The 70,160-nt window shown below is 46.3% G+C and overlaps 3 protein-coding genes across 8 annotated transcripts in view; 2 read left to right on the forward strand and 1 right to left on the reverse strand.

Moving 5' to 3' along the window:
• C25H6orf89 (chromosome 25 C6orf89 homolog) overlaps positions 1 to 19,186 on the forward strand; it is a 26,049-nt gene extending 6,863 nt beyond the window's left edge. For both annotated transcript variants that reach the window (XM_032203429.1, XM_032203430.1), the window contains exons 4-8: positions 10,803 to 10,957; positions 11,832 to 11,971; positions 13,270 to 13,396; positions 14,040 to 14,163; positions 14,586 to 19,186. In XM_032203429.1, coding sequence (XP_032059320.1) covers positions 10,803 to 10,957; positions 11,832 to 11,971; positions 13,270 to 13,396; positions 14,040 to 14,163; positions 14,586 to 14,671 — 632 coding nt within the window. In that variant the 3' untranslated portion in view covers positions 14,672 to 19,186. The remainder of the gene's footprint in view (positions 1 to 10,802; positions 10,958 to 11,831; positions 11,972 to 13,269; positions 13,397 to 14,039; positions 14,164 to 14,585) is intronic.
• A 2,189-nt stretch (positions 19,187 to 21,375) lies between these two features.
• Positions 21,376 to 30,425, forward strand: PI16 (peptidase inhibitor 16). Of its 2 annotated transcripts, none has more exons than XM_032203420.1 (6): positions 21,376 to 21,683; positions 24,169 to 24,387; positions 25,035 to 25,144; positions 25,955 to 26,043; positions 26,821 to 28,602; positions 28,990 to 30,425. In XM_032203420.1, exons 1-6 carry the CDS (start codon positions 21,528 to 21,530, stop codon positions 29,127 to 29,129), a joined length of 2,496 nt encoding a protein of 831 aa, XP_032059311.1. In that variant the 5' UTR covers positions 21,376 to 21,527; the 3' UTR covers positions 29,130 to 30,425. The 2 variants fall into 2 exon arrangements, with proteins under 2 accessions (XP_032059311.1, XP_032059312.1); XM_032203421.1 differs by having other exon boundaries at positions 21,379 to 21,683; positions 28,993 to 30,425.
• A 27,797-nt stretch (positions 30,426 to 58,222) lies between these two features.
• Positions 58,223 to 70,160, reverse strand: part of MTCH1 (mitochondrial carrier 1) — a 12,306-nt gene continuing 368 nt past the window's right edge. The window contains exons 2-13 of one of the 4 annotated variants that reach the window (XM_032203427.1): positions 69,184 to 69,268; positions 67,800 to 67,906; positions 67,440 to 67,460; positions 67,277 to 67,354; positions 66,905 to 66,962; positions 66,455 to 66,506; positions 65,802 to 65,861; positions 62,484 to 62,577; positions 62,075 to 62,122; positions 61,808 to 61,875; positions 60,177 to 60,252; positions 58,223 to 59,744 (exon numbers count right to left, since the gene is read on the reverse strand). In XM_032203427.1, coding sequence (XP_032059318.1) covers positions 59,670 to 59,744; positions 60,177 to 60,252; positions 61,808 to 61,875; positions 62,075 to 62,122; positions 62,484 to 62,577; positions 65,802 to 65,861; positions 66,455 to 66,506; positions 66,905 to 66,962; positions 67,277 to 67,354; positions 67,440 to 67,460; positions 67,800 to 67,906; positions 69,184 to 69,268 — 822 coding nt within the window. In that variant the 3' untranslated portion in view covers positions 58,223 to 59,669. Of the gene's footprint in view, positions 59,745 to 60,176; positions 60,253 to 61,807; positions 61,876 to 62,074; positions 62,123 to 62,483; positions 62,578 to 65,801; positions 65,862 to 66,454; positions 66,528 to 66,904; positions 66,963 to 67,276; positions 67,355 to 67,439; positions 67,461 to 67,799; positions 67,907 to 69,183; positions 69,269 to 70,160 lie in introns of all 4 variants that reach the window. The other 3 variants (XM_032203425.1, XM_032203428.1, XM_032203426.1) reach the window with 3 other exon arrangements.

Genomic DNA, 70,160 nt, shown 5'->3' on the forward strand with positions numbered 1-70,160 from the left:
CGGTATTGACATGGCACCATGGTTTTCTCTTCCCCTACCACTGTACTTAAAAACAGCATCCTGAATTCTAGCTAGCGTACATTACCTTCTGTTCACTGGTGCTGAGGCATATTTTCTCTCTTAAATTCATCATTTTCTTCTTGCACTCTTTTCCTTGCTTTTAACAAATTTTTATTTTCCACAAGGGTTCTCCTTTCTCTAAAAATCTTTGCAGTTCTGGGAACTGTAGTGTGATAGCTATGCTGGATAAATGTCAACTTTCTTTCTGAGTAAGCATGCAAAAACAGTTTGTCTTCATATTTGTGAGCAGGGTGTAGAAACCTCAGCACGTGACCTAGGTTTAAGGAAAAGTGTTTTTTACAAAGTGGCATACTGGTAAAGAACTGTGGGCTTGCGAGCCTACAGTGTTTATAGCAGTTAAAGTAATGTTAAGTGTAATATGTGTGAGGAAGCTAGATAATTTCGTAATGAGATGGTCCCATCATGGGAAAGGAACATGACAGATATTACTAGTCTGGCATAATAGAAGCAGAAAGTATGAACGTTTCTCATTCTCAGTTAATCATTTCAATTGACTTAAGCTGGCAAGCGGTATAAGCATGGGCTCTGCCTCTCTGATAAAATACAAAGACTGTCAGTAATGACAAAGCTGTGGATTATTTTGAGCAGGGATGTGGCACAATGTTGATCGTCTGTTGGCTCACTGTAAAAACAAACTCTAGTGTCCATGCTCTTGGGTGGCTTATATTTAACTTCTGCAGCTCATTGTGTTGTGGAATTCTGTTATAGTTCTGACCTACCTGCTGTAGCTAAAAAGGGTTCCCTGAAATGCCAGCACCATTCTGCATTTTCTGCGTCTCTCTCTCTCTCTCTCTTCTGCTGACGTGTGATTTCTGTTGATTTGAGTTTGCATGGGTTGGTCAGGGTATCCCCCGTTATTCATTTCCTTATTCATTAGAATCTCTCACAGGGAAGATAAAACAAAGGTGAAGAGATGGCTCTTATAGCCACTTGACATGAGTTGACATGGCTTGGGTAACTTTGATCTAGCCTCAGAGAAAGAACTTGAGTTAGAGTCTGACTATTTGAATGATAGAGTATAGCACCCAGGCTGAACCTCATCTGGATTCCTGTGGAGATCCCTCATGTCCTGGCTTCTCAGAGGGCAGCTGTGGCTACCAGGCCTTTCCTAGTGCTGGCCCAGCAGTGCTTGTGTCACACTGCTCCCTGCTGGATGAAGCGTGGTAAAATCATTCATGAGGGATAGACAAAGGGAATGGCATGGGGCTGGGCTGGGTGGTCTCCATCTCTCTCTCACTACTTCCTTTTGCAGAATGTAACGTTTTTCCCTTTCTTTTGGCCTTACGGTCTCTTGAAGGGATGGGGTAATGCTACCATTTGTCATCCTGTTCGTTGACAAGAATGTGAGGATAGGAGGTCTTGTAAGCAGGTCTAGCATTTTTCATTTGCAAATAAGACACCATGCAAAGAGTCTGCACAGCAGAAGAAAAACACTAGTCAAGGGACTCAACATACTTACTCGTCTTCCGTTCTTGTGTATATACCTGCTGGATTAATTTTTTGAGGGGGCTGAGGATGAAACTTGAAGTTTCCTGTGCTCAGACACCAGTTCAAATCCAGCCTGGGCTATTCGTGTTGAACACCACCTGTTTGCAGTTTGGAGACTATATTGGCCCACCAGCAATGCTGGCAGAATTCCCGTCCACATTGCTTTGATGAAGCCTGGCCACAGGGTGTATGGGTGGCTCGTTTTACTTCCTCTGGAGCAGGCAGGGGCAGCCTGCCTGTGTGGGGCTGCAGTCTGGGGTTATGCTGTCCCTCCTGGGCCTGTTCTGGAAGCATAGATTTTGGGCAAGTCTACAGGATTGCAGGTTGGAGCATCTTCCATGGCTAGATGTGGGCTGAGCAGTCAGGTTTATGGGGCAGGTTTGGATGCCTAGTTTCTCCAAGTGATAGAGCCCCAAATTAGGGTGGAGGAGGGGCTTTGAGAGAAGCAGGGATACAGGATGCTGCTCTTCTCTCCCTCCAATTCAGCGTGGCCTGCTTTCCTCCTAACCCTTATTCTAGTCCCTTGTACACCAGGAACTGTGCTGTGGATGAGAAAGGCTGCCTGTCTGCCTTTGGACGTGGGAGGACCTTTGAGCTGTTACAACAAAGACAAGGTGAAGAGCAGTGCACACAAAGCTGTGACTATTGCATTAGGTTTGTAGGATTAGGTCCAAAGTAAATTTCCTCTTTGCCTGTCTTTCTGTTCTGTTGCTTGCTTGCTTTCTCCTCTGTATGAATTCACATATTAAAAGTAATGTTCCCAGTCTTTGTGTCTTCAAAGGTGACTCTTAGATTCTTGGGTTTGGCCCCTGTGCTTCTTTTTCAGCTGTTTTCCCAGGGCTGGGAACCAAGGTCCCTTTGGATGGGGAAAAGTTCTACGGAAATGTGGTTTGCATTTGCTCTTCCTGAGCTTGTGTTTACGCAGAGCTTGTGAAAACCTCAGTGCTGGGTCATGCTGCCTGCTCTGGGAAGGATGAACGCCTCTCATCATGTGGGCATGTTTCTTTTAGCTGGATAACTTGGCACTTCATGTTGTACCGCTCCCCATGAAGGTTGCAGATTTGCAGACCTCTGGGCTCAGTCTGTTGCATGCAACACAGATAATTTTGGTTGGGCCTGTGGATTAGCACAAAACTTCCTAGGAGAGAAAGTAGAGCCTGTATAATCTGGATTCATTTCTGTTTTCTGAATAGGTTGGGATGGACAAGTCACTGCCTCTGTGTTTCTGTTCTATGCCTGCAAAATAAGGCTACGAGTACTTCCATCTCCCCTGCAAATGTTAGGAGGAAAGATAATGAGAGTGGAGCTCTTGGAGCATATAGTAATATGAGGCAAATGAAAAGGGATTTTCTTTCTTTAACAGAAGTTTTAAAATCATAATGAGGAATATTCTACATATTTATTAGTGGTTCTTCCTTTTGTGACAGTATGACATCTTTATAGCTTTGTTGATATCTAAATGTCAATTTTGATGTCACGTTGGTAACTGTTCCCTGCCAACCACACAGAGCATTGATGAGGATTTATGTTGCTCTTGCATTAACTCATATGTCTGCCTATGGTAAGTACAGTAAGTCCTTGCAGCTCAAAAACCTCCACAAAGCATGTTGGTCAATGATGAATGAACTGGCTCTCATCCAACAACTTGACAATTCATGTGCTGATAATAACCCCTGTAATAACCTGAAGGAAAATCCATTTTGCTTCAATAACAAGGCCCAAACCTTACCAAATTCATAGCTCAAAATCAACTGGGTCAGTAGCTGCTCAGCACCCCAAAAATCAGATGCAAGCACACACACCTATAAAAGTGATCCTGTATAAGTTACCCCCAGTTCAGAGAAGAGTTGTGTTAAAAGTTCCCTTCTGTATAGACCAGAATGGCTAAAAAACATTTTATTGTTTTTTATACAGAACCTATTTTAGAGAAATGAACCCCGTTGGAGGAGTTGTGTTTAAGCAACACCTTGTAAATGACATGTCACTGTCACATCCTGGGGCCTGTGATGTGCCTCTGGGAGTTATTTGTGGGGATGGGTCACAGCAGTCTGGGTTACTGGAGCTGTTCAGCTGGGAGAAGACTGCAGCCTCTGCCTCTTGGCAGGCCATCTTCAATTTAGCTTGAGGCTTGCCTTGGCGCCTGGCCAGGCTCTGGCTTCTTTTTGCAGTTAACCTTTTGCAGGCAGCCTGTGATGGGCCAGCTGCTGCCAGATTTCTTTCTGTTTCATGTTCATTGCCACCCCTCTTATTGTAGCCCTGAAATATGTTTATCCTTGGCTCAGCTCTGTGCAGAAAGGGAGCATCCAGTGTGCCTTTTTTTTCATCTGAGGGGGGACATTCTGCTTCCTGAGCTCCCTGTGGGCTAAGCATCTTAGTATTTGGACTGTTTTTCCCAGCAGGTTTTGCAGCCCATGCTGCATCTGACCTGCTGGTTTCATTGATGTATGAGCCCAAGGAACATGGGTCTTCTCTGAATTAAAGGCTTGAACAAGAAAGCTGCTTGGGGCATACCTGTACTGGGCCTTCATTTATTTTGTTTGTTTTCCTCCCTTCTTTTTATTTTTCCCTTTTCCCCTTTCCCTTTTTATTTCCCCTTAGTTAAATTGTTTAGTTCATGGTAGTCTTTATTTAATTGTTATTATTATTTCCCTTTAATTAAATTATCCTTATCTCAACCCGTGAGTTGTTCTTTGCTTTACTTCTCCCCCTCCTCATCTAAAGGAGGGGGAGTGAGAGAGCGGTTGTGGGGTTTAGCTGCCCAGCATGGTAAAACCACCACAATACCTCGAGGTCTGATTTCCAACTTCTTGCTTATTTTAGTAGTCTAATCACTAACTGACCTTTCTTCCTGCCTCCAGCATAGCCTTCCCCTCTTGCTTACAATGGATATTGCTTTTTTTCCTAAACCAAATGCATTTTGGCCTATTCAAGCTGTTTTGCTATTCTGTTTTTACATGCTCTCATGTTCCCACTTCAGGGGCTTGACCATTTTGAGGTGTGACATGGGTTGCAGACAGGGCTCCCTCCCATCCCCATGCAGCTACTAATTTATCTGATTTGTGCGTATGTGTAAACAACCCTTAATAACGTAACCTGAGACTGGCCAACAGACACCTGTGTCGGCTCATTCAAAGGGGGGGGAAAAAAAGGCTGATATTGCAGTGTAGGTTGGTGCCAAACAGTTTTCAAATACTGCTTTACTTTGGTCTTCATTCAGCCAGTGGACTGTTTACTGTTAGCAAATCCAAATAAACTAGCTCAAAATAATTGTGGTAATCCAGAACTTTAAAAAACTCTTTGTTTTGTATTTGGATGTCACCAGAAATCTCTTGTTTAGTCATTTGCAGAGCAAGTGAATTCTCATTTTGGTTTGCTTCCCTGGAGTGATTGTGCTGTATGTGACCTCTTGCAGAGGCAGAGCTCTGCAGAGTAGCAGAGCTCTGGTTTGCACTAGTGATATGTACATGTCAGACCTCTTGCAGACTCAAGTCACTGTCAGGCAAGTGGAAGAAGCTGAGAGGGATTTGCTTCAAACACATGCTGTTCCTCCAAGCCACATTGCTCATCTAGACACTGCCAGAGCAGCACAGGCTGCCTTCTAAGGCATGTAACCAGAGGTGCAGGTGGACTTTGGAGGATTTTCTGACAGCTTAATGCCTACCTTCAGTTATGCAGATTTGTCCTGGAAGTAGTGCTCTTTTGTCCCAGTGGTCTGAGAGTTTCTCTTGGGCTAGGCTGAACAGACTTGATTTCACAATGTCTTGTTGGATCAAGGTCATTTTTGTGCTTTGCTAGAGATTGACTAATCATCCTTTGGTTGTTTGACCAGCCGTTACCCATTAGTGAAATGAGTGAGAAGTTATTTGAGCTGTTGACTTTTTACCCAGAACAAAAATAAGTGTTTATTGATGGGCTTACTTGTAGCTGTTATTTTGTTGCTAGCTTTTCCTACAAATGCTCTGAAACCAAATGGGAGGTACTTCTACAGGTATAAATACGTTAAGAAAAATCAGAGCTACAGACACGTTCAGTATGAAAAAGAGGTGAGGATCTTGTGTGGAACAGAAGCTCTGCATGGTGTATTATTAAAAACCCACTGTGCTGCCTTCCTTAATCAGAACTTCCACACTGTAATTAATAAGCACTTCTGACTGTTGCTTTCTGACTTACTCAGGAACCTGTTGGTTTAGCCTGAATTTGTCTTGACATGTAATCATGAATTGATATCTTTGAATAATCATGAATTGATGGCTTTGAGTAAAAACTCAGTCAGTAAAACACAGTTTTATCTTTACATAAAGTCCGGGAAAGGAGGCACAACAATAAGTTTATAGTATATCTGCTACAATGGTATAGCTCAACAGCATGCAAACTATTTACTTGAGAAGTGTACTGTCTGTAAGTCTGCAGTGGTCCCAAAGCAACAAGAGGCTAGTCATATCTCAGGAGCAAGGATGACCTGGCCTGCAATATTCTTTGGCTGTCAAAGCAATAACAGTACATTATGAGCTGCAACTTCACTTTAAGGTTAAGGGCTAGACCTTGCAAATCCCTGTCCTAAAAATAATGGAAAGCAGCATGGTAAAATCCAGCATCTGGAAGCTAGATATATTCAAATGGAGGAAGAGCTGCAGCTTTTCTGTGGTGGTAGTAATTGGAAATCAGAGCACTGAGGATCTCATGGGCCCTACATCACTTGGAATTTTACAAGTGGGACCGAGTGTCTTTTAAAAAGCTCTGCCCTGTGTCAGCTGTAAGAACTAGCTTGTGGCCTTAGCTACAAAAATGAATGGAGGAGTTATCTTACTGGCTGTCAGGTGCGTATCCGTAAAGGGCAGAAGTATGGTCACAGCAGAGGGTAGATTGAGGTCTTAACCTCTTCCCTTCTAAGGGTCTTTTCAGATCCACTTTGAAAATCCCTTGATTTTGACAAATGTGAGGAAACATGGCAAATGTGGAGATCAGCATCTTCTCATTGTTGCATCTAGCACATAGGAATAAGACTGTGGCTGAAGTCCAGCATCATCAATGAGGCAGTGGGCAAGGCCCAGGTGAGTCCACCCCCATCCTGAGCCTACCTTTCAGTTCTCCAATGTTAGTCATGCTTTTTCTGAACCCTTAGGCTTGCCTGCTCACCCACCCTGCTTACAGGTATAGTTCTTGATGGTATGTTGAACCCTGTGAGGGGTGGTCTGAAATAGTTGTGGTTAATGGAATGTTTGCAGCCATATAGTACGGTCAAGCCATACAGTAGACCTACAATAAAGGATAGAGAAATGTCTTGTGACTGTTCAGTGTATAGACAAGTGTATAGTCTTTTCTTGACAGTCCTGAATTCATTTCAGGCTTGTTAAAATTGTTCGTATATTCCTGGAACTGGTTTCTAGCAAATTATGTTGCAGGACTAGGGAAGAGTGTCAGGCTCAGAAGGATGAATTGAGGATTTGGAACCAACCTTTGCAGGTTGTGGAGCTGCTTAGTGCATTAGACAGTCCTCTGGGAAGCTTTCTTTTGTAGGTGATGGTGGCAGAAGATCTAGGGTGGCTGCATATTCTTGGGAGAGGCCCCCATCCCCTGGAACAGATTTTCCTGTGCAAATTTAGCTGTCACCTGCCTAGTAGAGAATTCTTCAGCCTTGCAGTCCTGAGTGCTGCGAAGCAAACCAGCTTGTTGGAGAGCCAGCAAGCTGCTTCTGCACCTGCAATTCTGCAATTTTGTTTCCAGCACTTTGTTGGGGTCAGGAAGAGCCCTTGACTTCCTGTGTCATGCTGGAGCAAAAGGTTTCCCTGCTAGATGGCTTCACTCTGAACTTGTTGCACTGGCATCAGACTGATACTTACCCCTCTATATGGTCTGTTAAGAGACCTGGCCCTTCTCCTGGTCTCACATCGATGTGGGCAAGTTTCTGTAAGTTTTACTGCTTCACTGCAGTGGGTAAAAGCAGGGCTGGGTCTTCTCAGTAAACTCTTAGCCTCCCATCTGACTGTACACGCCTAGCATCTCTGGGGCTGTGTGCACACACCCCTCTGTAGATCTGAGGACAGCCAAGAAGCTTGGGAGATCCTCTGTGAAAAGGGCCAAATAGGGTGGGGTGCTCATTTTAAACTAATTGTAAATTGAAAATTATTTCCCTACACAATGGAAAGTACAGCTATAAACTCCTGCCAGCATTACTCAGAGATGCATTTTACGGAAAGTTGTCATCTCTTCGTTTGTGCTACGTTAGAAGCTGGAAGTCCTCAGCACTGGTTCTGCTAGGAGCTATCCAAACACAAGGGAAAAGACATATTTTGTTCTGTAGAGCTAATTAAGTATAAAAGCAAGCGTTAAGTGAGTGTGATCAACAGAGAACAGGTTCTGTGTACGAAGTGAACGCTGCTCCTCAAAGAGGGGTGAGAAAGCACAGGCGTGTAGGAGAGGTTCGTTGGGTCTGGCCCACACTTCCGTCACGTAATGAATAGTTGTATGTGTCAGTACTACAGCTGCTTTCCTGCAGTCAAACTCCACAGGGATAATTGCACACGCCCAACAATTTAACATTTGAATGTGAGTGGATAGAACCATCGTGTGACAGTTGCACGTGATGGTTGCATTGAGATGAAGAGTGCATCTTTCTTTTCAATATTCGAGCAAGCTATGCATGCGCACAGTGTGCATGACTTAAACCAAAATAATCCTCCAGGGTGTCTGGGCAGGGTGGTAATGTAAAAGGAATGCAGGGAGTGTAATCAAAAGAGAGAATAAGCATCCTTGGTAAAACTCCTGCTCTGGTCCCCAGTGTGCGGTTGCATGCCCTCTGCTCTTTGTGCAGTCTCACCTCCCTCCATCCCTGGGAAGGGCAGGCCCTTCTCGCTGCCTGTACTTGTCATGCCAGTCACATACATGCTAGTGCACAGACTAACACCCTAAACAATAAATCTAAAAGATTAATTACAAAAAAAAAAAATAAAAAAAATCCCACAGTCTCACTTGCGGCATTTGAAATGTGTCTCAACAGTGCTCTGCCTGGGTTATTCATAGGGAAAAGAAATAACCTCCTGAATCAAGCAATTGAGAATGCAAATATACCAGCCTAGCTCAAAAGAGAAATCAATCTCTATACCGTCAAAGCTGATTAGTATCCAGTTATGGGGTACTGTCCTGAGCCCAGAGAGAGAATTTAGGGATAACTGGGCTTAACACTGTAGGATTAACTTTCTAAATTTTACACAGAAAGAAATTATAGTAATGTTGCTCTCTCTATCATGACAGACCATAAGATATTTTTTCTTGGTCTTTTCGTGGTGGCTGCCCCTCCTCTGGAGAGATCTTTCAGCCTTTTGTTTCCCATTGCTGACCAGCGGTTTTTCATGAGTTGAGTTTTTTTGTTGTAAAATTGAAGTTTTCTACAGCCTGTGGAACAAAGATTTTCTTTTTTCTCTTGTGAACAGGGAGGGAAAATGCATTGGAGCAGTTTCTCATGGGAGTGGGACTTCGGCTTGCGATAAGGATTTTCTACTTTGTTTTGCCTTTTTACCCCTTTCCTCAAAAACAGGGATGCTTTTTCCAGAAAGACTAGGAATTATGTCCTGATCCCTTTCAGTCCATATACTGGCAGTAGGTGTGGCATTTGTGAGTTGATTGGGATCTGTTTTGCTTTTTTTCGTCTGAATATATCCAGTCTGCTCTTTGTTGTTATGTCCTGATGAACCTAAACCCCTCTATAATGTTACTATTTGTACGTTGCAGATGTCAGAGGGGAAAAATTAAGCAAGTGCTTTCCTGTTAAGTGGTGTTCATCAATTATGACCCATGAGCAGGAGCATCAGTGTGGCTGATGCTATGGGAAACCATGACCATAGTAACACAAAGGCTGCATGCCTGAAGAGCTGCTGTGTATCATGGTTTCCCAACTATTTTTCATACAGACATCACTGTCTCTTCTCTCTCTTCTTTCCCATTCACCCCATTTCCCAAATGGGTGGCCTGCACAAATGCCCAGGAGACCCAAGCTGTTTTGACATTTGCTGGCTCTGGACAGGACAGATGAGTCTGTTATGAGGGTAGATTTATGGATGTCTCATGTGAGGTGTGGCCAGGGCCTTGGGTTCCTAACCCACCCTGACAGATCAGGTGTTTGGTTGGGTTTGTTGCCACTGCCCAAGTTAAACATCTTCCCATAGGATTAAAGCTGTTACTTCCACTAAATCAGAGCCAAGTCCTTTTAGTCTGGTGGCTGCAGGTGCCTTAACATAGAAATACATGGGGCATTCAGGATTGTCTTCTCTTGTCCTGTTTGTTCAGTGCAGGAAGTCAATTCTGTTACTGTTTGCTTACTCTTGTGTGCTGGGAGAGCTGCAAGTTGGAGGAGAGAGGTAGGATATAGGCATCAAGTAATAGTTTCACGTGAAAAATTATATTTTTGAAGCAGTAGATATATGCAATGTTCACTGTAGTCCTGTTTAGCTGATGGTGGTGTAACAATGATTTCTGGAACTTAAAACGGATATAGATGTGGTTCAGGAGGAAGGTGGGGGGACTGTGTATCAAGTTAATAAGCTACATATATTGCAAAGTTTTTCCTCATGTTGGGACTTTTCTCCCCAGTTTATCTTCAAGTCAATGCATGAGATGAAGGAATAATATATCAGCACCACATCTTGGTGAAAACCCACATTTCCCAGCATCCTCTGCATATCAGGGACTGGGCAAACTTTGCCCAGGACAGAGTCTTTGTAAGTTAATGCAGGTAGAAAAGCAGGATTTCAGGAATGTCTTAGCAGGGCTCATGGCATCAGTACTAACCACATTAGAGTTACTATTTTCAACTTGGAGATATTTTTTTTCTTAAAGTAATTTTTGTCTTCTGGATGTCTCACTTGTAAATGCTCTTTGGATTGCACTATTGTTTGTGGAGTTGTTTCAACTTAATTGCGCTGTATATGGTGGTTGCCTTCCTCATGTTGATAGCGAAAGGGTAACTTGGCCTGTATGCCTTATATATACAGAGAAGTGGAGTTAATAGAGAGCTCTCCCATTTCTCCAAACCATGAGACAATTCTCTAACATCTTCAAACTGTGCTGGAAATGTTCCCTACCCCAGTGAAGCTTGCTTCTTTGAGCAACTTGCATCCATTGGAAGCTATAAGTAATCTCAGTGTTTCATGTTAGGGATAATGAATTTATGTTTGAGTCTGTCTCCTTTCCATTTTGTTTTTGGTTTATTAAACACATTTCTCTTATTTCCTCCCAAGAATGCCAGGACTGGTGGACAGCAGGTTGTAGACAAAACACTTCTATGCTGCCTGCATGTTGCACAGCATGTTCTTCTGTGAAAAGCCTTCAGATTGTGACAGACATTGGAGAACTATCAGAAGAACTCCAGAGGTCTCAGCCTTTTCTAATCAAGGTAATGTCTTGATTCATAAGGCTGGATGCTTAGTCCAAGCTCTTTCTGTGTTCAGTTTTGGGCCCTGTGTTCAGTTTTGGGCCCCTCGCTACAAGAAGGACATGGAGGTGCTTGAGTGGGTGCAGAGAAGGGCGACAAAGCTGGTGAGGGGCCTGGAGAACAAGTCCTACGAGGAGCGGCTGAGGGAGCTGGGCTTGTTCAGCCTGGAGAAGAGGAGGCTCAGGGGCGACCTTATCGCTCTTTATAGGTACCTCAAGGGAGGCTGTAGTGAGGTGGGGGTTGGCCTGTTCTCCCACGTGCCTGGTGACAGGACGAGGGGGAATGGGCTTAAGTTGAGCCAGCGGAGTTTTAGGTTAGATGTTAGGAAGAACTTCTTCACTGAAAGGGTTGTGAGGCACTGGAACAGGCTGCCCAGGGAAGTGGTGGAGTCACCATCCCTGGAGGTCTTTAAAAGATGTTTAGATGTAGAACTTAGGGAAATGGTTTAGTGGGGACTGTTAGCGTTAGGTCAGAGGTTGGACTCGATGACCTTGAGGTCTCTTCCAACCTAGAAAATTCTGTGATTCTGTGATTCTGTGAATAGCACCAGCCGAAGAACGCTGCCATGTATTTTCAACCACAAACTCAAATTGTTTATACAGGTGGAACATATATCTAAGAATACATTTAGCCCCATTTTAAAAATATTGGGGGTGGAGAGCTCTCTGCAACCTTAGCAAGTTGTTCCTCTGAGTAATTATCATTGTGGTTGAAAATTTAGCAATCTAGATGGCTGTTACTCTTGGATGTTCTTCAGTGGGATGGAAATGGGAGAGGGGAGAAACTCCAGGTGCACAACTTTTTTTTGTTTTGTTGTTGTTCTGTGTTGTTTAAGACAGGACAGCATCTCTCTTATGAAGAACTAAAGCACTTTCAGTCCCAGCATCCAGAACTGGCAGAGGTTGTAATAGAAGAAAATTCATCCGAACTGTGGAGCTGCCCCCCGAGACAGAGCTTCCCATTTTTCTTTCCCTGGTGAGTCAAAGATAAAGGATGCGATGGATGTATATATCCTGTCTTCAGGGGTACCCAGGCTTTACCTCTGTGTGTTAGCAGGAGCTTGCAAGTTGCACTTTTACTGGAGTGAAGAGGAAAAGGTGTGGGTTATAGGTGCTGTCCACCTGCTGACACTGACTGGATCCAAGCAGAATACTTGTGCACTAAAAATGGAATGTTATGCGTTGGGACTTCATGTGTTGCTCCCCTTTCAAGACAAAAATATCCTAGTGACTGCTCAGTCCTATTCTTTAGGCCGTATATTAGTCATCTGGGCTGTGGTCTGTGGCAACCTGTGGCAACTGGTTTATGTTTCTAGTAACCTCTGGAAAATTTTCCACCCTTAATATCAACTGAGAAAAGGTACCATGACTTTTGCAAAACACTGAGAAGTACCAGAACACTAACGGATCCTGTAATTTGTATTTGGTCTCATTCAGGAAAAACAGCCTGGCCTAATCCTGGACCTCTGTTAACTGTGGTACAACTTTCAGAGTGACTACAAGACATTTGAACAATTCAGAACTCTCTAAGGTTGTGAAGCAACCCTGTATGTTAGCAAAGTCTTTTCATGTGGATAAGAAGTAACATGGGAAGGTGCCACAGTGGAGCAGACTGCTCCTTTGCTCATACGAACGTGCCAGGTAGTGTCCTGTTTGGTTTGTGCAGACAGACTTGGAGTATAACAGTATTAATCATGTCAAGCCACTTTACAGAACAGTAAAAATAACAGACCCAACCCTGCCTTTTCCAGCTATATTGCCCGGCCTAGAGAATATGCTTAGACATGCCACCTCCACCATCACCCCCACTGCGTTGCCATGTGGTCTCAGTTATGGTTGCATACAATACCACCTCTCTCCATTTTTGTAATTATTGGCTCTGATTGACAATTTGGATCATTTTGAGGGAAGGAGAGGAGGAAAATTGTTAGGTATCTAAGGCAATGTGTTTGTTCCTTGTTTATATGGGCCTGCAGCAGGTACTAAAAGGATATGAAGGAGCGCAGGTTCATCAGCTGAAAAGTCCAATATTGCTCTTAGGAGTGATGTTTGTGCTCTTTTAGCTTCTCTAGTCTCCGCCTCAGTCTCCCCCTCCAAAAAGGGGGAGTGTATCAGCCTTCATGTTTATCAAGCTTTGATCTTGGTGAACAATTTTGATCTTGGATGTAGACTTAAATATAAGCATTGTCATAATGTGATCTTTCTCTAATACGGGTTGTTTTATTTATATATTTACATGTTTTATTTATACAGGTTGGATTTTTTATTTTTTAGGAGCAAATCTGTAGATAGAACTCAGATTCTGCAGGAATTTTTCCCCACTTCCTCTTCATTGTCTTTCCACAAGACAGTGTCCCTAGAGACTTGCTTCCTCATACGCCATCCAGATTTGGGGAATAAGGTGAGAAATTCATCCCTATCACATTATTTCCCTGTCTGTGAGTTGTCATCCATAAGCTTCACACCTTTAGGGGTTTTGCAGGACATTTTCAGTGGATGCAGAGTTGTAATGGTTCTTCCCATCCCTGTGTAATATGGCATCTCCAGATTTGCTGTACCATTCAGGAGGAGGAAGGTGTGTATAGTTTTGTGCTGCTAGTACACTGCGTCCATTTCCCTTGGCAGTTAGAAATACCCATGGGATGTCCCAGCTCCACTCAAATGTATGTCCTGGCCTTGCTCTGTAGTGGTGAAGGGATGGACTTTGTATGTGCAATGGGGCACAATTCACTTGAGAAGTGCTTTTTTGGAGCAATTCCTGGCAATAAGTTTCATCTATTCTGAGATACCTGCCATGGAGGCACATCACTGAAATGGGTTCTTCTAGCCTGATCTCCTCTTTTGTTTTCATGTGAGGTTTTGTGGGTGTGGAGGGCCTGCATTGTCTTGGAGAGTTTTGCCGTGATCTATTGGTAGCTGGGGGGAGCAGCAAACCTGTGATTTGTGCTGTCTTGCCTTGTTTCAGGGCAGTGATTGTCTCTCAATTAGACAGACCCAAGAAAAGGGTCTGTCAAGGCTTCTGAAATATTCTGCTCTCATCCTAGAGCTACAGCTTGCATGGCCTCTTTGCTGTTGGAAGCGGACAGCTCACCATGACTGTTGTACCTCTGGACAAGTGCAGAGGACACTGTGAGATGTTCAAGGTGGAGCTGGAAGCTGGAGATTTGGGTGAGTATCTGCACTGTAGTATGCAGGGTCTGTGAGATCCGTTAAAGCCAGGAGACTTCTTCCAGCTGGATCTGTCATAACTGACACCTGAGAAGGTGGTGTGTGCCATTACCACCTCTGAACTCATGTGTGCCTTCAGTGTTTGCAGCAAGATATGAATGTGATTATTCTGAATGTGGGAATTCATGGCCTGGAACACAAACAACTGGATACTGTGAGATGCTGAATGGGTAGTTGAGGTTACTCAGAGATGCCTAACACTGGGCAGCTGGGGTTAAGCAAGACTGTGCTCTGCGAGGTGTTACAAACCCAGTGTGGCACAGAGGGCAGGCTCTTCACAAAGAGTGTCTGCATAACACCACCACTTTGTGGGAAATATGAGCAGTGATTAGGCGTTGATTCATCTAATGTGTCTTCCAAAGGTTATGCCAGCACAGATTACTGGATGATGAGCTTCATGGCCAAAGGGACAGAGCCGGCGGTTGTTTGTTATGGAGCTGCTAGCTAAGGACAGTGGGTGGGAAAACAGAACTACTTCCAGGACAAGAAGATTTTCAGCTGTGAAGCCAAGGCAACATCTTGAAAGCGATAGACCTGGGGCAACTGTGGCAGGCAGCTTTGCCACCTTGCATGTTTACAGTGTTAAAAAATGACTGTTTTCCTGATCCTTTGCCCTTCCTCAGATGTAGTTTGGGAGAAGCTCAAGTTATTCGTGACCTTCCCTGTCCCCTCAGGTAAGCCTTGAGCTGACAGCAAAGGCTTTTTCCAGGAGCAACAGAGGGATGTCTCAGGATGAGATTCACCTTTGTGGATTATGGCACTTCTGAATCTTTGTGGGAGGAGGTTAGGAGTGGAGGGGTGTGTGTGACATTTCTGTATACGTTCCTCCTGGGGAGGAGGCCTGAAGCCTGTGTTGGCAGGCCAGCTCTATAAAGGGAATTGATATGTCCTACATCTGCTCCATCTCTCCATCACGCTCATGGCTGTGTGCCTCAACAGTGTGCCCTGCAAAGCCAACCTCAGTTCTGTGCTTCAGGGCTGACATGAGCCTCCCAGCCTAGTGGCAGGGACACTCACACACAGCATTGTTCTTGTACCAGATTAATCTCTTCAGGGCTCTTTGTGTCTTGTGATCGCTCTTCTACTGTTCTCTATCAGCAGATTGTAATTCAGTCAAATAGTAACTGTGCTTTTTTTCCCCCACTTCCTTTCCTATAAAAACACCGATGCAAGTTTTGGTGGTCATGGTGCCAGGAGTGCAGTAGTTCTGGATGGAGGTGGAGCTGGGTGCAAAGAAGCTTTTTATAAGTTCATGTTCTGATTGTGCACCTAAGATACTGGGGTTGCATGACTGTTTTCATATATATTCTGTTAGGAGAAGTACTGCCTGTGTTCCTGACTTGGGGTACGTGCAGGAGCACCAGAACATCTCCTTGTCACTGGCTTTTTTGTACCAACTTCTTCCAAATCTGATACATTGTCTTCAGAATTAATTTTGATTTTTTCCTGAGTTCCTTCCAAGCTGCCTTTGCATGCTTCCTGTTGCTTGAGCACTGCATTATCCAGTGTCCTGAGAGACTTGGTTTCAGTGTTTGCAGACTGTGGATGCTGCAGTCCCTTCCAAGTTTGATCCTTTGGGTCTGTTCCTGCTGTTGAAGATCATTTACAGATGTGTAAAGCTGAACTCATACGCCAGGGCTGGGGTTCAGGACATACTCTCACACTTGTTACTATGAAATTGGAATGGGTTTTGTTTGAAAGCAAGCTAACTCTGTTCTTAGAAGCAAGAACCTTTTTCTCTGTAAATATTTTAGGTACACTTAAAATGACCAATTGGAAAAATGTCTACCCAGCCTTTGCTTTTGAGCAAAAGCAGGCAAATGGGAGCAAACGTCTTACTAATCATATTAAGGACTGACAAAAGCTGCCAAACTGGATGACCATGTCTGGCTCATTAAGAAAGATAAGGCAGAGGACAGTTCTTGCTCCAAAGAGTTTAGCCTGGGAGAGTTTAGTCTGCATTACAAATATTTCTATGCGTAACACTTGTTTTTCTCCTGTAAGCTAATGAGAGCAATCTCAGCACCTGTGTCAGTGTGTTTGGCCCTTGACACTGAACCAACATACATCAGATACAGTAGAACCGAAGAGGGAGAGACTGAGTCAGAACAGAAGACATTTAATTTGTAGCAAAGCTATTAAAGGGAATTGAATTAATAAGAGTTATGTTAGTATTGTTAGTGCTTGGAGTGTGTTTTGGACTTGTGACACTACGTACAGTCCTGTACATGCCAAGACACACACACCATCCCTCTTGCTCTTCTTAAAGCCTGGGTCTTAGTTAATGGAAATTTGGGAATTCAGTGATGGCAGAATCATCAGAGGGCCCACATTAGTGACTGTTGCTGTTTACACTTTGGCACTTCTCAAGTCAAAGACTGACAAGGTTACTTCACCTCTTACTGTTTTTTTACCTGATCCATTTTGTTGGGTAGGAGTTGTATACGGGAAGAACCTGCTTGGACCCTTTGTTGCAGAGATTGCAGATGGTTTGGTCATGCTGTTAATTCTAAGTGTCCTTGAAGGAAACTTGTAAAAGAGCTGCAGAGACAATTCTCAAGTGTCTGTGAAATGCCTGCTTTTTGGGAGTCGTACTAAAGTCATTGTGGCTGTCTGGCTCCTTTGAGAAATAGCAGAGAAAATGGATCTATTTACAGCTGCTGTTTAGGTTGAGGGTAGGAGGGGCGCTAGAGCAAAATTGTGCCTGATTAGCAAAGGTGCTTTCAGATATTGCTTCTCCCCTCGTCAGTGTGTTACAGCTGGTTGGACTGATGATGGTGAATCTGGACTGTCAGCTTTTGAAGTGCACTTTATGGTGTCTTCATAAGTTTCCAAATCTGTGTCTAGGTGATATATTGCATATGTCCCAACCTTACTCCCTTTGGAGTTTACATAATTTGTTTTTAAACTTCCAGTATATTTTCTCTTCTTCTTCCAAGGACTGTAAGGAATTGGCTGCTACACTGAAACAGGAGGGCAATTATTTGCTGATAAAGAGCTGATTTTGGCCATAGCTGCTGTCAAGCGTAGAGCCTCAATCTGTAGCGCAGCATCTTGAGTAGCTCCTGTAATCAACTGCCAGAAAGGTTATGCTAATGCCTTCTGCATTGTGACATGGGTAAGGAACTGGGTATGGACAACTCAGAGGTGAGGCCAAAGTGGGAAAACTAAGATTTAAAAAAAAAAAAAAAGGGGGTTGGCATCTTGGTCAAGTGGCCATCTTCCTCATCAGGGGCTTCAGCTTCACACAACCTTACTAAAGGCTGTGGCCTCCCTAGAGAATTCGGCAATTCCTAATGAGCTGCTCAGTCTGGAGTAGAACTGGAGTAGAATGTGTCTATTTTCTCAGCTATCGAGACATTGTGGCAATGAACATGATCTGGATGAGTCACAGAGGGTGTGTCTCCCAACACAGTCTCCCTTGCCACTAGCTTCACTTTGGCACTTGTATATCCAAGTGTGTGTGCTGTTTTGCATAATACCCCCCTTTACTGGCCAGCTCAGAGGGGTGCCCAGTAAATATGTGCATCCTCATTTTAAAAATCTATTTAAATGCTTCAGAGCGCTTTACGTCTAAGCTGGGAGAGGGATGTCTGCACACCTGACATCCCACAGACTGCAAAGGTGCTCTGAAATCACACTAGTGAGGCCCTGAAACTGGTGCTACCCAAGAACCTAGTGGGTGGAGATGTGGAGGGGTCATTCTTCTGCTTGTCAAGATAGAGAGATGGGCTGCCACCCATGATCTGGACTGTGTTTTAAAGATAGTTTCCAAAAGCAGGGGTCATTGACCATTGCTCTCAGTCAGCCCTGAACTCAGGGTAATTCAAAGGAGGAGAAAGGAGTACTGTTTTCTTCAGTAACAGGAAATCAGTATCCCCTGTGGGGGGCAAGCTGCCAGTTTCTGTTGATTCCTTTCTGTCTTTCTTCCTCTCCCCATTCGCATTGTGCACACACATTCCTCTGGGGCAGCTCTGCAGATCCCAGCCCCAAACTCCCTTTGCAATGTTCTGGAGAGCTTTCTAGGGTCAAGTTTCCTGTGTATCCTGGGCCGTTAACTTCTCCTGCTAGTCTTCTTGTTGTAATAGTCTGTCAGGGAAGCTGGTTTTACTGCAGGGAACAGGGCTGGATAAAAGCACCTCCCTTCTCTTCTGGGTTGGCCTCCCTGACTTTCCAGCAGCAAACCTTGCACGCCTTTCTCAGCAGTCCTGCTCACAGCGTGGGAACTCCCTTAGTGAGATGAGGTGGAGAGTGGCAAAGCACGTTCCTCGAGGTGTGAATGCCGGCATCTCAGCAAGGTGATGCTCCTGCTCGCACCAGTAATGCTGCTCTGGAGAGTGAAGTCTACAGGATCTGTCCAATCCTGGGCTCAGTGGTCTAGGTTCTCTGGCTCCCACTTGGTTCCCTTGGGAGCCACAGAGCTGAGCACTTTCTGGGGCCAGATCATTTTGGTGGGCCTTGCAGTGGGTGTGCAGAGAACTCCTACTTCTGGGAAACCTTTCTCCTCTTCCTAAATTTTATATGTAGAGTTATATATTCTCGTCTTCAGGAAACTACTTCTCATAAAGGATATATTTAATGTCCTGCTGAGTTAAACAAGGGAGATGCTGGTCTTCCCCTTTCCTTTGAAGATTCAAACAAATGACAGGTGATTTATTTTTAGAATTCTCTCTCTCTGTGGGGAGAGGAGTCATGTTATAAAGGCTCAGGGGTGCTGGGAAGTAAAGCTATATATGCATAAAGACTGTTTCAATGCTGTACACTATAAATTCAGTGGTGGATAAAAAAAGAATGTAAATATGCAATTAATGCAGAATTTTATGGATTGTTGTAATTTAATATATTGCAAACTTTGTAAATACTTGGGAAAAGCCTGTAAAGTGTGTAAATAAATGAGATTTGTATGTAGAGAAGAAGAATAAAAAGTTTTTACTTTTTGCAATTAAATGGAAGTGTTAATGAACCTTTTCCCTCTTCTGATTTTTGCCATGTTGCGTGTCAGCTGTTGAGGGGTTATTTAACCTCTTTTAGGGCACTTTGTGGAAATGTCATTTTAACTTAAAAGTTGGAACAATTTTGTTTGGAAAATGTCAAAAGAAGTGCTTTAAAAACAGTTTGCCAGTTTTAACCTGATTCCCTAAGCAAAGGTTATGCAACAGCTATGTCTGTCCTTCTAGCTAACAGCCTCTGTCACTCCTTCACAATTCAGCATATTTCAGCCAAACCTTGACAGAGAGTTAGAAGAAGATGATAGTCTCTTCCAGACCTGATAAAAGCAGGCAAGTAGAAGAGAAAGATCCCACTTCTATCAGGATAATGTGCTAGCTTTGATAGACACCCAAGCCACGCTGAAGACCCTCAGAATGTGAATCAGTAGGAAACCCGGCTTCATTTCTTCTGCAGTGCCTTTCTGGAGTCCACCAGTGTTGAGCTGAGCCCTTTACAACCCATCAGGTATCAGCACATTGCTCCTGTCTTGTGGTGAGGCTGTTGGCTCCCAGGGGTGCAGTGGACTGGCTGTTCTTTGAGTGAGCAGCAGGAAATCTGCATTCCTCCTGCACTTACCTAATGCTGTCTGGACATGAGCTTGTCAGCTCCAGGGTGGGGCTTGGACCATGTGCTGCTAATCTCCATGTTTCAGATGCTGGCTTCAAAAAGAGCTGTTGGGGCAGATTGGGAAGTTGGAAATTATCTCCCCATGAGCCACATGCCCTGGTTGTGACTCTTCCAGGCCTGTTTTCTCGGAGAGCACTTTGTCCCCCGATTTTTTTATTCCTTGTTGCTATGCTATCTTCAATAAGGCCTAATTAGGATTCTATAGAGCCAGGGACTACTTGCTGCTTGGCTCTTTATCTGTGCGTCACTTGGAGACATCAGCAAGTTCATTGGCGTCTTAGCACTGCCTTGTTCCTCATAGGCAGGTCATAGTGAGCTTGCTGGTAGGAGAGGGGATCTAGTGTTGTTCCTTTCTAGCTGTTTCTCCAGGTCTCCAGAGATGCAGCTGCTGAGATGTCTTTTGATGGAGACAGGTTTGCCTTTTTGCCTTGACCCAGACTCCAGGCCTGTAGTTGACCTTAGTGATAAATATGAACCTCTCATTTGAAGCCTCAGACCCTTCTTGCAGAAATTGTTGGGCTACTGAGAGCATGGTAAACTCTGGACCTAATGAAGGAGAAGGTAATGCACAGAGGTAAGAAATCTAGGGGGGCAGTAGGAGAGCAATTGTGGCAAGAGAGGTGATCAGAGTGGTGCAAAGTGGGAGGGGAGGAGCAGGGGGAGAGGCAGAGCAGACTGTGTGATTAACTTGGCTCTGCTAGCTAGGGCTGCCCACTCACTGATCCTTTCTAATAGCCTGTGATCCCCAAAGGCAGATCCAGGAGCAGAGCTGGAGTGACTGCACAATCGCAGATGGGGAGGAAAAGGTGGCAGGCGTGTGGGATGGTTTCTGCCAGACAGTCCCCAAGGCAAGCAGTGTGGCATGCAATTCAAGACACCTCAGCCCGAGCCCGCCAGGTGTCTGGCTAGGGATGGAGCAGTCTGTCCCTGCAGAGAAAATGGTCTAGTATTCCAGCCAGACCTGGAGCCTGCTAACTCCTCTTCTGGGGGCAATTTCAGCTTTGCATCCTGTTCTTCCTTCCCTCATCTTCCTGATGGCGTGGGGAAGGGTCATCAACTCTCTGCTACCCTCTGCCTTCCTAATGGGCTGGGAGAACCTAGGGGCTGTTTTCCAGCTACCTGCTGCTTTCCCGTGGCATGATCAGTGTACAGGTGCAGGGACTGGACAAGGTGGGTCTGACTCCCAGCCTGGTTACAGCACTGGGGTTACAGTACTGCAAACCATTCTCAGCGGTTGCATCTTGTTGCCTTTTCTAGAAATGGCTGTGCCCCAGTGACAGGGGAAGACCCTTGTGTAAAATGGAGCTTTGCATTTATTTGCTAGTTGCTTGGGAATTATTGCAGTTTAGGAGAAAACATGGAAAAGGAACCCTATAACTGATGATTAAAGCAACGTCTGAGATTTGGAGTAGCAGAGGCTTGGATGAAAACGCCAGTGCAGGGAATTACGATTCATGCACAGGGTCTGTCTCAGGGAGTGGACCCTGCGAGCTCATTGGCACTAGACACTGCTGCTTCTCTATCAAGTTTGATATGTGAGATGGGTGTGTTCCATGTGGCTCTGAAATCCTCCTCTAATAAATACATTTCCTCCCCAGTCTTCAAGCTGTTGGGTGTTCCTTGCTTTTGGGAGGTGCTTTAAATCTGACTGCCAGAGCTGTGGGCTGCTAAGAGCAGAAGCTGGCTGCATGATGTTGAGCACAGGTCTTCCTCCTGTTTTCCTGTTGCTCACTGCACTGGAGCTAAGCTGGTCTCTGACTGATGAAGAAAAGAGGATAATCTTGGATGGGCATAATAAATACCGCTCCCAGGTCTCTCCTCCTGCTATGGATATGCTGAAGATGGTAAGTGGCTTTTATTGTGAGGGGGATTTCAGAGGGAGTTTATGTAGTGCAAGCTTGAATCTTAATGCTAGCAGGGATTTGGGAGGCAGAGCAATTATTGTGTGGGTTTGCAATTTGGTATTAATGTAGGGGTTCCCTAAATTGCCTCTAAAAGATGAATTTCCTTTCACTTGTAGAATTGACTTTGATGATTTTTGGAAGCTCACGAGTGTGATCTGAGTCCCCTGATGCTCTGTGAGAGCAATGCAGCTTTCACAAGGAGCTGGAGCTCCTTGTGATGGATAGGAAAGGCAAATGCTTGCACTGAGACCTTGCAATAAGTGGGGCCCTGCAGCTGGAGGAGGAATCCTGCTCCACCACCTGCGTGAAGCGTCACCTAGTGTGCTTTATTTGTCTTTGCAGGTGATTGGGGTTTAATTTATGAGAGGGAATGTCAAATTCAAGCATGACTACCAGGTCAGTTTGGGCTCTCCATCACACTCCTACTTCCTACCGTGACCTATGCGTGATGACATGGAGGTGAAGGATCTCCCATTTTTCTGTAAGAAACTGAGTTGGGTGCCCACCAATGCTTGTGGCTGCAGTGGAAGCAAAAATGACGTCTTGAGCTGGTGCTGGTTTTTGTCTTATTTGGCCCCTTTATCCTGTACCCAGTTATTTTCCTTGCTGTTTACAACACATGCAGAGGAGCAAGAGAGCTGTTCATTACAGCTATTTGGGGTGTTGTGCTCTTTTGGTCACAGTGTAGTCAGAGGAGACCTTCTTATCTGGCCTTGAAGTTGCACCACTTGAATTAAATGTTCATGACCTGGTAAGTGGGAGCTTGCTGAGCAAATGAAGAAAGAGGTGATGTTAAGGCATAATGGGGGCCTAACAAGAGACTTTGGGTTCAGAGGGTGTGAAAACCCTAAGCACCACAATTTCCATGGACACCCACCACAGCAAGGCACAGAAAAAAAATCAGGAAGTACGGGCTTTGGAGCCAAACTCTTAGGGAAAGCATGAGGGAAACAATATCTCAAGTACCTAAAATGTGAGTCAAGGTCCTTAAGTTGGTGGCAATTCTGATCTGGTGAGTGCTGCTGCTGGCTGTAGGAGTGATGGCAGATCACATGCTTTGAGATGCTGCCCTCTGCAAGGCTGTGTTGTCTCTTAGTTTAATACAAATTGCTTAAACACAAGACCTACTGACACTGCAGAGCAGAAGGCTTTCTTTGAAGCACAACAAATGTTTATCATAAAGCAGCCCTAACGATTTCTTATTAAAGGCTTTCTATGTAAGAACCATTCTTGCTTTCCTCCCTGGGACTTCGCTTGTGCTTTGTTTGTCTTTGAGGTCACCTGCTGCTGTGGCACCATGCCTGACTGATGTCACCCTGTGTTTCTGTTTGGGACATGAGTCTTGTTGCTGTGGAAGTAGTTAGGCACTGGGGGGATTCCTAGCCTAAAGGCACTTTTTAAAAAAATGAGGCAAATCCTGCAGGTGTGAGCCTGCTGTTTATGGAACCCAGCTCTGTGCCAGAAGAAGATGGGTGTGCATTTCCCCAGCAGGGTTCCAAGCCATCACTCTCAGCCTGGCTTGGGGCCATGAGGCAAGGTCAACTAGCTCTCTGTGCCCCCACCCGGATATTTTAGTGTTTCCTTCACCTACAGCGCTACTGCTTGGGGGCCTGTCCGTGTCCCCTCGACACCCCAGTGGCAATGCCTTGTAACAGAGCTGTGCTCTGTCCCCCTCTAGAATCCAGCTCTGACTCTAGCCAGGAAGGTCCCATTGAGGACCTGTTGTTTGTTGGCTGCTTTCCAACCTGCTGCAGAAGCAAAGCTGCTGTCACCATCAAATGGTGTTAGGATAGTCCAAGCAGTTGTGGTGTAGGGTTCCTCATATGCCTTTCTGCAAGGCATAGCAGTATGGTCACTAGGGCCTGGGGACTCAGCTGGCAGTGGGGCCACTGCTGCTCCCTGTGCTGGAAGGGCTCTTGGTAGGCAGGCAGCTGCTGCGTTTTGGATCCAGGGGAACTGATGATGTCTTTTAGGAGCATGTACTCCCAGGAACTGTGCAGCTGCCAGGGGAGATGTGTTCTGCTCTTCTCCCATCCCCACCCTGGTGAGAAGGATGTCCCCTGTTCTCTTCCTGTGTGACCCAGTGTGAGCGTCCTCCCTTCCTCCATTTTCACTGCTTCTTCATTGCTTTTCCACACTGAGTTGAGGATGCTGATGTTATGGGTGCTCCAAGCAAGGTTGTGAGAATTATGCTCAGCACTGACCTACCTGTTTGTAAGTTGCGGTTTGTTTTGTGCTGAGATAGACTGAGGAGCTCCCATCTCCTGAGGACTTCTCAGAGTGCACTCAGGGATACCCATGTATTGAGTAGCAATTTTAGTTTTACTCATAAATGGGGAAATTGCAACTAGGGAGCCCAGAAGTCTTTGTGTGTGTTGGAGAGCCCAATGTCCCTCTCTGTATGCTGACACTGAGGTCCTTTCAGAGTTGGGACACAGAGCTGGAGGCCTTTGCCCAAGCCTATGCGGAGAAATGCATCTGGGACCACAACAAGGAGAGGGGCCGACGGGGAGAAAACCTCTTTGCTATGGCTCCGACACTGGATCTGGAATTTGCTGTGGACGACTGGAACGGGGAAGAGAAATACTATAACCTGACGACTTCCGTGTGTGTCCCTGGGCAGATGTGTGGTCACTACACCCAGGTACTGGCCTGCTGGGGCAGAGGGAGAGGGTTGTCAGGAAAGGAGCTGTACCAGAGCCCTGGGTCCTCTCAGAGTCTTTGCAAAGAGATGGGGAACTAATGCTGGGCACCAGGTAGGAATCACTGATACAGGGGAATCTGGGCATGGTGCCAACCATAACCAGCATTTTAGATAAGACCTCTCTTTAAAAAGTGCTCTGCACCCCTTTTCAGCTACACAGCAGAGCCAGGTGCTGGCTTGTCTTAGGCAGACAAGAGATGTGAGTGTGTCTTTGTAGCTTGGGTGGATGGGTGAGAGTGGAGAAGAGCATAGATGGTGGTGGTATAAATATCAGGATGGATCTGTGGAGGTCCCCAGGACCAGAACAGAGGTAGTGATGCTCTACTTGGGTGAAGTATAGGGTAGAAAAGCTGTGGCACTTGGTTATGTGGGCTGTGGCCCTACGTTGGGAATGTGGTCCAGACAGATGCAAGTAGCAGGATTCTGAATGTGAAAGCAACACGGGCATGTGGGATCTGGGACACACACTGAGATATGGGGGGTGTTGGTGTGATGACGGAGCAGCCTTCAAGGCCAGAGGATGGGTTGCCAACAGGGCGTCTGCCTTCATCCAATCACCTCACCTTCACCCCTGGTCTTTGTCTTAGGTGGTTTGGGCAAACACACATCGTATTGGCTGTGGGGCAAAGTTTTGTGAGAAGATTGATGGAATCGAAACAGAGGACATGTACCTGCTTGTTTGCAACTACTATCCTCCGTAAGTCCTATGCCTTGTATGACTTGGTTCATTTTGATCGGCCTTCTGCAAGGAAATGCCCTTCCTTCCATCTCTATGAGACAGCAGGAAAAGCTTTTGGTGTTGCTCAGAAATGCAAGCAAGGCAATTTCAAGAAAGGCCTTTATTGTCTTGGATTGGTCACTAAGGAAGGAAGGGTTGTCTGTTGATCCTTGCCCATGAGGACTACTGAGATCTGGTTCAGCTCCTGCCACAGTTCAGGGAGGGAACTCCCCCAGAGTGCTGCCCACGGTTGATGTCACAGTAACTAAGGATACAAACATTACCTACCTGCTCTGTGCCTTGTTCTTCCCCAATAGCAGCAGCAATGGCCTGGGAAGGGGTCAGGAAGCATGTATTGTACCAGCAGGATGGGTTGCACATGGGAGGAGAGGTGGGTACCTGCTTGTGAAACCCTGGTGCTAGGCTTGGAGACCACTCACTTGGAGATGGAGAGCAACAGCGGACCTTCTTAGGGGTGTTTAGTAGAGGGGAGATAAAATCATGTGTCCAAATGTCCAACAACTGCTCTTTTCTAGGTGGTAGTGAAGGACCTGGTCCATGGAACTTTCTTCCCTGGTTTTAGTCACCCTAGGGTCAGGCCACTGAGTAAATGGCATTGAAAGTGTGTGGCAGGAGACAAAGACCTGATTTTTTTTAATTTTTATTTTTTAACATTAATTCTGAGTTTTGTCATGGCTGGGATATTCCAGTTGAATCAAACCTCCCTCTTTGGGGTTGGCATTTACCCTCTTTCCTTACACTTTTTTTCTTGGTGTCTTCTGCGTCCAGGGGTAATGTGAAAGGCCGAAAGCCATACAAAGAAGGACCCTCTTGCTCACAGTGTCCCGAGGGTAGAGTGTGTGTCAAGTCCTTGTGTGGTAAGTGAAGTAAAGCAGTGTATGTGCCTTGACAGGCTATTGGGACAGAGACCCCTGGGTTGGGGTCCAAACTCTGAACCTGGACCAGCAGCTCCAGGCCTGGACTGTGAGGCATCACATGGGATAGAAGCCCTTGAGACTGGTCAGCTGTCACTAGATGAGGATTGGACACAGACCTCATAACCCCCTTAGCTAGGAGTTGTTGCCTCATCCCCAAGGGGCAGAAGGTTGTGTGAGGGAGATGAGATGTCTCCAGGTTGGGACCTCAAGAGTGGGAGATGGCCCAGAGTGACCTAAGCTTGCAGATGACACCAAGCTGGAGTGAAGTGTTGATCTGCTGGAGGATAGGAAGGCCCTGCAGAGGGACCTGGACAGTATGGGTTGATGAGCAAAGGCCAGTGGGGTGAGGTTCAACATGGCTAAGTGCTGGGTCTTGTGGCACTTTGGCCACAACAACCCCATGCAGCACTACACGCTTGGGGCAGAGTGGCTCAGAAGCTGTGCAGAGCAAAAGGACCTAGGGGTACTGATTGATGTTTGCTTGAACATGAGCCAGCAGTGTGCCCAAGAAGGCCAACGGCATCCTGGCTTGTATCAGGAATAGTGCAGCCAGCAGGACCAGGGAGGTGATCACCCCCTTGTATTCTGCTCTGGTGAGGCCGCTCCTTGAGTACTGTGTTTGGTTTTAGGCCCCTCAGTACAAGGACATAGAGGCCTGGACAGCAACGGGTCAGTTGACCCTAGTGCTAACCCATGGTGTTTTTCATCTCTTACCAGAATCCACTGTAGAAGAGACCACTCCAACTTCTGTGACAACATCCACCACAACCACACCAGAACCTACCATAACATCACCCACCATGGCCACAGCGAAGCCAGAACTCATAACCATACCCCCAACCCAGACACAAGTACCCACCACATCCATGGCAAAGCCAAAATCTACTGTGCCAGAACCCACCATAGCTACAGGCAAGCCAAAGCCCATCACACAAACAACTGCCATGCCAAAACCTAACACAACCACTATGGCCAAGCCAGCACCCACCACGCCAAAATCCCCCACCACTACCATTATGCCATCACCCACCATGCCACAACCCACCACAACCACCACTACAGCCAAGTCAGCACCCACCACACCAAAACCCACCACAAACACCACTACGGCTAAGCCAGCACCCACCACCACACCACAAACCATCAGAAGCACCACTATGGCTAAGCCAGCACCCACCACAACTACCACCACGGCCAAGGCAGCATCCACAACATCTAAACCCACAATGACTGCAGCCAAGACAGTACCCACCACGCCAGGGCCCACTGCCAAGGCTAAGCCAGTGCCCACCACGCCAAGGCCCACCACCAAGGCTAAGCCAGCACCCACCATGCCAAAATCCACCACAAACACCACTACAGCTAAGCCAGCACCCACCACCACACCACAATCCACCACAACCACCACTATGGCTAAGCCAGCACCCACCATGCTACAACCCACCACAACTGCCACTATGGCCAAGGCAGCACCCACCACATCAAAACCTGCAATGATTACAACCAAGACAGTGCCCACCACACCAAGGCCCAGCACCACTGTGGCTAAGCCAGCACCCACCACGCCAAAACCCACCACAAACACCACTACAGTTAAGCCATCACCAACCATGCCACAACCCACCACAACTACCACAAGGACCATGACAGCACCCACCATGTCAAAAACAACAACCACTATAGCCAAGTCAGCACCCACCATGCCAAAACCCACTACAACATCTACAGCTAAGCCAGCACCCACAATGCCAAAACCCACCACAACCACCACTGTGGCTAAGCCATCACCAACCATGCCACAACCCACCACAACTACCACTGTGGCTAAGCCATCACCAACCATGCCACAACCCACCACAACTACCACTATGGCCAAGTCAGCACCTACCATGCCAAAACCCACCACCACTATGGCCAAGCCAGCACCCACCCCAACTATGGCCAAGACAAAACCTTCTACAGCCAAGCCAGCAACCATCTCACCAACATTTACCACCATTTTATCCAAGCCAACACACACTTACACAACTTCAACAAAGCAAAATCTCACCACCTCAACAGCAAAGATGCTAACAAAAACTGAAACAGAAAGACCCAACCCAACTGAGGCAACTGGGCTCACACTTTCCTTTGAGCCCACATTAGATGGGAATTATAAAATATTTCCAGATGTAGAGTTAGACACTGGAGAGCCCATTGGCTTAAGTACAGAGGATCCTACCTTATTAGAAAGCATTGGCACAGCCTTCAGCCCCAAATCAGTCCCAGAGACAAATAAAGGTGTGAAAGGGGATGGAGGAAATAAATTATCCTTCTTTTCCAGTCCACCTCCATCCTTCAGCAAAATTATTCCAGAGATCAAGTTAGATTTCAATAAAACTGAGCATATAACCTCCTCAAAGTCAGTGGTCTTCAGTCCTGAAGAACCTACCTTCTTGCGTTTGACATCATCTTCCAAAGAAAAGGGTCAGAGCCCTGCTTTCCAGTCCTCCTTCTCAGGTAAAGTAATTGTGGAGTCTGTCCTGGCATGGACATGTAGATGTTGAATGATCCCCAAGCAGCATGGGGCATGGCTTGGGAGGAACCAGTATCAGACTGGTCCTCTGGATCCTCATTTCATGTGTGGTACCAACCCTTTTCCTCACTCTTTCCCCTAACACTGAAAAGGGGCAGATTGGATGTCTGGTTCATGAAGCATGGTTTTGTTTACAGCGTGCTCCTCGCTAACACCCACCAGCTTTCCCTTGCCTTTGCTGGATCTGTGCACTTCTGTCCCTTGCACCTCAGGGTGTCTTGGTGCACATCACTGAAGGACCTGCATGAATTGGAGCTTCTCTTTTGCTCAGATCTTTCCCTCTAACTCCTGTTTTTCTATTGTTCTGCCAGCAGATACTCTAGCCATTGAAGAATGGGAGACAAACTCAGACCAGAAAAGCATGGATCAGCCCACAGCTGGAGCCCCCAGTACCTGCTGGGGCCTTTCACTCTTCCTACTCAGTGTCATCCTGATGGGCCTTTTGCTTTGAACAGTCTTTCTCAGCTGTCCCTGCACCAGTCACCAAGCCTTTCTTCAGCACTGGTTGTCCCACAACCCTGGTAGACTTGTGAGACACTGTGGACAGTTCAGGTTGACACACTCACTTACACTGACTGGCTAACGCACTCCAGCTCTGATGTGCCAAGGGCAACTGTCCATCCCATGGGTACTCAGTCCCCTTCTGAGGAGGCCCAAGGTGCCGGAGGGGGTCTGCCATAACACTGGTGAACCTGGACACGAATGCTTTGCCTTTCTTCCCAGACATCCTGGGCTTCTGGTTTGTTTCCAAACAGGAAATGGTAAGGTCTCTCATCCCCCTGTGCAGCTGGCAGGTCCTGCTGCACCGTGTCTCCAGGGAAAGCAGAATGCCTTGGAAACCAGAATGGCAATGAGACATGGTTGTTGGCTTTGGTGTTTGTCTGTAGACAATGCATGGTTGATGGGTTTGATGTTTGCCTACCAGAAAGAGTTTCTAACAAAAATGCTCTTTTTTCCTCTCGATGTGCCTGTTTGTCTCAAATTTGGACGTATCACCTCTTCCTTCCTTTTCCAAAAGAGTGGCTTTTTTTTTCTTTCTTTTTTTTTTTTTTTCTTTTCTACAGAAGAGGATTTATATTTCCTTCCTGCTTCTGGTATAGCTATGGCCAGTACCCTATGTACTCCTTTCTCCTTCTCACATCTGCAACCTTTGCTTGCTTCCTCATTTCATGTACCCATTCCACAGTTACTTCATTGGCATGGCTTTATTTTACCCATGTGCCTGCACAGAAGAAAATCCTTCAGCTCTAGAGTGGAGTTACTGGCTTATTCATACAGCTTTCTTCTGCATGGCTTCCTTCTTTGCATAACTTAAGCGTACGATGTATTTGAAATTAGATACAGATAACATGTATTTTGTGAATGGTGGAACCTGGTCCAGAAGAAAACAAAATAATCAGGTGTGCTGGTACAATTTCAGCTTGAGAGAGCCAATTGAATGATGTTAGAGGTTACCAATGGTTCCAGGCCTTGTTGCAGGATGGTATTCATTCTCTGGAGCACTGTGTGTTTTATCCCTCCATGTTTCTGCTCTGTTCACCTGAAGATTCCCAGTAAGGTGGGTTAAATAAGTGACAAGTTTTACAGACCAGCAGAAGGGACTAGAAGATCCAGTCCCTTCTTTGGTTTCTTAATAGATCAGTGAGGTGGAGAAAGACCTTAAGTCCAATATTTGTCTATCCCCCCTAGAATGCTGTGTCCTGTGCAGCCGCAGAGCATGCACTGAATAAATCTTGTTCTGAAAGTCTGCTGTGGGGCATGCACTGTCTTTCTGGGGTATCCAAGACCAGCTTATATCTGTAAAACAATCTTGCTTGTGTGTTTAAGTAGAACTCCTAAAACACATTGTAGCTCCTGGGGAATGCTGAATGTTTTTTTTTTTTTGACTTTCCAAAAGCATCTGGGTGCTGGTTTCTGTAAGGTTGCAATTTTATGTTTTTAAGCCTTTGTAAAGGCAGCAGAAGGAGGAGATTTAGCATGACATAGGAAATATTCCCCTAGCTCCCAGATGAGTGCAGAGCAAACAAAATTGTCCCCAACAGGAATTTTTGAGCAAGGAAAGTAAGAGGAAGAGAGCTCAGAGAAAAACAAACAAACAAAAACCAAAAACCTAGGGCTAGAGTGCTTCTGGTTCTGCATTTAGAGAGGCCCAACAGTCAGCATCGTCCCACCCCCAAACACACACTGTTTCATCTTTTCAGTAAAGAAAAAATGTAAATGTAAGTGTCCTCCCCTGCTTTTTCCCCAGACTTTGCATTTCTGCAGTGTTTTCACTGCAGAACATCACCCAGCCACAAAGAGCATGCGAAGAATGGAGTCCTTATTGTGAGGAGTAAACCTGCTGCACAGGAGCAATGGTGACACTGGACCTTTGCATTTTGCTTTTCCCTATTCTTGCACCCCTGCCTTGCCTGGTGAGGCTGCCCTGCAGTTCTGTGTTCCACCTCTTCCTGCAGTCCTGGTTCAGAAGCCCAGCAGCACCAGATCCCTTACAAGAAACCAGCTGCCTGTGGGGTGTTTTTAGATCATGGTCACCATTAGCCCTGCTGAACGGTGGCCAGCAGATGGGAGTGGGAGAGTCACCACGGAGAACTGAGCAAATTCAACCTCACTGCACAGCCCTCTGGAGAGTCTAGTGCTCAATTTAATCACAAGCATCAGATGTAGTTAAGAATCAGATTAGAAATAGCCTCCTGCTCAGGTGCCATGGTTTTTGCATGGTCTTGTTGCAGGCTGAGCTTTTGCAAGCTCCTGTGGAGCTGCTTCTGGCAGAAAAAAAATCCAGCGTGGGTCTGGGTGGTCACTAGACCAATGATGTGCAGCCAGAGTGGCTGCTGTTCACCTGTTGTAAGGAGCTGCAGCCTCACGAAGGGTAAGGCAGAGACAGAGCATTTCAGGCCTGTAACGTTTTTTCCATTTGGGTAAAGGAGAGTGCAGCATTAATTACCAACTAACAATTAAAAGAGCAGAAAAGCATTTCCCTTTCCAGCAAAATCAAGACATTTGGTCAACACCTGTGGGTTTTTTTTGCAAAGCTGGGTACCTCACAGTCTCCTGCCTTGGGATCCATTATGGAACTGGACCTAACAGTGATGCTGGCATGTGTCTATACAAATAATTCTACAATTTAAGTATTTTATCATGGTTTTGAGGCTGCTGATCTCTATAGAGTTTTGTTTTCATTAAGGTTTTGACTTCTGTAATCATGCAGTTGTGCAAGGACCTATTTATAGAGTACTTTCTAACAAAAAAATTCAAAAACAGACGGAAAATTCCCTTTCTTCTTCCCCATGTTCCCTAACTGAGACCTGCCAGCAAGGGGATTTGGAATGGTTTGGTTTAATCCCAAACTAGGAGGATGTAGGGAAGGAAAGAAGGTGACTGTATGGTAAAGGTGGGCCAGGGTTATGGTGGGGTATGCCAGAAAAAGATGCAAAACATTCAAGGGAGACTTGCTGCATTTCCACCCCATTTCTGGGGTTGATATGAAGGATGCTCTAGCATCTAGGTGAATTGGTGGGAGATTCCAGGGTAGGCAGGGAAGGAGCCAATCACCTGTCAAAGATGCTGCTGGTGCTTGGCAGCACCACAGTCCCACAGTTGTGTGTGGCAGAAGTGGCAGGTTTGTATACGGGTATCCTTTCAATGGTGAAGAGGACTATGCTAGAAAAGGACTGTGCTTCATGTTCTTGCTGTCTGGCCTCCCCATGTGACCAAAGTCCTTGGGGACAATGTAGGTATTTTAGGGTGGCAGATGGCATTTGCCTTGACAACTGAAGGAAAACAGCAGCTACCAGGTCATAGTGGAGCCTGCTGAGGGTGGCCATGCCCTGCTTATGGACAACTTGCCATCATTCATTCACAACACCTCTAAAGGATGCCCCATGACACTGGGTTGATGTTTTTGATGTTTGTCTGACCATGGGCTACATGGCAGCAGGCTATGAGGAGGCAGGAAACAAATTCCTGTGCCGTGGGGGCCCATCACCATGGCAACACAGCACCACAATTTTCCATCCCACAGGCTCTGACATATAGCCTCAGAATGCTTTAAGGCATTTAACCATCAGTTTTGGCCAGTTGGGTTGAAATCAGGGGATTTGTGGTGTTTATAAGACCTGGGTGCTGCATGAACCCCACCTGCAGATTTCCCTGAAGCCCCAGGACCTGTGTTCCAGTGGATGTACTCACTGCAGGCTGGGGGAGAGAAGGTCATCTGGATTCAGCTCCAGAAGCTCCTCTGAAGATGGTGAATTAGAAGGGTGGGGGGGCAGCATATGTGCTGTCCTCAGGAATTTACAGTATGGGCCATGACACCAGCTGTGAAATGGCCACTGCCCTGCCAGTGTGGTGGGGACCTCAGTTTATGGATAATTGGTATATCTGGAAATCTGTATCAGATTTACAAATGTGCTTATAACAGTGGCTGTACAAAGCAGAGAGGAGCCCAGCTACAGCCCCAGAGCTTTGCAGTGGGATTCAGCTAGAGTGCACTGATAGAAAGACCTATGGTCTCAGCTGCATGGCCAATCCCATCTGCCCCACACCCTTATAATGTCCTGGCTGTGGTTTTCCCTTCCTGCTCAGGGGTTTGGGCACATGGAGAACTTGGGAACACACAATCAGGAGCGCTGGCCAGCCCTAGTCCCAGTTCATCAGCTGTGCTCATTTCAAGACGGTAAAAAGACATTTTTTTTTTCTTAAGTCAAAACAAGTTTGTTTTTACAAGAGAGTATCTCTAGTAATAATATTTTATTCTTGGCTTCCACCTCATACAGTTTTGCTGCTTAAGATTCTCCACATTAACATCAATGCAATGGATGGGGCTGAACTGATTCAATCTGGGACACAAAGGATTAATTCTTCTCTAGGGGATACCTCTTAAATATTGATGTGCTGCGCTATTCTTCTTTGGTACCTTCTGAGCAATCTTGGGGGTAGGAAAGGCCTGCCCCTTAGCAAGCAGCTAGAGGATAACAATGCGTAGAAGAGGAACAAGCTGTAGCTTTGTGTGGCAGGTCCCCAGGACTGCTGAAAAGCCAGATTTATGGAGAGAGGGCTGCATTCCTCTGATGCTAGACACTGCAGCATCCCCACCCACCAGCTGTTGCCCAGCCTGCAGAAATCACATCTCAGCCTTACTGCAGCTACGCCCCATCCCAAGAAGCAGAAGAGCCTTAAACAAACTGCTTCACTTCTGGGAGTCCCATAGCCCAAGCAACCAGGTCTCATTCTCCCTGTCTCTCGCTTCAAGGCTGAAATTTGAGGGCTCTAATGTCTTTTTGCAGCTCTCATTCTCCTACTTCATCTGTGAAAGTGTCCTCAGTTTGTCCTTGCTCCCCGGTGTCTCAGATCTCACATTTCCCTGACAGTGTGATGCCAGTGATAATCTCCTGGGACATCCCTCAGTCTTGAAGAACTGGTGTAGCCCTGATCACATTACAGTCCCACTCATGACCTTGATCCTATTTACTCTGGAATATAGCAGAGGGATAGTTCTAATTGCTTCTTGAAAAGGGAAAAACCTGTTCCGTCTGTTGTCAAGTGCTAGAGCTCTGTAGTGCGCTGTCTTCTCATTTGTCTACTATCAGATGTCAGTACTTCCTACCTGGGAGAACCCAGAAGTGTTAAGACTTGCTGCCTTCACATCACGTCTCTTCTTCACCTGTCTCACATTTAGGACAGGGTGTTAGTACAAACTGCTGGCTTATTCTATGTAAATATATGAGCACTAATTGCTTTGCTAGGGTTTGCATATCAGTGAGTTCAGATAATATAGATTATCAAATTAGAAAGAAATACCCTCTAACTTTATAACAGGGTAGAGCTGGGAACTTGTCCAAAACCTGCATGCACTTACTGAGCAGAGGCCAACCAGCCAAAATCTATCAGCTCATGGGGTTTTGAGTCCACAGGCTAAACTTACTCGTGGATATAGTTCTTAATCCAAACTTCAGAACTGGGTTCAACAAACTTAAATCACAAGTACAGATCTACCAAAAAATACAAATACACTTCCCTCCACACTTGAGAATAGACCGAAAAGAACAACACACTTAAACCCTTCACAACTTGAGCTCATCTCCAGAAAAATAAAAGGGAGTAGGGGTGGGGAGGGATAGAACTGAACACCAGGAGCTGAGGCACCAGCTCATTACTTGTTTGTCTTGCACCCATTAAACAGAGGGACTTTTTTATTTTTTTTTAATATATAGATGACTCCCTGTTCATATGACTTAAGCATGGAGCAGTCCCTGGAATAATGCAATCCTGGATGCTGTAAGAGAAAACGCACTGAGTTGGTCAGCAATGGGTTTGGATCCTCAACAGAAAGAAATGATGTCTCTGGACCTCTGTGGCTGAAGCAATTCTCCAATGGTTTTGCTGCTCTTTAAGGAAGGCAATAGACTGTATAGTTATCACCTGAAATGGGATACAATCCCTCCCACCAAACTATACAACCTACTACCTCACCTCCACAGAGCAGTACAGAGGTCTTGTGTGATTCACAGCCACATTACTGGCTTTCTGTAAGAACAGGATTACTTGGACCATCCGTCTCCACGCTTGGTGTTGAAATAGATGATGAGAACTGAAGACCTGACTGTCTCCTTAGGAAAGACAGTAGATTGTATAGTTAGCTCAAAGGGAGGATAGGACTCCACAACTATTCAATCTACTACCTCAGCCTCAAGGACAGCTTGGGACCATGGTGGTCTAAGGCAATGAGATGACCCTTATCCAGGAATTGGCTGCTCTGTGGCTCCTGTAAAGAGAAATGCATGAAAATTCATCAGACTTTATGATGTTAGGGGAACTGAGTCTCATACCCAACCTTGCCCTCTAGCTCTCTTTCCTCCTTTAAACCTCTTTCTGTCCACTTTGACTACAGTTTATCCTTGGCAATCACACTGGCTGCAAATTTTATGCATCCAAGCCCTTATGGAAGCAGCAGCCCTGCCCTTTGAACCCAGGGCCATGCACACAGTTAGTAAAGCCTCCTGAAACTGCAGTAATGCCAAATAATATACAGGCAGGCTGACCTCACCTCTTGAACACAAAGCATATCTAGAACAAACCTGACAGACCATATAAAATAATCCATCAATTTAGCTTCTATGCATTCCGGGGAACTGAGCAGATCGTAAATAAGTGAGTACAAGGAAGCTTTTAGGCTGCAAATGTAATGGTATTGAGTACATTAAGGCAGATCTCATTTCCTAAACAAACAAGTACAACATGCAGGCTTGGTGTCCCTTTAATGCTATATAACAGCCAGGCAATATTAGCATGGATCTGAGACGGACTGGCTTCTCCCCAAGCCCTTGTCTCACCTTCTGAGAATTTTTCGTTCTTTGTACACCTAAACACAGATGCAAGGTATTAAGTTGGCCATTTAAAAGAATCATTTTAGGTTCCTCTTGAAATGAGAAAGAGTCCCCCTAAAATATTAAAGAATGATGTAACAAAAAGGAAGCCACTAGTAGCACAATAAAGGGGTTGCATGTGCAGCACAGCAGAGACCCAAAGGAGGACTTCCCATGGGAACTTGACACCTTGAAGCAAGAGGGGTCCCCAGCCTCTCTGAACATCTGTTAACTGCTGTTGTGGGATATGCTGGGGCTAAGGCAGAGGTTTTCAAAAGGACAAAGGCTGTGTTCGTGCTTTCACAGCTAACAGGCAATAGCCCAAATGAGTGAGATTCTGAAAGGTCTGTTTTAGATGGAATTCTTAAGGTGAGAGTTTAGGATGAGTAGGTACAAGGATATTTCTGCAGTGATGCTTGTAAAGTGCCCCTGTTCCTTTGCAGAGATGTCCAGAAGTCATTCTCACTAGCAGTCAACACATTCCAGGTAATTCCTTTAATTTCTTTTGACAAATTCAGCCTTGCCAGGCCTCTCCTAGTATGATTAGATATAAATAATGTCAGAAAACCAGTGTTGCAGGACTGATTCAGACAGCATTTAAGTACCCAGCCCATCCACAGTGCGAAGTACTTTGAATCCCAAATAGCTTTCTGATGGGAAATATTCTTCCAGTTTTATTGGCACAGAAAGCAATGCACCAAGGTTAAATAAGCCTCTTTAGTGCATGGAACACCAGTCTGAGCTTCATAGCAGTTACAATCAGGAACAGGGGTATTAGTTTAGATTAAAGTCAGAAGTTTAGCAGTTGGACTTGATCCTTGTAAGTACCTTCCAAAATGAGATTTTCTATTCTGAAGTGTTTCAGCTTCTCAAAGATTAAGCTAGTGCCACAAACAGCAACCAGAGGGATTTTGGTGGCAAGAAAGCTGTAAGTTGTTGCAGTGGTTGAGTACTGAGAAGGTGAATGGCCCCAGATGATTGCATCAGGTGACGCCTATTGCAAAGAATCATAGAATCATAGAATCATAGAATATCCCAAGTTGGAAGGGACCCATAAGGATCATCAAGTCCAACTCCTGGCACCGCACAGGTCTACCCAAAAGTTTAGACCATGTGACTAAGTGCACAGTCCAAACACTTCTTAAATTCAGGCAGGCTTGGTGCAGTGACTGCTTCACTGAGGAGCCTGTTCCAGTGTGCAACCACCCTCTTGGTGAAGAACCTCTTCCTGATGTCCAGCCTAAACTTCCTCTCAGCTTAACACCGTTCCTGCGGGTCCTATCACTGGTGATTATGGAGAATTTGTCATCTGCCTCTCCACTCCCCCTCATGAGGAAGTTGTAGACTGTGATGAGGTATCCCCTCAGTCTCCTCTTTTCCAGGTTGAACAGACCCAGTGATCTCAGCCGCTCCTCATATGTGTTCCCCTCTAGGCCCTTCACCATCTTCGTTGCGCTCCTCTGGACATTCTCCAACAGTTTAATGTCCTTTTTGTACTGTGGTGCCTAGAACTGCACACAGTACTAGAGGTGAAAGGATGCTCACCTTCTCCCATGAGGCCCTTAACAAGTGAATTAGAGAAACCATCATTTCCTGATTCCCATTCTGGTGTTTTGTATTATTTAAACATATAAACATGTTGTATGGGCCATGCATTTAAAAGGTCACTTAGGTCACTTTTGGTACCATTGCAGAGAACAGGAGCTCGGGCCAATATCAAACTGTGGATAGGAAATTACATTAAGTAACTCCCAGTTTACATAGATCTAATTATACATTGAGAGGAAACAAACAAACAAACAAACAAAAAATCCCTTCTGACTTTTGCAAGCAATCCTGAAAACAGGAGATTTAATTATGATAATTGTCTTAATGAGTCCAGGTTTTGGGAATACTGAGCTGCTGACACTACAATCCTGATCTTGCCAGGGCTCATGAAGAAAGCAGTCAAACAGGAAGGAAGATTTAGAAGTGCTATCCTCAGTAAGGATCAGTATGACTATACTAGTCTTTGTATCACTGTCACACTTGATTGTTCAAGCTGCTATAGAAATTGTAAGGCTAGCTAGCCCCTCTCCTGGATTACTTATGGTTTAAATCATGAAGTCAAGGTGGGGAAAGAAGAAACAGAGAGGTGACCAAATTTGCCAAAGATCACACAGGGAGTCCGTATGAAAGCTGATACTGGAACCATCATTGTCAAGTCCTGCTCTTGTCTCTGGTCACACTGCCACAGGATCAGTTGATATCCACCTCTACCAACAGTGTTTCACAGAGACAGAAAAAGTCGTGCTCCATTCTAATATTTGCAGGAGAATCACACATCCTGGGAGAGAGAATACCACACACATATTGAATAAAAGCTCAGTAGAATAGAAATGAATGCTCACAAGCTTTGTGAAACCTGCCGGGATTTCACAAAGAGGCATATCAATATATGCATATATGCATACAGCCATAAAAGCTGTAGTTCTTATGGCATACAGCCATAAGCCAAGGTCTGCCCTCGTTTCCAGACATGAAGACTTCCCTTCCAGCACACTGCGGCTAAGGCATTAGATGTACAAGAGCCTAAATGTGATGCAGCTATGTAAAATTCTGCATATAATAGCCAAAAGGGTCTGTAAGAGTCAGGAGCCCATAACCCTAAGCCACTAACTAAGTTCTTAGTTATTTAAGCCCAGAGTTTCTGAAGATTTTTAGATACTTCACTGTGAAGAGCTGGGCCACTTTGAAAAATACCATTTTCTGTGCTAAAAATTTAAGGGATTGGTACCACTGTTTTCCCCTTCCAGATCCACATGAGTTCTTAAAAATTAGCTTTTTTTTTTTTTTTTTTTTTTTTTTTTGACAAAGCTAGTCAGCTAGTCAGCTTCTGAGAAAGATTGCAAGACCATCTCCATGCTCAGAATATGCCACAGCATGGTCTTGCTGTCTAGATGTTTTTGGAAGAGTGAGGGGAAATTGGCAGGTAAAGGATTAATATATTTCTTCACAGCAAGATCCTTTATCTTTATGCTGGAAAAAAAAAAAAAAAAAAAAAAGACATCTCCTGTCCAGCTTTCCTACTAATTTCTGGGAGAGAGAGGTGACCTAAAACACCACTGCTTTTCAGTTACCTGGTCTCATAATGAACTAGCTGATCAGACCCCCAGGAGACAACTCAGAGCCTCGGAAAGTAGCTGGAACAGCTCTGAAGCTTTGAGGTGCTGATCTGGCTTATTAAGGAGAACTGAATGAAATGGAGGAAGGAGGAGGAAACCATGAAAGAACAAAGTCACTCTTTGAAAAGCAGACACTGCTTTCAGCCTTTGTATAGATGCAGTCTAGCACTTTGGTGCCAAAATGTGCCGGGGACAGGCAGGACTTCCTAGTGGGAAATCATGGCCCTGAATCTCTGAAACCCTTTTCAGCCTCTTGGAGTCACAGCTGAACTAGGGCAGAACCAGCCCTGATGAACACAAAACCTACATTAAGCCAGCTGCCTGCACTGACACAAAATGGCTGAGTGTCAGCCATTTTCTTTCCTTAGCTTTGCCAGTGGGGAAGCCTCTAGTAACTTCATGTCCTTGCCTTGCCACCTTGCCAGGGTGGGAAAATGAAAAGCAAGTGGACAAAAAGAAAAAAAAATAAAAAGGGAGGTAGGGAAAATTTTCACTAGCTCCCTAATGTTGCTGGAATGCAGCAATGCTGTGTGCCTGCCCCAGTTCTTTTGCCTTGTTTGCTTCCTTTAGACAGTATTGCTGTAAATGTATTTGGATTTGCTCTAGGCTGGATGGAAACACTGCCCTGGAGCATACACCCAGACTGCCAGCAGCAAGGAATAGGCAAAGCAGCAATAGTCCAGAAAAATCTCTTGAAGCGCTCAGTACCACCAGAAGGCAAAAAATACAATTGCCGAACTAGCCATACTGACAAGTTTATTTTAATGTTACACAAACCAGGTGGACCTATCAGAAAAGCAAGACAATCCAACTGCTCATACACCTGACCCTGGAGTTGACTGTAAAACACTACTCTGCAGAAGAATTAATCAAAGGTGCTATAAATAAGCACAGTGGAAAAGGGAAATGGAAGCAAAAATATTTAAAATACTTTCGTTCAGCAACCCCATGTTTCAATAATGCTTTTTGTCCGTGCTGTTTTAATGGTGTAGATAGCATTTCATATAAATGTTGCAGCACTTCTTTATAAAGAATTATTAAACAATTAACAGTTATTGAATACCTACTCGTGCTAGGGCTTGTCTCAATGCCTATCAGATGCTTCTAAATTTCTGGATCATCATTAATCAATCCAGTATTGTTATCTACAATATATGCATCTGTAACATGCTTGTTACACTATTTATGTTTTATTAACCCTTCATAAATCCATTATTAGAGTTGGCCACAAAGGTAATACTTTTTCTAAACATAAATATATTTTCATTGTCAATTAGCCTATAATTAATACTTTCCTGAAAGAAAAAAAAAAAAAAAAAAAAAAAAAACAAAAAACAAAAAAACAACAAAAAAAAAACATTTTTGTCATAAAATTAAAAACAAATGTTATTGATGTTTCATGATTTCTTAAAAATAATTAAAATCAAGAGATATAAGAGAAAAAAATGATTATTTTTTAACTGCTCTATATTCAAGTCTTTAGGAAAACCCAAAAATCTAAAGAAAGATCCTTTCTTGTAATACTCTGTAAACTCTTCCATCCATACTGCTTTCCTTCATGATTTTCACTTCAAAAACTGCTCACAAAAGGTACACAGGTAATGTCCACCTGTAACATATATTTTGACCAGAATATTTCATTTGCTACACAAACCACCTGCCCAGTGTCCACACATGCAGCACTAGCTCTGCGACCACTGTTTCCAGTGCAACTGCCTGCACTGTCCTTTTGTAAAAAAGCCAAGCAGATATGGAGACAAATACCTTTTCTATCTAAGAACAGCAATTCCCAACTTTCTGTTCTCTTTCCCAGCTTCTCTCTGCATTTCTCCAGATGCCTGAGTAGTCCCTCCTGGAAAAGTGAGACTATCACACCACTGACACGTTATCAAAGCCCAATCCCCCTATGCCACCAGACAGAAAGCTGTTCCTCCAAGTGTCCGGGAACAAAGAGTCATGACTACTGAGAAGATATCCTAGCTACTAAGGGTAATGCAGAATCACTTAAAGTAAAAAACAAACAAAAAAACTTTTCTTTGGCACATGTTCAGGTATTTTTGCCATGTGACTGTGCAACATCGTATGGTAATGCCACCAAGTTCCCTTAAAATTTCAAGGCACTTTACTGTTCATGGTGTATCTGATGTGTACCACACCTTAATGCATGCAGACAGTGGTGAAGTAAACAGCTTGGTATCAGCACTGCACCATCCAGGCAAGAAAAGCAATTGCTTACAAAGCCAGGAACATCTATTTCTTTTAATATTTAAATTAATATTTTTATTCCCAAGATGAAAGCTTTTAAGGCAGTAAACAAAACAAAAATACCTAAAAAAATCCTCCAGATCCCATTAGCTAAATTCAGGCACTGCCAGATCAGTGGATAGGTCAAACCCTGTATTCACCAAAAACAAGAGGACACACAACAGGTTAAAATGCTACTGTCCGGCAATGACTGGCTCTAATCATACCAAGCCGACGTGTAAAACCATCTGCCCGTCCAAAAACAAATTAGACAACAGTGCTCACTGGTACTTTATAAATACACAAGAAAGGAGGGCTGTTTTATTGAATATAGTGAACAAACCTTTCCATCCAGCTATACCGTGCAGCCCCACGACTCTGCATGCACCGAGTAGCCTTACTCTGCTAATACAAAAGCTCAGTTTGGCAATTCCAGGCATTTTCAGTGCTCAACATATGCCAAAACTACCCACTCTCTGTCTCTGACTTTGGTCTCATTCCAGAAGGTCCTTTTTTTTCCCCGCTACAGCCGGTGCCACGTCGAGAAGGGAGAGTTGGGTTCTAACATGGCTGCAGCCTCCAAAAAAAAAAAAGAGCCAAGTCCCAGCGTTCTTGCTTCCCTCTTCCAGGCAGAAAACAAAATGGCCCTGCAGCAGCCATTTTGTTTGCTGGGAATGGGAGGGAGAAGGGAAGGGAGGGGAGATGCAGGCCGGGAAGGATGGGGAGGGTAGAGGGAGGGAAAAGGGAGGGAGTGGATTTAACAGGAACTGCAACACTTGGCAGGGATGCCTGGTTGCGTCCTGCCTGCCTCCTGCTGCAGACTGAGCGGCCCTGTCCAGCCCTGTAGCCAGATCGACGTGGCGGGACAGACGTGGGTTGGGACTTTGAGCTCACCCAAACCACTTGAGGTCAAATTGCCTGTCCTGAAAGGATTTACGCAATGTTCCTAGGCCTTGTGGGCACCTCCTTTCCAGCAGGCTCCAGTCCCACCATAGCCAGTACTGAGGGGTTTGTTCTCTCATAAAGCTTCCAAAGGGAACAGGGCAGGAGAACAGAAACCAACTCAGTAATGTCAAGCTCCTGAATTTCTCTGGACACTAAATAGTGTAAATAATGTGATGTGCTCCTTTCCCAATAACAAGGCTAGAGCTGCTATGCAGCACTCTCCTGGTGGCCCAGAGCTGGAGAGAATGGATTATAGACATGCTCTGGGGATGGGATTATTGAAGACATGTATAGCCTCCAAAAAAACTATGCATAATTCTTCAGCATTTGTTGTTTATTCAATATAACTTAGTCAAATGGGTGTACAAGGAGTGAGAGATGGGAATAAGAAATTAAGGGTAAACAAGAGGGTGTGCTTACTTGGTCTTTGGAGGCTTATTAGCATGGGGAGAGAGGAGGGCAATCTGACCATGTAAGCAAGGGAAGGAGATCATGAATGCATAGGTTTTGTGGACGTGAGCTACTGAGAGAGCTGGGAAGTTGTTTTCAATTAGGAGAGGGGGGCAGTGAATGCTATTAAAATGCTTGACATTGCTGTTCAATCTTTCAGTGTTATTAAGGGTTTACTACCTGGGCAAAAACTGGTCAAAAACCAGGAACACATCACTGGTAAGTCATGTGGGACCATACTCAGGCCCCAGGAGACTCTCTTCCTCAGGAAAATGATCACTGAATGCAGGAGTTGGTGCTCATTCTTCAGTGCATGTTTACTTGCTGCTCAGGAGGGTCATTGGATGGTAGATAGAGCAAAGAATGCTGTCTATCTTTGGATCAGACCTGCGTAGGGAGAAAAAGACTGCCAATTTCTGTTTGCAACTGGGGCTTTTGAGACAGGATCTGTGATACTGCCATGGGTCTTGCAATCCAAAGAACTCTATCTTTGTGCTTTAGCTTTATTTTGTTGTTGTTTTGTTTTGTTTTTCCTTTTTCCTTTTTTTCACTACCATGTTGTAAAGCCGTGGAAATCAGCTACTTGTCATTATGGGAGACCTTATTGCTCTCTATAACTACCTGAAAGGAAGTTGTGGGGAGCTGGGGGTTGACCTCAGATGTAGCTAGCGATAAGACTAGAAGGAATGGTCTCAGGTTGCACCAGGGGAGGTTCAGGTTGGAATTTAGGAGACATTTCTTCTCAGGAGTAGTAGTCAGACATTGGAATGGGTTGCTCAGGGAGGTGGAGGAATCACTGTCTGTGGGGGTGTTCAAGGAAATGTTGGACCTGGTGCATGGTTTAGTGGGTGACATTGGTAGTAGGGTGATAGTTGGACCAGATGATTTGAAGGTCTTTTCCAGCCTTAATGATTCTATGATTTCTATGATTCTGTGTTAGTGTTTGAGTCTTTGGACTTGATCAGCATCTTAGCTTTCCCTCTGGCTGTTTACTGGAGTCTCTTCAGGTCTCATCGTTCTGGTTTATTGACATCCCTATGTGCCTGTACAAACATAGCCCCAGAAATCACATTTCATGTGCTCTCTTCTCCCCCCACTGGCCATTTGGCTTCTGGTTCATGAAGTTTAGGGTGGATGAAAATGTGAGTAAGATGAAAAGTGATTTTAATTATTTGATGATGAGAAGAACTTTCCTTGCGAATGGAGAGAAACAGTGTTAGCTTTTTTCCTTAGTTGGTGCTAGAATGTAGGTGAACCAAACTGCCTTATGTGCATATATGTGGGTGGATTCTTCTACAGGTGTGTCCAGTGGCACCTTTCCCCATGAGGCCTGAGCATTTTCTTGGGAGTCTTTAGGACTCCACCACTTTTGTCTGAAGGGACAACATACATAAGGCGGCAGCAGCAACAACAGAATCATTTGGGAAGAAAGCAAAACAAAACAAAACAAAACAAAAACAGACTTTACACAGCTGCATTGATGAACTACATCTAGTCTTAGTGTAAAAACTTTGCCTCTGTTTCCTCCTTTGGGAGATAGGTAGTCCCTACCTGGGATGGTGAGAAGTTTAATCAGTTATTCAGTTAATGTACTAATCAACTGAATGTGTTTCAAACTTGGAACTGCTTGAGGCAGTAGATCTCATGAAGGTCTAGTTCTACTACTGGCTTTAACATGTATGGGCTCCTAGTTATTATCAGCCAGTACACCTTGCCAATCAGACAAAGAAAAACACTGAACTTATCTGCATTACTCATACACACATCACATTACTCACAACACATCTGAAGTGTTGAATGGCCAGAGTCCATGCTAGATCATTCCTGCCTTTTACTCCCATGAAAACTGAAGATGCAGTTGATTTTCTTTTCACCAACACAGCTCTGGGGCTCTAGACCAAGGAAGCAGAGAAGTCAAAGATAGCGTTTTTGACAACATTGCCAGTCTTTCTGGTACATGCCCAGCACTCTGTTTGTGCCCCATATCCACCTTGCTCTGGAGGACTGCACACAGCCAAGGTGTTTTCTCCTTTCTTCCAGAAGGCAGATGGTGGTAGGAAACACTCTGCCTGCTAAGGTGGGAGGTGAGTTTGTTTTCCACATCACTGGGACTCATGCCAAACTGCTGCAAGTAATCCCACAAACCAAACTATTTGGTATGTTGGCCAGTCCTGAGCTCATCCAAAGACCATTTTGCTGAATCCCACAACAGAGGCTGTAACCTAGTTCTGAAAGGTCCTAACGAATATGTAACCACTGGTGCTGATGGAGGTTGTTTGCCTTCCTTAGATATGAACACAGCAATCCATTTAGACTCTGCAATTCATCAGGATGCCAAAAGTTACCCATTATGAGTGAGACTTCCTCCAGGTCATCCTGTGTGGGCTGGATGGAAAAGAAATTGTGACAGTTTTGATTGCTCAAGGAACAGAGGTCAAGTTTGATTTGCAAATCTGAGATTAAGTTCTTTCCACATCATTCTGCAAGCTCTGAAACTTTGTAGATTTAGCTTTGTTCCTCCCCATCTGGCAAATAGAACACAAGACAGTGTCACACACAGACTTGAGGGCTGAGTTTTCAGAGCTGCATTTTCAGGAATGAACTGTTGCTGAGAGCTGGCCCTCTAAAATAAGTATTAGCAAATGTTCCCACCTCCAGCAGTTCTGACAATGACACCAACAGACAGATCTTCAGCACCCATTTGGCAGAGCCCTTCTGGAACCATGTACATTTTCTACAGAGTTCTTTACAAAACTCCCCTTTTCCAACACAGAAACTATACAGATTCCTAATTGCAGCCAAGTTTGACCACAGATACTGTAACACAAATCCATCTCTTTCCTCTTTATCGATGCAAAAATGCCTTGGAGAAATAATATCAGTATGCCTTTGCTAATTGATGGTGTTGTGTTGGCTTTGACCCATCAGTTGATTGGCCATCCTCAATTGCTATTTCCTATAAGCAGTATTTTTCTGTTTGTTTATCTTCCCTGGCCTTGTTTTTACTCACCCACCACCCCAAGCCCCCTCTCTATCCACAGAGTAGGATTTATTGCTTCTGTTTGAGTAGCAGCACAACACAGAACAATGTAGAGCCTATGCAAACAAGTGCTGCTGTTTTCTTTTGCTTTTCCATTATTCCTTATTGGTAAATCAGTGCATTGGAGAACAAATAAAAATCAAAAGATTTAGGACCCAAATCGCAATCCTGAACAATATAATAGAGGATGACAATAAGTTCGATTTAGAAGTTAAGCAACAAGTGCCCCTTGAAAGCAAATTAAATGTTTAATCCTGTGATGCATACTTCAAATTGTTTCTGGCTGGTAAAGATGTTTTGTCTCTCTGCAAGTGGCAGAAGTTTAGGTGCCTGTATCACTTAACACACAGGAGAGATCTGAGGTGATTGTGTAAGCTGCTTCAGGTTGGAACCATCTTTATTTTCTGTGTGGACAGCACTTAGTACAGTGGATTGATCCCTCAAGACACTCTGATGACAAAATGTGACACAAGCAAGAGCTAATGTAAATGCAAGTTCATACAGTTTGAGTATACAGGACACCAGAACCACAGACACCTGAACCAGTACTCAGGATCCCGTGTGATGGACACAACTTCACAAGCTCAGTGTGGCACCTGAACATAATCTACCATTACCTGCTTACAGTAAGGTTGAGCTCAGGGGAGTAGGCAGTGTCTGGAAAACTGAAGCTATCAGTACATTACAAAGATCACTCCAGAAAATGTAAAGCACTTTGGAGAAGACACCCACCCACCATCCTCTTGGAGAGCCTTTGCCGGTGCTTGATCCTCCCATTTGCGGTGATCACAGTTGGTTTGTTGTCCACAGCTCTCCCAGAGCTCCTGCTGAGCCTGGAGGGCAGAGGGAACAGGTGAAGTTGTTGAGCGAGCCTTGTCCTTGGGCTGCCTGGAGCATCCACAGCAAATGCAGATAACAACAGTGCCTGGGAAGCATCTGCATGCAGTGGGGTGTGCACTGCTGATGTGCAGGGATAGACAGATGGGTTGATTACACAGGGAGAAATGGACTCTAATTGTATCCAGATTGACCAGCTGCAGGATTTCTCCTTCAGCCATGAAGGACAGAAAGCTTTTGCCTGCTTCTTTAACAGATTTCTGTTCATTAGCCCTTTTCCTCTGCTCTAGGAACCACATCTAAGATAATCTCATAGGCCCAGGGGCCGATCCTGGCTGTCAGCTCCAGCATAGCCAGCCTTATGTTTCTGTACCTGGGGAGCTCATTGCAGGACTCTTCCTCCACTGCCTCTTTGAAGAGCAGGGAAGAATTCAGGTCAAACAAGAGCAAGCTGTGCAACAAAGATTGTGTTGGGGATCAGTACAACATATGCCACCATGTCCTCCACTGAGACGCAGCCAGTTCTGGGGTGATGTCCAGTGTGTGAATGGCACATATCCAGTGAAGCCGCACATATCCAGTGAAGCCAGGGAATAAAGGTGTTTTAGTAGACTTAAAACATCAGAAGTAATCCCCTAGCAGGCTGCCTGATGACTTGTCAGACTGAACTGGGTGACAATGTTGGAGAATTTAACTGCAATCTTATTTCTGTGGGATTGAAGCTTCTTAGAATCATAGAATCATAGAATATCCCAAGTTGGAAGGGACCCATAAGGATCATCAAGTCCAACTCCTGGCACTGCACAGGTCTACCCAAAAGTTTAGACCATGTGACTAAGTGCACAGTCCAAACACTTCTTAAATTCAGACAGGCTTGGTGCAGTGACTACTTCACTGGGGAGCCTGTTCCAGTGTGCAACCACCCTCTTGGTGAAGAACCTCTTCCTGATGTCCAGCCCTGATCTTGAGTGGTCAGGTTTCATAGCCTGCTTAACTTAGCAACACCACCTTGAAGAAAGGAGTAAAAACGTCCTTGACCCCTTTATCCTGGTCCCTCTGCATCCATCCCAGCTCTCTTCAACCACACTGGCATGCTCCCAAGGCAGCAGGGCTGCAGGGATGGTCTCCGGTGTCCTCCCTGTGGGTCAGTCAGGTCTCAGAAGCCTCAACTCAATCCTTCTCCCACAAACAGGAACCCTGGGAGCAGAGGCACAGATATTCAAGCTGTTTATCATGTTGTTATCAGCGCCTGCCTTCACTTTTGGTGGTGTGCATGAGTGTAGCCTGCTTGAAAAATGCTACAACCCAAGCTGTTGCTCCGAGTGGGGCTTTTGGGGACCCTCTATCCTTGCATGCTGTGGGTGACTCCATTCTTAGCCCTCAGACTTGTGTTGTCAAACTCAGTTCAAGCAAATCAGCCAGCTCCCAAGCCATCCTGGCTTTGTTCACAGGTATGACACAGAGTTTTCCTGTGACCTCTTCTCGGCAGAGCTGGTGCACAGTGCTGAGCAAGCCAAGACTGAAGGAAAGGAGAACCACTCCATGCATTCTTGGTGTAGATCCCAGAATCTCCCTGCCCATGGGAGATGCTTCAGGTCACCATACCTGGCACAAAAACATCAGCACAGGCCATCCTGCAAGTTTAAATTATAACCTAGAAATGCTGGCTGAGCAGTCAACCAAGTTGAATGTGGCCACAACTGCTGCACAGACCTCTTCAGCCAGGAGGAGGAGGAAGGAGGAAGCACAACGGGTGCTTGCAGGTGGGGAGAAACCTTCTGCCCTAACTCCCATGGGCAGGGGTTGCCCTGCAGGGCATGGACAGCTCTTTTGATCTATTCCTCTGTCCCTCAGCCCAGCAGCATAGTGACACTGATGTGCTGGCAGCAGCCACAGTACACAATAGCATGGTTGGGTGTGACTGGGGAAGATGCTCGTGAAGCTGCCACCCTGCTGCCTGGTACAGACCTCACCAAACCATGGGGTGTTACATACAGGGTGACTTTTCATTGTTATCATCACAATAATGTAATACTTACCTCTTAGTCTCCATAGACCTCACTTTATGCAGCATGCTGGACTTTGCTGGACTGCCTGTTCTCTTACATGTTTTGCAGCCGGCAATAACTCGTGAGTGATCTTATGGTGCCAAACCCTGCCTATCTCACCAGCTTTCCAACTGTAGACCCAGACAACACAACTCGTAAGCAGCCCTACAAAAACAAACCATTTGTCTCTCTTTGTCCTCCCAGACCTCACCTTTCACAGCAGCCAAGTAACATCAAAGAGAAACAGAAGCCATGAGCAACACCACAGTAACAACCCAGAACTACAGAAAAAGTGGAGGGAAAATAGGGAATGAAAAAGGTGACAGAGAGTAAAAACTGCAGCAAGGAAGATAAATGACATTGATTCTTCAAAGGACCAGATGTGGGGTGGTACTGGGGTGAATCAGCATCGAGTACCTCTGGGTAGTCTGTGTTCCCCCATGGTGCATGAAGCATCTTTCCCTTGGATGTGTTTCTACCAGGATCCCATTAGGCTTGTGCCCTATAGACCCATTGGAACAAGTTGGCAATTAGTGGAAAGGCTGAGGATGAAATCCACAAAGATCTAATTCAGTCTCCCTGCCTTTTACACCCTTTTTCTTCATCAGAAGTGGTCACTAGAGGGATGAAGCGGGTTGTGTGGCTGGTGCAACCTGGGGGATGATGGTCCCCAGAGGGCCGGCCTGTGCACAAACAGCACAGCACTGTCTGCAACTGCAAATCAGGCAATTTTCACCTGTGCAAGTTTTGCTGTAAGTTAAGAAAAATAATCAAAAATAAAAAAGGAGGAGGAGAAGAAGAAGAAGAAAAGGAAAGCACAGTCCAAACTCTGCTTTGGCCAAACCTAGCCCTTTTAAGGAAAGAAAATCTCCCAGAGCCACACAAACCTGGAGACCTGATCCTGCTCTCAGGAATGTCAATGTAAATCCAGAGCAGCTCTGCTGGCTGCAGGGGGGGAGGAGGGGGGTGTTACAGTAGCCAAGAGAGGCTTGAGCTTTGCAGAAAAGCTCCTGGTATTCCCCCTGAGATGGCACAGAGCTCAAGCCAGAAGAGCTAGAGAGCAAGCTCCAGATTCAAAGGCAATAGTGGCAGAAAGATCCACCTCCCAGTTTCAAGTATTTGTCCTTTTTGCTGAGCCATGTTCTGGAAGCCTGAGCCCTATTTTTCTGCAAGCCATGTAGAGGAAAACAGCTGCATCCCTTGGCTGGATGGCTCTTACAGAGGTGCCAGATGTTTTGCTTAGGACACGTCAGAAGTGTCCTTCCTTAGTTCAGACTTTGTCTGCTCTAAGGCTGCCCACTGCAGTCACAGGAGGCACATCATCGGCTTTGGCAATTTTCTTTCTTTCTTACTTTTCTTTTTTTTTTTTTTTTTTTTTTTTTTTGTTTGTTTGTTTGTTTGTTTTTTGTTTTTTGTTTTGTTTTTTTGGTAGCAGCCCTCTGCCAGCATCTCCCACTGAAGCTACAGAGATTGTGGACAAAGAGAAGAGAAGGAAAGAAAGGTCTGCTTCTACCCCAGCCCCTATTTATGTAAATAACATGCAAGGAGAAAGCTGTACTGATGAGCAAAAAAGTGTTCCTGTCTCATTAGCATTAAAGGTCTGGTTGTAAACTGTTGTGTAAGTGAGCTCCACTGCAGTTGGCATCCTGAAACATTTTGGGGCCAGATCCCAAGAATGACTGACTGCCCTGAGCTTCTGCTAATAGCAATGTGGGCGTTTCAACTCCCAAACCAACTGCTGTGCATCATGAGAGCCATGGACACAGAAGAAGCGGCATCACAAATGAGATCTGCAGGCAGGAGCCACAACACTGGTCTGCAACTCTTAGAGGCATTGTGGGGCTGCACTCACCCCAAGAGGTGTTTAGTAGCTGCTTTCAAAACCCCTGTCAGCATCTTCCTACATCTGCTCTGGCCTATTGCATGCTTTGCCTTAGAGACACACTATGGCTGTGCCAAATGACAACTGAATGGGAAGTTTCAGAACTGAAACCAAGCATCCCAGCGTCCAAACCCCAATGCACAGGGCCACAAAGATTGCTGCTAGGCCCACAAGACATCCAACACCCAGAGAAGCATCTCTAGGAGGTGCGTGGTAACTGAGACAATCTTGGAGATGTCCCCTGGAGCATGGCTGGAACAGCAGCTCATTGAGGCAAAGCTGAATTCAAAGGCTTTGCTGTAGAGCTGCATGTCACTTGCTGAAAGAGAGGTGGTTTTTTTTTGTTGTTGTTGTTTTTTTTTTTTTTTTGTTTTGTTTTTTTTTGACAAGGGAGGAGAAGGAGGAAACCAGGAGCAAGGAAGGAGGAGGAAAAATTTGGTGAAAGAGGAGGGATGGTTTCCATGGCTCCCAAGCACCTGTGTAGTGTGTAGCAGCTGGGGAGGAGGCAGGGGAACCCTGACCTGCAAACAAGCTGCTTTTGTTGCATCCCAAATGGGCCTAAATTACGTTTGACAGAAAAAGGGCAGATTCACAGTCACTATGCACAAGCCCCCAAGCTCAGGCAGACCTGGAGAGCTTTGCTGCAGCAGTGCAGAACCTTTCTGGGCAACCAAGGAGAGGTACAAAGCCCCGTGAGGGTGGATGTGGCCAAGCAAATTGCCCTCTCCAACCACCCCGTGCCTTTGCCAAGCAGCTCCTTCCCAAGGGTGCCCAGCTGAAGCCATCTCCAAAGCCTGAAGGCCACCATCATTGCATGACAAACAGCCTCCCTGCAGAGAACACTGGAGCACTTCTTCATCCACCTTTGCCCGCTGGAGCCAGTGGAGCCTCACACCCCACTCCTGGGTTTGCCCTGGCCGTGCACCCAAACCAGCGCACTGTGCCAGTAGAAAAACAACAAGCTGGCTGCTAAAGGGTTAGCACTGACAAAACCAGATTGCAGGGGTTCCCTCATTCCCAGATCACTCCTGGTTTAATTCACCACTCACATGAAAAAAATAAAAAAATCATCTCCTCTGCCCCAGCCTGGGCACCCACCTGGCTCTTTCTTCCTGTGCCAATTGCCTGCCTGGTGTGGCCAGCACAAAACACCCATGCCTGCTGGGGCTCAGTGCACAGGCTCCTACCACATTTGCTATGGCTGCCATGTTGAATTGCAAATCCGACATGATTCAACATATTTCCGCCCACACCCCCCCAGTGGTTTGGAAGCACAAAGCATTCACGTGACAATACCCAGCTCTGAGTGGCTCTTGGGGATGCCAGTGTCCCAGGCAGTAGGGTTAGGGTGGCAGGAAAAAACACCTCGAGTCCTGCTCCAAGCACTGCCCATAGGTGGATGCATGTCTGCTATACATCCTTCTCTCTAGATCAATTTAATAGTCAGTTGTTTTAGCACCAAAGGCTGGGGGACTCAAATTAAAGGGGTTTTGCGAGAAGGTAGGTTAACAGCAACAACAAAGCAACTGAGTGACTGGAGGAATGTAGTGTTATTTCAAATCAAAGGCAAAAGAACACCAACCAACCAACCAACCAACCAAAAAAAAAAAAAAACACAAAAAGCAAAGCAAACCAAAAACAAATCAAAAGTGAGGTTCGATTTCATACCAAGGCAGAAAGAGAGACGCACCGTGGAAGAGAGTGGTTTTGTTGTGGAGTGGCTGCTGGATTTAGCTCCGCTTATCCGGACAATCATCGGGGAAGGATCCTTTTCCAAGAAAGGCCAGTTTGAGTGAGATAGCTTTTATTTTTATTATTATTATTTTTTCCTCTTCTCTGGCTTGCTCTCTCCCCTTTACTTCTCCTCTCAGCTCAACGCCAAGAAATGGGCGGTGCCTGGATGCCAGGCTCCATCCGAACGAGACACCAATGCCCAGGCTGGCACAAAGGCAAACTGGCAGGAATTCCTGCACTTGACGCCACACACCCACTCACCCACCACTCTGAAAAATTGCTGCCGACACTGCCCACCCTGAAAAATTGCCCTGTTTGATTTCAAAATGCCCCAAGGGGCACAAGGATGAAAAAAAAAAAAAAAAAAAAAAAGCTAAGACCTTCCTTCATGTCGATGCAGGTTAAACAAAAGGCCTGGAGATGTGGATATAATTCTTCCTCCTCACCCCCTCCCCCGCTGATCCTATCCTCCCGCCTCATGCTCTCTATCGCCAGCTCCCTTACCCACCGACCCACATCCACACAGGGCACCCTTCTGCCCAGGTTTGGCATGATGGAAGGCAATGGGTGCTTGAACAGGGACTCGAACACCCAACGTCAGAGAGACCCAGTGCAGGAGAAAAAATAAAATAGCAAAAAAAGAGAAAATAAAATAGAAAACAACCCACCCACTACAGAGGAGGCTTGGGAGCAGTTGCCTTCAGGAGGGCAGACTGTGGGTAGTTTGGGTTGCGGGGGGTATTTTGTGCCTTTTTTTGCTGCAGTGAGCACATGGGTTGTGCTGATTATAAAAAGGGAGTCACAGTGGGTCGGCGAAGGCAGTGGGGAGGGGGTACAGACGGGTTGGTGGCGCTACTGGGGAGATGCCAAAAACACAAAACAAAACATGCTTTCATTTTGCCTGCATTAGCCTGGTGGGAGAGGGGCAAGCGGTGGATGCACACTGCTGAGCAGCCACTGTGCTCCCCAGTGGGCCTGCAGCTCCAGCCCTCTGCGGCTGCCTCGCCTGTGTCCCCGCGCCCTCCTGGCTGGGCATGCCTGCCAAGTCCGTCTTGGCACGGCTCCCTCAGCTGCTCCGAACAAAGCCGTCACCCATCCCTGAGCAGGCGCTGACAGTAAGCAAAGTGACAGGCACATCTTCTGCATGTTAATCCAAACGGCAAGAAGGCAAGTGAGCAGTGCCAGATCCCCTGCACAACCACCCCCGGCCTGTACACCCCACCCTTGGCACCCATCAGCCTTGTGCAAGGCTGGTGAGGCCCCCGGGTGTGCCAAAGCCTCCCTTCGGCATGTTTAAATCAAAACAAACGGCCGAGCCACCCCAGTCGGCGGGCAAACGAGGCCACTCAGCTTCCGCGGTACCTGTTCCTGCTGTCTTCATCTTGCCTTGGACGTGTGACAAGAGCCAACTCGCCTCTGGTGGGCTCTCCGAGCTGCGGGTCTGTAACCCTTTGCAGGAAGTTGGCACCGATCCCAGGTAGGACTCGACTCCCACATTGCTTCCCCTGCTGCTGCCGCCGCCACTCCCGTCCCTCCCTTCACTCCCCCACCCATCCTGCCCCCAAGGCCCAACGCACCCCCAGACCCGTGCGCCCCACTCGCCTCCTCCGCGTCGTGCCGGGTGCCCACGGGGCTGCTGTCCAAGACACGCATGCACGCCCACTCTTGCACACATACCCTTTAAGGATGACCTGGGCAACACTGAGAACAACAACTTCCTGCTCCGGCTCCCTAAAATGCCTGTTTCCATGCGGTGCGCTGAGACGGGGGGGAGCTGGGAGGAGGTTTGGGGGTTTGTCGTCATTGAATCATGCTTTTTTTTGTGACTATGTATTTTTTTGCCCAGCAGCCTGGACCCAACATGAGGGGAAGGGGGGGAAGAAATCAAATGGGAAGAGAATAGCTTCACATCGGCAGGACAATGCATGGGAAACGGGGAGATTAGCGTAGCTCTCAAAATCCATCTTGCCCGCCCTGTTTCTGAACCATTCGCCCCTGCGCCTCGTCTTTTTAATATTCCCAGCTCCTGAATTATTCCAGTCCATGAGCGGGAGGGAGCACACAGTGCAGAGTCCCTCGGAGCTGCCAAGAGCATTGCAACAGAAAAGAAAGAAAGCGCTAGAGGGAGAGCGAGGCAGAATCCTCACAATTGAGCAGTGAGAAGAGCAAAGAGAAATTAACATCCAATTAGTGCCATGTTTGACGAGGGAGACAGAGGCGGCTGTTGTTTTATTGCCCTTTTCTTTTCAAGCACATCTGACAGGCAGCAAGAAAGGCACCCCTGCTCAAAGTGACGTCATCACATATATGTATTTTTCCTTTTCCCCTGTCTTTCCTCTTCCAAGTTTCACAGCAAGGTCTCTGCAAATTGGCCAGGGCAATTTGGGACTTTCTCACATTGGAGCTGCTGGCTCCCCCCTCTACTTCTGGTCTCCTTTCCCCCTCCCCAGCACCGGCTCTGGAAAACAAACACACCAACCCAGCCCAAAGTCTTTGTTCTTACAAAAAAAGAAAAAAAAAATCAGATAAACCCAGAGGGAGCCCAGAGGAGGTTTCTCGGCATGCATGGCTGAGTGTGTGCGTATGTCCGTCTCTCTTGTGTTCCTCTTCCGAGACAGCTCGCTTGGCTCGTAAAACTTTGTGGCATGTGACACTGCTCCCAGCCTCCTTTGGCAGTGTGACAAGAACCACACTGCTGGATTGGAGAGCGCAGGCGGCTTTTAAGGAAGAAACTGAATTCACCAAGATTAGAGAATTAGGACGTTTTAATCAAGGGACTGCAAGGGGCTGCCAGTGGGTGGCTGGGAGGGACGGCACCCATGCAAGTTGCTGCATGGACGGCAGTGCCATCACCCCACTGTGGGGCCATATTGGGGGGAGAAGAGCTGAATCAAAACTAGGAGAGACTTTAACAATCTCAGCTCGCCAAGTGCCCCTCCTCCCCCTGGGGCGGGGGGGGGAGGGCACAGCACCATGTAAGCAGGGTGGGAGGAAGGCACGTGGATCCAGGCAGCTGCAGAAAAAGGCATCTTGTCTGCCCCAGCAAGCCTTTGCCACTGCTGCCAGCTCCAGGCCTCTTCCTCTGAGACCCAGGTTCTCCTCACAGGGGATGAAACACAGCTGCGGACCTTGCATACAGGAGGGAATGGGGTGGTTTGGCTGGCCCAATCCATGGATTTTCCCTAAAAAGGCTCTGCACAAAGCAAAAGGAAGTGTGGAAAGCAGTTCCACACCTCAGGACAGCCAAGGTTCCACATGCAGTTCCCCTCCTCTTCAAAGCTTCCAGCCATGGATGGAGACACCATGAACAGCCTGGCAGGCCAGGCCACAGCTCCAGAGATTACCTGCTCTCTTACCTAGGACTCCATTTGTGCTGTTTGTAGTGTTTTCTCCTCACCGCGTGCTGGAATTGCCCATGTTACAACCTTTGCCTGCTCCAACTCCCCCTCTGCACCCTGAGCAGGACCTGGTTCCATGTTCTCTGTAACCTCCTGCTTTGGGCGAAGGCCCTGCCAGTGCTACCCTGCTCCTCCCTGTCCCCGTGCCAACCAGAGCTGAGCTAAGACAGGGAACAAGTCAGGGGCCACCATGCCACTTGAACCTGGACTAGGTCTGAGTTCACATAGTGAGCCTTTCCTGGCAGGACTGAGAAGCACCAGCTGGCTCTGCCAGGGTTATTACTATTTTTTAAAAAATAATTATTTGCCTACATGGAGCTGTCAGCCCCTTTTCTGACTCACACAGGGGTGAAGGGCACTGTACAGCCATTAGGAGAGGCGTGCTTGGCTGCTCTCTTTCTGGCTCCACAGTGGGAAGAGCAATACTTTGGTGGGAGCTTTGTCTTAACAGAACAGTCTTTATGAGAGCAGGAGAGCTCTGGAGGGGGCAAGGGAAGAAGGGAGGTAAAATCATTGCAGTTGGTCTGAACTAAGCTGCGGCACCCCTGGCTTAACTAGCACCTCACTGCTTCGCAAAGCCTGCAAGACCCATGCATCCAGGCCCCAAGGAGAGTTAGGGCAGCTTTGACCTGAGTTTCTCTCTCCCAGCTGTGATCCCTGCTTCCCTTCTCCCTTTGACACCTGGGAGCAGATGAGGGCAAAGTCCCATCAATCTCTGCTTTCCACTGTTGACTGATAAACTGCAAAGGCACAGAAGCGCTGTAACCTGCACCCATCCCCTTTCTGTGTCAATATTTAAAACAGGTTCGTTTCCTGGCTAGATAGGGGAGTGCCAGGACAAGTGCCCGACTCCATCCTGGGTGCTGGACCTAAGCTTCCTTCCATGCCAGTTCATTTATTCTTCTGACTGCAGGTTTCACCCCTGAGCCCCTCTCCTGTAGAAGCAAGGCCCCAGTCCCTGTGAGCTCTGCTGCAGTGGCAATGGCTGCCGGGCTGGGTACCCACCAACAGGGCAGCAGTTAAAGGTGGGTGCGAGTGCCCAGCCAGAGCTTTCTCATTGCCTGCTCCTGGTACAGGCACTGTCCCTGTGGTGGGATACCTCAAATGAAGCAAAGGACATGAAAAACTAGGGTTAGAAAGAGGAAGTAAGGAAACATTTAATCATTGTATGAATGACAGCCCTTGCTCCAAGGTAAGCCCGAGGATCTACATTGTGCTACCATGGGCCTTTGAAACCTGGTTTTCATTTAATTGACGAAAAGCTTACCAAGTAAGAATTGTGTGTCCTGCAAAGGTTGTGGGGCTCAGTGAACTGAGCTGGAATAGCAGGCTGGCTCTAGTGCAGATTTAGGTGAACTAGTTAATGGAAATTGTACTTTTCAATGCAGTGACTGCAACCAGGCTGTGTAGAAGGTGTAGGAGCCTTTTACACGTTTTAGAGGTATATCATCAGCAGATGGTGGCCTTAAGTTTGAGGATAAAGGCACATGTTCCTGAGCAGGTGTTGTGTGATCTAGGAGATGCAGTGCCCAATGGTACAATAGTCAAGAAACCAACTAATGCATTAAGATAGGAAGGTGAGGCCCCATTAAACAACACAGGGGAGGACAGAGGGGCTGAGCCCACCTGATGAGCTCAGACCAGGAGCAAAGGATTTTTGTACCTTCCAGAAATGCTCAGGGACAATTTTAACTACAAACACCTGCTTTATCAGGTTTCAAGTAGCCATGACAGCTATACAGTGAAGAGCCACAAAGATGATTCAGGGAGTGGAGCATATTCTTTATGAGGAAAGGCTGGGAGAGTTGGGTCTCTTTAGCTTGGAAGACACTGAGGGATGACCTCGTTAATGTTTATAAAAATGGAAAGGGTGAGTGTCAGGAGAACATAGCCAGGTTCTTCTTGGTGACAGCCAATGATAGGACAAGGGGCAATGGGTGCAAGATGGAACACAGAAACACTGCTTAAATATGAGACAAAACTTTGTCATAGTGAGGGTGACAGAACACCAGAACAGGCTGCCCAGGGGGGTTGTGGAGTCTCCTTCTCTGGAGACATTCAGACCCAGCTGGACACATTCCTGTATGACTTGATCTAGGTGTTCGTGGTCTGGAAGGGGGATTGGACTAGATGATCTTTCAAGGTCCCTTCCAATCCCTAACATTCTGTGATTCTGGGAAGACCACTGCTTTCTCCACCCTTGGTCCGGGTGCACCCAATGCAGTTTGCTCAGCCTAGAATTGCTGACCTTCCATGGAGCTGAGAAATATCAGCGGCAATCTGAGTTAGCAACAGCTGTTTCAGCCCCTACTTTTGGGGGGAGGGGAGGGGAGAGGATTGGTTATCTTAACTGGAAGCCTTTCCCAAGTGAGGGATCCTACTGTACAGAAGAAATCAACGCTTCTAAAAAAAAAAAAAAAAAAAAAAAAAGAATCAATCAAGAAGAGATGTTTTATAGCTGTATTTTGGAGTATAGTTAAATATTCTTTGAGATAATCTCTGATGTTAGGAGATACGGCCATGCACTGTGTATTGTTAACGTAACACAAGCTGTACATGAGGAAGGGAGGACAGACAGGACTGAATCCACAACACCAAAGGGAGCTAGTTTGGGGACTGCAGGTCCCACATGCACTGGTGCTGGCCCTTCCTCCTGCAGACCTCAGCTTTGAAATGTGGATCAAGCCCCTCTGATAGAAGAAAATGCCCATGCAACAGCAGCACACAGGAGTTTTCTCAGGGCCCCAGAAACCTCTTCCCAGGGAGTGCACTAACACACTGAACTGTGCAAAAGACTGCTTCATGGGGAGTTGGAGTTGGGGAAGTCTGCCTGGCTATGGTAGCACCACAGACTGGTTAAAAAGTAATCCCCCCCCCAACAAAACCTCTGAAAGGGGAGCTGAGAATGAATCTTGTGCTGCTGTCACAGGTAAACTCTGATATGCAAAGGCAAGCCCTGCATGTGAGGAGGCCATGACCCCTGACTCCTTGCAAACTTTTGTCCAGCCCGAGGTTTACTCCTTCACTCCACAGTAAAAAGGCAAACACATTTGCAGCACCAGGCCAATGCCACACAGCAACCCGGTGCTATTACATGGCTCTGTGTCCACCAGAGGCATGGTGATGCTCAGGTTTGGCAGGAGTCCTGCCAGCTGGGAGATGTGTCCTAAATGTGCCCTACCCAAAGCAGTCAACATGTACAGTGAACATCCCTCCCCCAGTGCCTTCTCCATTTTCAAGTTCTGCCACTGTCCTTGAGATAAGTCATACCCGTCTCTTAAGGACTGCATTGCTCTTTGTAGTGGGGCTGTTTCTCTCTTCTGTTTTGATATTACTTCCCTTTCAGGGGTACTACCTAGTGTTCAGATACCCTCAAAACCTTAAGTATGGGTTTCAGGGTTGACCTTGCCCAGTGTAAGCTACCTGCCAAACAAATAATTGCCCTCTCCAGAAGAGATGAGACAGGAGGCTGGCTGTGCTGTTGTTGCTTTCTCAGCAAGGCAGTCTTTGATCTCTTGCGGCTTCTCAGCTCAGGCAGAAAAAAAAGCAGTCTTTTGTCCCAGCATCTCAGGCTTGTTTAGTACCTGGGCATTTTCTGGTTTCCCAGACTTCCTCAGTGACTCCAGACTCACAGCCCAGACCAAAGAAACAACTCTTCTATGCGCCCTGGTCAAGGCAGCCATGAGGACGGGACTTTGATCAAGCTGGAGCCTGAAGCCAGATCTCTGCAGGTCAACTTGTTGCAGGCCTTGCTGAAGAGTGTCTTGTTCTGGCACAACAGCCTTTGGATCATAAAGAACAAATATATATATATATATATATGGAAAAATCTTAGGGTCTTTTGAGGAATCCAGGTTCATTGCCTCTCCCTGCAAGCTGGAGTCAGTCAATGGGGAAGCAGGCTGCTTGCATGGGTGCTCTGCGGAATACCAGGCTGGAGCCACGGAACAGCTGCCCCTGAGGAGGAGAGCACTGGGGTTAGGGCAGCCAAGCTGCAGTATTGCCTCACTGCTAGATTAGCAGGGACGGAGTTGTGCCTGCTGCACAGCTGCAAACCCTTAGCACCCTGGTTGCTAAGAAGGAGAAAGTGGGCCTTCAGCCTCATGAGCACTGAGGTCAGGTACTTCCAGCAAGGATGGCTGATGGAGAGGGGCAGAGCCATGGGGCTTTACTGTGTGCAATGCCTTTGCTAAAAGATTGCAGGCTGCAAGCTCAGGTAACACAGGCACACTAATTACTGTCACACCTGGTACCAGAGCCATAACTGGAGGGATGGAGATAGTTACCGAGCACATAAAGGGTGCAGCACAGGTACTCATTGGGCAGTGCCAGAGCCCTCAGGAAAGAGCAGAGGGAGTCCAAAGCCTTGTGTGTACTCCACTCCCTCACCTGGGCACTGAGATACCTCCAGCAATGGATCCAGGACGTGAACACGGGAGCGTAGGGAGGCAGGCCAGCACGCAACCTGCATGGCAAAGAGAAATAGCCAAGATGGTCTATACAGATGTAATGTTATCCAGACAGAGTTAAATAAGCAGCGATAAGTGTAAATGAGTACACAGAAAAAGTGTCTGCACTGGGCTGAAGACCAGATCACCAGCTTGTTACTTATACAGCAGCAGATCATGTAATTTATGGTCCCCCTGCCATCCAGCAGGACCTAGACAGGCTGGAGAGTTGCACAGGGAGAAATTTAATAAAATATAACGAGGGCAAGTGTAGAGTCCGGCATCTGGGCAAGAACAGCTCCAGACACCAGTATAAGTTGGGGACTGCCCTGCTGGAGAGAACAGTAGGTGAAAGGGACCTGGGGGTCCTGGCAGAAAGCAGGATGACCATGAGCCAGCACTGTGCCCTTGTGGCCCAGAAGGCCAATGGCATGCTGGGATGTATCAGAAGGGCTGTGGTTAGTAGGTCAAGAGAGGTTCTCCTCCCCCCTCTACTCTGCCCTGGTGAGACCACATCTAGAATACTGTGTCCAGGTCTGGGCCCCTCAGTTCAAAAAAGACAGGGAACTGCTTGAGAGAGTCCAGTGCAGAACCACAAAAATGATTAAGGGAGTGGAGCATCTCCCTTATGAGGAAAGACTGGGAGAGTTGGGTATCTTTAGCTTGGAGGAGACTGAGGGGTGATCTCATTAATGTTTATAAATATGGAAAGGGTGAGTGTCAGGAGGACAGAGCCAGGCTCTTCTCAGTGACATCTAATGATAGGACAAGGGGCAATGGGTGCAAGCTGGAACACAGGAACACTGCTTAAATATGAGACAAAACTTTGTCATAGCGAGGGTGACAGAACACCAGAACAGGCTGCCCAGGGGGGTTGTGAAGTCTCCTTCTCTGGAGACATTCAGACCCAGCTGGACACATTCCTGTATGACTTGATCTGGGTGTTCGTGCTCTGGAAGGGGGATTGGACTAGATGATCTTCAAGGTCCCTTCCAATCCCTAACATTTTGTGATTCTGTAATTTAATACCCCTGGAGTGTACAAACAAGGTGTGTTACCTGGACACATTAAGAGTGCAGGACTATAGGCTGTATCTATACCTTCAAGAAGGAGCAGATATCAAGACAGCATTATTCCAGTGCGTCAGATCCAGTCCCATTTCCATAAGCACACATATAGGAAGACACAAGCAGCAGTGGAATTGGGAAAGCAAGCTGGGTGAAGGAGGTATTTCTGTCTGGTCCTGCCTCACCTGTTCCTGTCTCCCCTTGCTGCATTAAGAGTTTTGTTTTCCCTCGTGCTGCTCCCTGGAGTCAGCATCCTCTCTTTGATCCCTTCTGCCTCTGGTCTAGTTTAGATCAGGCTGCACTACCAGAACTCTCCCTGTTCCTCTACATTTGTATTTTTATCCTGCTGTTGTCTGTGCCCTCTGATCTAAAATTTTAAGTAATCTGAGACAGGAAACCATATAGTTTATGGTTCTGTATAAAAGCTTTACAATCATTAGCAAAGGCTTCAGACAACTAGGGGCTGAAAGGAAGGGATGGAGTTAGATCTCAGTGTGAGACATACCCACAGTTGTTCACTGCCATGAGGTCTCCCACGAGAAGGAATGGGTATGTCAGCATGCTCATAGCAATCTGAAAGCAAAAAAAAAAAAAAAAGTAGCATCTCTACATGATCATGCCAAAAACAGTAGTTCTACCTTTTGTGTATTAACAAAGTTATCCTGGATACAAAATACAGACTTCAAACGCACCTGCCTTTGTCCTCAGACCATGAACTCTCACCCCACAGATAGAAGGAAGCAAAGCAATGACATGGCAGTTGCCTACATACCCCCATCACAAATTTAGTGTAGCTCCGGATCACTGATGCCTGGCTGAACTGTAAAGAGAAACAAAAGCATTGTGGAGGAGGCAGATGCCACCAAGCTGTCCCCATCGCTATAAGACATCTCTGTGAGCCTGAGATGGTGTGCCTGGGGCATAGGAACAAGACAGAAAGTAATGGGGTAGCCACACCACATCCCCGCTGAGACTCAGGGAAGACATTTGCTATCAAACCTGAACCTCAAACTGCAGCTAGAACAGTGCCCTGATTAGACATGGCATACATTAGCACTTATACAGGGCTTTATCTGAAACTCACTATTTGTATTAGATTAGTCTCCCCTCCCCATTAACTCCTTACAACTCCGAGTGCTCCGTATGGACCCCCAAGCCCTCCATCAGGCACTTCCACTCACATTATCGTCCACTGCGTAGGTGTTGATGAAGTGAGCCAAGAGATTGCAGCACCAGAGGAAGATGACATCCCCCACAATGTGAGGGACTACACCACTGCAATGGCAAAAATATAGGCATGAGGTGCAGAAGGGTCCAAGTGCTGCCTTTGGAGCCCTCCTTTCCTCTACCAGCATGAAGGAACCCTGCTCCCCAGAATGCATCTTTATTTAGGGAGAAGGGGAGACTTAAGGGAAGAGCTCTCATGGCCTTCAGAAGTGGTGGTTTGTGCTGCTAGCTGCTCCAGCCAGGGGATGCTAATGACTAGGAAGTTTTGGATCTCTTGTTGGGGTATGACTCAGCCAAGTCCCCTTGTTTTACTCCAAATACCTTCTCAGCCCAGCTACTGCTCTGAAACCCACGCAAGACACAGATGGAGCAGGTTCCCGTTAAGTTCATTTTGCAGATGCTCTTCTGGATAAAGAATTAGAAGGTCACCTCTGATGACCATCTCCCTCTCCTTTTAGAAATTAAAATGGGAGGGGAAGGGGGGGGGCTTCCTACCAAGTCTGCTCTAGTGCAAAGTGGGATTAACTGGGGGCAGCACCTTAGCCCCTCTGATCTTCCTAGTCTCCAAGTCCAGGCTGGCACCCTGCTGCCACCTGGGAGCACAGAGACAGGGGTTGACTTGCTGCTTTGGCTTATCCCTCTCAAAACCCAGTACTGAGATCCCAGTAGCACAAGCACCCCCAGCTTCTGGCACTAAAACAATAATGAAGCATTTCTGAGCGTTTCTCCAGTTTGTCAGAGCCTCAGCAGCATCTGCTCTGCCAGCATACTCACCAAACCTCAGGCCTCCTGCTTTGGCTTTGCAGTTGTTACACTGCAAAAGGATCCAGGTGTGTTTTAAACCTGTGTTTCACCAGATGTATTAAGACAGTTCTCCTCAAAATAAGTCTAATATGGGCTTATTAGAGATTTTGGGGCAGGGTATTAATTTTGTTTCCTGCTCTGACTGCTGTAGCAGCAGAACAGCAATTGGGACAGCATGCTCTGAACCAGCTTGCTCCATCTGCTTGGTTTTTACAGTTTTTGGAGACAACCTGTGTATTGTCAAGGCCCAGGCAGCTCTGGAGATGCAGCCAAGGTCTTGGGGCCAGGCACAGCACACACGTTCAACAGAAGATCTGCTGACTTAAAAGACTTGATACCTGACAGCAACAGGCAGGACAAAGAAATCAAAGCTGTCTGGTCCCAGGGATTGTCTGCTTTGCATTCAGCCTTTGTAACAACAACAACAAAAAAATAAAAATCCCTCATCTAACTCAAAGTAAAATCTTAAGAAGATTCCTGAAGTACCACTGATATAACAGAGGCTTAAGCAACTCCAGAAACAGAAGGCTGGTCCAGGATTGTGCCATGCCAGGCTTGCAAGTAAAGCCTCACCCATCTGTTGATACAGGATCAGACCACTTGTTCCATTTGCAATAAGGATCATACCCCTCTCTATCCCCAGTTATGCAAGTAATGATGAATGTTGGGTCTGTGCTTAAAGGATGGCAGGAGACCAGGGGTCTGAGAGCTGCAGAAGGGGACCAAGAAGAAATTAATTTGCACTACAGCTCTCACACCTGATGAGATGTCCAAGGACATTTGGATGAGGAGCAAATTCTTAGAAGACCGCAAGTCTTCTCAGAAAAGCTCAGAGCAGAAGACCAGTGAGGAAACCTGTATGATGTACAGTGCTGTGACCTACTTGCTTCATGCAATCCAGCAGGAGAAACCCCAGTGTGGGGAGGGGTAGGACAAGCCATATTTGAACTGACCATGTACAGCAATTTCAGTGCCCATTTCAGAGGCCATAGAGCATCATTCTTATCTGCTGGCTGCAGGAAACTGCTAAGATATCAGGGGAATTAAGAAGTCCTCTCATTGAAATGTCTTCTTCTCCAGCTGGTCATGCACCCAGAATGAGAATGTGCCGATATTATGCTATGACTATGTAGAGGTTGTCAGACCATGAGAAATAAGTGTTCCTCGATGATTTTAAGGGAATGGATGTGTTTGGATTTCATTAGAAGTGCTGAGAGCAGAACAGCAACAGTTTGGTCTTACAGATGTAGTTTGTGTTCCTCTTACTGTAGTGTGATTACCTAGCTGAGTTGTAGAGCACGTATAAATTCAGAGCACTCCTGAGATATTTTGGGTTATGTTAAAGCCTTTCTTGTTAACTGCTAAGTTTAATTAGGCTACCAAGTGTTTATTTTACATGGAGGAAGAGAACACAGCTGGCTCTTTTCACAGACTGCTTTCTAGGGAGTTGGAGGAAAGGGGAGCTCAGCAAGACCACATGGAACATCCTGGAGGAAGCTGTATTTAATGGAGATCTGGGGCTGCAGATCCTGAAGAATAGCAGTAGACCACAAAAAATATAGTGACACTTGATTGATAAGGTCTCTACAGACCTCTGGCCCTTTCCCCTTGGGGAAGAACAGAGTGAGACCCCCTGTGACTGCTCATCCTTTCCTGATGCATTTATATTTAATCTGGAAGCCCGTATTTTGTGATTCCAAAGCCACATATTTCAGGCCTGAAAGCCCCTCCTGAAATTTTGGAGCTGCCTTTACTATTATTGACATAATAAAGCAAGTTATGTCTCCACTGGGAACAGAAGTAGCAGGTAGTTTTGTTTTATATAGATGTGAGAAAAAGTCAAGAAGTGTTAATAAAGGGTTTAAAAAAAGGTGTCTGCTAGACTTTCACTTTAGTGATGCTGTCAATTCACCACATTTTGTAAGTACAGTCTGAGCTCCTTTAGGCAAGCTAGTCCGGGCAGCAATGCTGCCGCATTATGCGGTCCTGCTCCTGCTGTACAGACAAACCTGTAGCCAGAGCAAAGCACCTACTCATTACAAGCACCCATGGTGCTTTGCTGAGGAATGTGCAGGCCCTTATCCAGGCCCTGGCTTTTATTTCAACAAAGGGCCTCATTGTTGCACTTGATCTTGGTGCCTGTTGCACAAATGCTTTAAATGCTCCTTCACTGAAACACAAAGAAGTACAAGGGAAAAAGAAAGGTAAGAAAAAATACAGTTTTCCCCGGGCTCTGAAAATTTGATTGAAGATAAGGTCTGAAACAAACTTAATGGTCCAACTGGAGCTCTGTCAAAGCCACAGATTTTATCTGTGCTCTTGGGAGTGATGTGAAAGTCCTGCAGTCAGACAAGGTTTCAGGGAAGAGGGAGCTCAGCACAACTCCTTTCAGTGAAGTTGGAATCATAACCAGGAGAGCCACTGGCATCTTCTGACTACAGGAGACAGTATTTAAACAACTCACGTACACGAAGAATCCCAGAATCCCTTCTTCCTTAAATATCCTGACGATGGCACTGAACACACCGCTGCCAAGAAAGGAAAAGAACAAGCTTGCAGAGGTTTTTCCATCTCTGTCCTGCACAGCTTCATGTGGCCATAGAAGTGTCCCCCCTGCAAGTCACCCTGCCATCAATGTAGCAGGCAGCATCATTCTAATCCTCAACTCATGAAGAAGGGTAGTGTCTGTGCTCTGCCAATTTGCAGTAACTCCAGGACTCAACTTGCCAACATCTATGTTTAAATGCTGAAGCTAGAAGAGGTCTAATTGGCTTTGTGTGAGTGGGTAAGTGTGCCACAACCATGGCATGTAAAGTGCTTTGATTTGGCTGATTCTTCTGCTGCACCCCTGGGAGCTGGTGACAGCAGGCGTGTGTTAGCTGCACCAAAACACCCACTGGCACAAGGCTGAACTGAGAGGCATGTGAAGGGACAAAGTCCAGCCTTCCCACATCCCTTCACCCCATGCTTATCCAACCTCTATCCACAAGATTCACTTTTCAGTCTCCCAAACCTCCTGGATCACCATAATCCCCACTGTGTGGGAACATCGGGCATGCCTGACTCCAGGACTTGTGCTTCTGTGTGCCCACACTCTTCATTCAGAGCTGCAGCCATTCACCTGTATTTGACTTCCCGGCCTATGAACTGGACCATGCAGCGCATAGAGATCACTAGGAGAACAGAAACATAAGCTGACAAACAAATCAAGTTTGAGTTGTGATGGAGGTGAAGGAAAATGCAACCCGATCCTTCTGCCACCCCTCTTCTCCTCTCAAATCAGCTCCTCCCAGTGGTCCTCATTACTGCAAGGCTCATTAGAAAACAGTGCTTTCCCTTAGTTTCTAAGTGGAGGGAGGGATTTCTGGTCCCAACCCCAATGGGACCTCTGTGACAAGCTTTAAGACGAGTGAGAAGAGATCACCTGGGACCCACATCTGTTCTGTAGTTTGATACAAAGCCACTTCTAATAGAAAACCACATCAAGTAAACAGGATTTTGGAAGTGATCCTGAGCCAGGGAAGGGTTCCTCAATCTGGAGAGGACAGCCAGGCAGAAGGACAGAACTCACCATGCAGTGGATGTGACACGACCCGAGACACACACTGCATCATCATCTCGTGAGATGTCTGGGAAAGGGAGAAAACACCACAGCTGTGTGAAAAGCTCCACCTGTACAGATCAGGATCTTTCCCTTAGTGTAGAAAAGCCCACTTCAGGTCCCAGACCTGTTTTTAAGTATGTTTTTCACAGTAAACCTTTATTTCTATGAAATATCCCACATCTGGACACAATGGCTACTAAATACTTCAGTCTTTTTACCCAGAATTTCCCTCCAAGTAATTTCACCCAAAAGCCACAGTTTAAGCTTCCTTTGCTCTTCGGGCACATTCCCGGTGTGATCTCCCTAATCACTCATTAACATGCTATATCCATTTCTCACCTCTTTCACCACTTTCCTAAGGGAAGTCTTCATATCATCCTTGTTAGAAACATGCTCCATGTCCTCCAGCGGAAAGGCCTGAGCAGGAGAGAAGAAACATATGGCCAAAACTGATGGAGATGCTGACCCACAAGCCCGTGATTTCTGAGGACTGGAAGGAAACCTTCAGCAGTTGTGCTCTAAACTACAGTAGAAAAACAGACAAGGAGGAAGACAGGAGAAGGAAGGGTGGAAGGTAAAACAGAGGAAAACTACCATGAGACTGCTTGTAAAAGATAAAAGGCAAGTGACTGGTCAAATTCAATTGAGATTCTTTAGAAAGTAAGTTCTGGGGATATGGGCACTGTTTTCCTTCTGTCCTGGAGGACTACTTAGAGCCATCAGATGGTGGAGTGGAACAGGTACTTTAATCCTCCGTGTTCAGTCATGGCTGGGTACAAGCACATGCAGGCTCTGTTGCTCTTCTACAGTAGCACTGTCTGCCCCAGCAAGATGATTTATGGAGAGAGAAGACGACCTTTACCTTCTTCACGTTTCCCCTGGTGACAGTTGATAAAGTGCTTGAGATGAGGCGAGGAGTAAGACCACGGAAGAGGCCTCTTTTCCCATCCACTTTCACAATGTGTCTGGCTGAGTAAGAAAAGACCAGGCTGCTGTCAGCTGGGATACAGCCAACCTGTGGAGAGTACCCTGCCCCACTTCAGTATTCAGCTGAAACCACGCTGGAGCTCTGGAAGTCACAGCAACTGCTCTGCAGTCCTGCCACAAATGTTTTATTATAAAGCTCTAAATAAATTTAATATAGGTTGCAAAGAAACCTTAACTATTCTTTGTCACATCTGTCTAAACTGGAAGGATGAGTGCATCCTTTGACTGTTTTGCTTACCTGAAAGGGCTACACGGCAGTCTGGACTGAACTAAGGTAGGGTGGGATAATCTCTCGTGTTGCGTGTTGTGACCTTCTCCCTCTGCCCTGCAGGGTCAGAGTCAGGGTAAATAAAGACCTTGCAAAGTCAGATTCTGCTCCTGCCCTGCCACCTTCTCCCAGGCAGGTTTACAGACAAAAAAAAAAAAAAAAAAGCCAAAGGAGCCAATATGTCCCTGGTATAACAGGATGGAATACAACCCACTGTGAGCTTGCAGGTACTGACTGTTCCTCCTCCCCATGTTCTGCTGTCCCGAGTGAAGGCAGTGCCCATCTCCCTCTTGCAGTGCTGTAAATCTATTTGGAAAATGCATCATCTTCCAAAGCACAGCATTGGAGCATTTCTAGCTCTGGGTGTCCCAGCTTGCAGTGTTTTTGTACTGCTCCTGCTCTTGGCTCTTCACCCTCACGTACTGCTGTCTGATTTGGGGATTGGCCCCATTTAACTCTCAGGGCTCACCTTCCCCAAAGTTCTGCACACCTGTAAAAGTAGCTCCTACTTTCAGGCAGTATTCACCTGCCTCTCCTGTGCTGCAGCCACAAAGAAAGAAATATATTACCTTCCCCTTTCATGGTATTTTTGTCCCTTTAGGGCTCCACCTACAATACAAATGAGCTGGGCAGAAGGCCAAGTTATTGCAGTGCTGTTCTGTAGCAAAGAAACACAATGCGCTATCTCTAATACATGCAAAACCCTCCACCAAACAAACCTACACCATACAAACCCCCACTGCACTCTCAGCTATGGAAGCAAGCCAGTGCAACATGCCATAGGAGGGGGATGCAGACTGGGCCACCACTTCCTTGTCCCTGCCTCATAACAACAGGTACATCTGATGGCTGTGCAACTGGTGGTAGCATATAATGTCTAACTGCAGCCTCAGAATGAGACCAAGGTGGTGCTGTGAAGGTGGAAGAGCAGCTGGAGGCTGGATCCAGCATTGCACTCAGCATGTGTGGGCTGGCCTGGAGGAACACTCACCATAGGTAAAGAAGCCAGGCAGGTACAGTACTTTCTTTCCCAGCACGTTTCTTCCAATGGTTGGTGGTAGTGGCTCATGCCCAACCTGCAGGAGAAACCCCATGAACAGGTTCCCAAAACAGTTCTGGCATTCCTGAACCTGACAGACCACATGGCCTTGATTCCATCTTCCTGAGCTGCTGAAGCGCCATGTCCCACTCAGTTACCATATGATAAATGGGTGTCCCATGACATGGGCAGTCCCCTTCCTATTAAACAGGGTCTCTGGAGAACAGGGGTCCTCATCCATCTCATTTTATAGCATTTACCATTACAGAGGGGTTCTCAGGATACTGTGGATCCTCAATCCCCCATTATACAGGAATGTCTCATCTTTTATTATATAGGAGTCCCCACTGCATAGGTATCCTCACCTGTCCCATTTTATACGGGTCCCCACCTGCTGTCATATAAAGGGGTCTCAGTTCCTCTCTTTTAAAGAAGTCCCCACTGCACATGTTTTCTTTGTCCCTCCATTATATATGATTTTCTATTTCCTGTCCTATAGAGTCCCTGTCACTGAAAGTATTCTCATCCTCCTAATATATAAGGCTCCCTGTTTTATAGGTACCCTCATCCTCCCAATTATATGTAGGCCCCCCACTCTGACATAGGGATCCCCATTAGAGAGGGTGCCATCCTCTGTTATACAGGTGGACCCTGGGCAATGGGGCCCCCTCATTACCCCATTATGCAGGTGCCGCTTTCCCCATTATCTAGGTTGATGTACACACAAGACGCCCTTATCTCCTCAGTCAAACAGGGATGCCCCTCCCCAGCCGTACAGAGGTCCGTTATAACCCTGGTACACGCGGGGTTTGCCCTCCCGTGGCACTCCCTGAGCGCCCCGCTCCCCTTCACACCGCGGTCCCCGTTGCACAGAGGCCTCGGCTGGGGCAGTACAGCACAGTCCCTCCTTACACGGGGTGTCCTCATCC

The sequence above is a fragment of the Aythya fuligula genome, chromosome 25 (genome assembly GCF_009819795.1).
Source record: "Aythya fuligula isolate bAytFul2 chromosome 25, bAytFul2.pri, whole genome shotgun sequence".
Classification (NCBI taxonomy): Eukaryota; Metazoa; Chordata; class Aves; order Anseriformes; family Anatidae; genus Aythya; species Aythya fuligula.

What these genes read in the sequence shown, in the direction of transcription:
- PI16 (XM_032203420.1), top strand. Translation starts at nt 21,528, where the DNA reads ATGATGTTGAGCACAGGTCTTCCTCCTGTTTTCCTGTTGCTCACTGCA. An exon ending in GTTTGCAACTACTATCCTCC is followed by an intron (nt 25,145 to 25,954) that starts GTAAGTCCTATG and finishes TTCTGCGTCCAG; the next exon opens with GGGTAATGTGAAAGGCCGAA. An exon ending in TTTCCAGTCCTCCTTCTCAG is followed by an intron (nt 28,603 to 28,989) that starts GTAAAGTAATTG and finishes TTGTTCTGCCAG; the next exon opens with CAGATACTCTAGCCATTGAA.